Source organism: Gobio gobio, assembly GCF_949357685.1.
Source record: "Gobio gobio genome assembly, chromosome: 2".
NCBI classification, from domain to species: domain Eukaryota; kingdom Metazoa; phylum Chordata; class Actinopteri; order Cypriniformes; family Gobionidae; genus Gobio; species Gobio gobio.
This window is the reverse complement of record NC_137098.1, coordinates 72208453-72280541: the sequence shown is the minus strand read 5'-3', so window position 1 is coordinate 72280541 and position 72089 is coordinate 72208453. Positions and strand designations below refer to the sequence as shown.

General features: G+C 42.8%; 2 protein-coding genes across 2 annotated transcripts in view; one reads left to right on the top strand and one right to left on the bottom strand.

Moving 5' to 3' along the window:
- Positions 1-5839, bottom strand: part of LOC307141096 (uncharacterized protein) — an 8885-nt gene extending 3046 nt beyond the window's left edge. Inside the window, exons 1-3 of the mRNA XM_079841035.1 lie at positions 5637-5839; positions 3568-3640; positions 1-916 (exon numbers count right to left, since the gene is read on the bottom strand). The exon at positions 1-916 is cut by the window's left edge and continues 3046 nt beyond it. Of these exons, the coding sequence (XP_079697161.1) occupies positions 1-916; positions 3568-3626 (975 nt within the window). The 5' untranslated portion in view covers positions 3627-3640; positions 5637-5839. The remainder of the gene's footprint in view (positions 917-3567; positions 3641-5636) is intronic.
- Positions 5840-23278: 17439 nt separating this feature from the next.
- On the top strand, positions 23279-52076 carry LOC307141168 (uncharacterized protein). Its single transcript, XM_079841149.1, has 8 exons — positions 23279-23448; positions 24020-24058; positions 30524-30782; positions 44431-44576; positions 44751-45033; positions 45148-45287; positions 50747-51026; positions 51141-52076. The coding sequence occupies exons 1-8, from the start codon at positions 23412-23414 to the stop codon at positions 51298-51300; spliced, it is 1344 nt and encodes a 447-aa protein (XP_079697275.1). The 5' UTR covers positions 23279-23411; the 3' UTR covers positions 51301-52076.
- Positions 52077-72089: the final 20013 nt, after the last annotated feature.

Genomic DNA, 72089 nt, shown 5'->3' with positions numbered 1-72089 from the left:
CTTGTCTTTGTTCTGTCTGAGGGCTTCCTGAATCTGATTCAGTTCTTTTATTTTTAGTTCCTTCTCATTGATTCGGTCCATCAGATTAGAGACACAGGCCTCAAGTTGTCTTCGCTCATTCAGAACATCTAATGTCATCTGAACACTTTTTCTGTTCTTTTCTTTCAGGAGTGTCAAGATCTCATTCATGCTTTCCTCTCCCATTTCCCAGGCTGATCTGTAAACATCATCACACAGCTCATCTCTTTTCTCTTTCTGCTGGTTGTTGAATAAGAAGTGAACAGGTTCATTGTCTTCATCTCTTCTACAGGGGATTTCTGCTTTATTAATGGCATTGAGAGCATCTGTTGGAGGTCCTCCATCTGAATGTGTGAGTAGAAACACTATGTTGTTCTCTATATCTCTACCAAACAGAGATAGAACTGAGTGAAATATGTCAGAGAGATGATTCTGAGATGCCTTCATCACAAAACACACTGCATCAATATAATCAATCCCATCCTCATCTGAAAATAATCCGCTCAGATACTCAGAAATCTCTTCATTTTCTTCAGTGTTTGCGTGACCTAATGTATACTGTATGTCAATGATGGTAAGAGATGTTGGGTTTTCTTCAACAAACACCTCATAAACAGTGATCTCAGATGTTTCTTTAGCTTCTTCTGTGATTTGATAAAACTCTTGATCCTCAAACTTCACTCCCAGTAAGTGGTTGATCGTGGTGTTGATGATGGTGGTTTTCCCAGAGCCAGTTTCTCCCACCATCAGTATGACTTTGTTCTGCTTGTTTCTGTCTCTTCTTCCATATGTCCACCGTCTGACCTTTCTATTAGTTCCATCAATATATTTTCTCTCTGTGTTTAGTTGGTAAAGCACCGGAGGCCCTGGATTCATTAGTGTGGCATTATTAACTGATCTGCAAAAGACAAAATTGATTCAGCAGCAAAAAAATAATCTTTTGATCTAGACAATTCATAACAGAAACATAGAAGTTTATTAGGAAATAGAAACCAGTTGAAATTATTGAAATGTAAGTCAACACTCCAGGTTCCCTTTAAAAAGTGTTTAGTTTAGTTTAGTTTAGTTTAGTTTAGTTTAGTTTAGTTTTAATCAAATTTAAATGGTATAGTAGTCTATGATAAATAATATATATTTTTAAATATTTGGATGGAAATACAGGAAGAGAGCGATACAGCCTAATGTATTTATTTAATTTCAAAAGGCAATGATTTAATTAAATAACTGTGAGTGCTGTTGATGTGCTTTCTACAGACTTGTGATTTCTGAATAGTAAACAATCAATGCGCATTGTGCACTGTGCATTTATGCGAATAGATTGCTAATGATTTACTGTTGATGTTTACTTGTTTTAGAAGATTGTAAGAGTGCGTATTTTGGGTATGTTTACATGTCAACAATGTATATCAATTAACAAAACAGTCTAGACAAAAATGACTAAAAAAGCTGTATTATTCATGCCAGGCCAGCAGATGGGAATGCCACTTTGTAAAGAAACACTACACACCTTTAGACTGAACACGTAATATGCATGCGCATGACGTCAACGCTTTCACAAATTCACGTTTTGGTTGTTTACACAAAGTGTACTTTGAAACTTTTTTTATTTAATCATAAAATTCATAAAATCAATGGAAACCACAAAATATCAATACATATTGAATAATGTATTGAGTATTTTACACCTGCAGTTCTTCTGTTTTGCTGGTAAACAGCATTAAAGGGATAGTTCACGCAAAAATGAAAATTAGCCCATAATTTACTCACCCTCAAGTCATCCGAGGTGTATATGACATTCTTCTTTCAGACAAATAAAATCAGAGTTATATTACAAAAGTCCAGGCTAATCCAAGCATTAGAATTGGATTTATAGTTGCTCTGTTTTTGAAGTCCATAAAAAGTGCATCTGCCCATCAAATAACTCTGGGGTGTTAATAAAGGCCTTCTGAAGCAAATCGATGCGTTTGTGTATGAAAAGTATCCCTATTTAAAACTTTCTCAAGTAAACTTTTGGACGACTGCCTTCCCTGTTCAATTTATGGAAAAATTGTTGAAATTTCCCCTGCCGATGGAAAGACTAACACGACCAGGTCCGCTCGTCATGATGTCACGCACGCATCTTGAGTTTCACTTTCAACATTCAACACTTTTCCACGGAAGGCGGTGGGCCGAAAGTTTACTTGATAAAGTTTTATATATGAATATTTTTCTTACACAAACGCGTCGATTCACTTCAGAAGGCCTTTATTAACACCCCGGAGCCGTGTGGAGCAGTTATTTGACGGACAGATGCACTTTTTATGGACTTCAAAAACAGAGCAACTATGAATCCAATTCTAATGCTTGGATTAGCCTGGACTTTTGTAGTATAACTCCGATTTTATTCGTCTGAAAGAAGAATGTCATACACACCTAGGTTGACTTAAGGGTGAGTAAATTATGGGCTAATTTTCATTTTTGGGTGAACTATCCCTTAAAGACCTCATTAAATGTGCACCTGTTTAATTAAATAAACGATTCTGAGATGCACGATTTCTATTGAAACCCTATATTACATACATTTTCATAACATATGCAGCACAAATATCCTTGTTTCCCACTCTGTATTTCTCATTTAGATTTTGCAAAAAACATGGTGACCAAATCTTTAAATTCTAATATAATCAAAATATATTATATTATCTAATATAATATAAAAATATATTATGCTTATCCTGAAATATCAAAATTACTAATTTAAAATTGATCAAACTAGATCTTGACATTTCACAAAGCAAGCTCTCAACAATACTAGGGCTTGGTCAATGATTAATGGTGAAATTATGTCATCTCTGTTCGGGCTTTTAATAAGTGTCGGTGAAACATCGTGTTTTTTCACGGTTACCACTGCACAATGTCATTTACTTTCACGTAGTTACACTCTCAAAAAAATGGGGACCAAATTGTACCTTTCAAAGCTCCAGCCCTACTAAGCCACCACAGTATAAAACTCATGGCTCCCAGCATGCACTGCAGCATTAAGAATGTTTTTTTCTCCCTAGAATGTGTTTAACAATCAGAATTCAGAATATCTGATCTGTGGCAATAAAGTATTGTTGGTGAATATTATTTATTAACAGTTTGTCAGTGATGAGTTTAGTCAAACATTTTCTTCATGATCATTTTTGTTCATGGCTTCTTTTAATTTGAACAGATTGTGTTTTGTTAACACTGTAACAAAAACCACACACAAAAAGCCAAGAGTCAAACAGCCCAACTAAAGGAAACACTGAAAACATTTTCAATAAAACATCTCTGTTAATTCTCAATAAGAGCTTCTATAGATGTCTTTCAGGGTTGGAGCCAAACTCCGCAGGACCGAACTTGCCTACCCCTGCTCTAAGTAGAGGAACAAAAAGGTATAATTGTACCCTAAGGACCAATTGTGTACCTTTAAAAGGTACAGTTATAAGTTTTGTTCCCCAAGGAACAAAATTGTACCTCCACTGTACCTTTTTTTCTGAGATTGTATGCCTATCTCATAGATTACACATGCATTATGACACTAACCTGTGTAGATCTTCAATATGGTCATACTCCAAGATGCCTTTCACTCTCATATTAAACATTGTAGCAGATGTATCTGTAAGATATGATCAGATTTACATTAGCTTATTATAATGTTATTGCAGATCTAGTGTTAGTGATAAACCTCTAATCATTCATCCAGACATTTCTCAGGAGATTGTTGCGGTGTTACGTTTGTCAGTATCAGCTAAAGTGCACGGATAAAAATGAATGTAATGGAGTACATACCACAGAAAAAAACAATGTAATTTACATGAAAAAGTTAGTTCAGGCAAGAAATAAAAAAACAAAGTAAATTCTATTTTAGTACTCAATTCAAGCTTGTAGAAAGTAAAGCATAAATATCAACATTATAAAGTAAAACGAATCAACTTTTCTGATACTGGTGTGTCTGGCCTTGAATAATTAATAAGGTTGATTTTTTTTTTCTGTTTTCCAGCTGTATTTACACTGTTTCATCACTGCTTTTGTTGTTAGGTTCAGTAACTTGCCATTTTTAATTTTCTCCTCAAAATGATCCATCGAATCATTGTGTATTGAGATCTCTGTGTTCAGGTGCAGCGTTACTTCTATTATGTAGATATTGCTTCTATGTAGACCTTGCATCTTAGATGTTTCTAAATAAAACATACACTTTAATTCAGTGTTATATTATTTGAGTAAAAAGTATTGCAAAGGAAACTTCAACTAAGAAATTCCTCAACCTTTTACTGGCTAAGTTAAAATTACTTATTTTCTTTTTCTTAATTTTAGTTATTTTAGTTAAGTAGAGTTTACTTAATTCCATATGTGAAATTTACTTAAAATATAGTTTTTTTCAGTGTGAGCAAGTGAGATTTGAGCTCCGTAAGAATTCTAAAATGACATAACATTGTGACATTTCTTTGAATATGTAAAAATACAGTTGTAGTAAATGTTTCATTCTTTTGTATTTTTATTTTGTTGTTAAAATCAGACGAACCTGCACTAACAGGGGCAGAAAACATAAATAAACTAAAAAGACTACATCTATGACTGTAAGGTTTATTATTTATTGTTTTGAGAGCTACTGTCTCTGTGTTTTGTGCCTATGGATGTTGGGCTATAAATCTATAACACTGATAGTGGTTTATCCATTTTATAAGTCACTGTTCTGAAAATATCACATAAATCAAAACAATCATTAGATTAACCATGTGTATTGATGGGTTAGTGAATCTCTGGAGGATGTAGAAGTAGCCCAGACAGGGACATCTAGTGGTTGGTTAAATAGACACCAGCTATACTGGAAATACTGGAAGATATCAGAAGAAATATTCTGTTGCTGTAGCTATTCATAAACAAGACATATAAGCAACTTTAATTGGTTCAATGCAAAAATTATTTTCTTACTTAGTATTTTTGTTTTATTTCCAGTCCAAATATCTAAAAGTTCTTAAATCAAGATGCATTTACTAAAATAGAAAACATGCCATAAGATATGTCTTGTTTTCTGGGGAAATAAATCAAAATTAAGTGAGTTTTTGCTTAAAAAAAGCAAAATTATCTGCCAATCGGGTAAGAAAAATAATCTTGTCTTTGTTTGAATTTATTTCCCCAGGAAACAAGACATAATATCTTGTTATTTTACTCATCTAGTAAATGCATCTTGATTCATTTTTTATATTTGGACTGGAAACAAGACAAAAATACTGATTAAGAAAAGCATTTTTTGCACTGCATAAACACACATTGCCATGTATACTTGAAGGACTCTGACATTTCTAATACAAAATGATACAGCAAACCGTGTGTATTTTTATCTTTTTCCCCCTGTTAAAAAAAAAAAGAAATCTTACAAGACGACAAATTTACTTCAGAAGTAACACTGCGTAAGCTCTTAAGACTTTTTACAATAAAAAAGGATACAAACAAGTCTAAACACAACGTTGGTCTGATGTTAAATTATCGTGTTTTAAGGATTTTTGTATATATTTTAACTGGAAAACAATCTCATAACTCTCAAAAAAGTTTTATGAGCTCAATGAGGAAGTAGTTCCCATTTTTAAGTCCCTCCTTACTGACGTACTTACAGTTTTCTTGGAGACAGAACAATCTCCTCTCTGTTCATGATTTACCTCAGGATTATCTCTCCGTCTACGTCCTGCCAATAATGTAATTAATATGCTGGATATTTAACTTTGTTAAATACAGTATCAATTAGAGAAAATTAAACCACACAAGCAGAGAGTGACTCTCTGTCTGACTTTTCTCACACAATTTTAACTTCCTGTTTAACCAGTAGCACAGTGTTGTTGTTTTTACCAATGGAAAATTCACAGAATGGTCATTTGTATCTAGGCAGATGTAAAGTCTCAAGGTAATACAAGCCATTCCATTGGTTTGTCCATTGCCATTTTCTCCTTGAGTTTTATGTGAACAAAATGTTTGATGAACAACCTTTAAACTCAAGTTTTTTTTTTTTCAAATGGACCTTTAGATTAATTGCTGATTGTAAAATATGTTCTGATTAGAGCTTTCTTTAGTGCTAAATGAAATATATATTTTCATAGATTCTCTGTGTGTTTGTGGATTTTTATGTTATTTCCTGTCGTGTGTTTTGCTTTGTAGTTCTTCATGTTGATTTAGTTCTCCAGGTGTTTACCATTTAGCCCCTTGTTATCTTGTTTAGCTCGTTTGTCTGTGTATTGTGCTTGTGTTTCACTCGTGGTATGTCCGTCGATGTATGAATTTGCCTAGTTTCCTGGGGTTTTTATTAAACTTCCTAGCATTTAGATTTTCTCTCTTGCCTGCTCATTTTCACCAAGCATGATTTTTTTTATGTATTTCTTCCTCAAAATGATTTTCTGACTGAAACTTTAACTGAATTATTTCCAAAAATGACATTGAACCCAGCAAGGAAGTTGAACCCTGTCATTTCACCGTCTCGGTTGACTATAGACCTGATATAGTTTTCTAGCCAAAATAACCTTGAATTTTGTTACATGTCGTTTTTGCCAAAATACCTTGCGAGATGTATGATATTCCATCATGAAAACAAAGTCAACAATGATTACAAGGTGTTTAGTTTAATTTCTTTGACATGTTTATGTTCTAGTATTTTCTTGGGCTATGGTTAGATGTCTATAAAATTTTCGCTGACAGCCCAAACTTTGCCTTGTTTTAGCATAGACATGGGGGCTGTGTTTGGATGGCTATTAGTCATCAAAATAGCTTGCTGGGAAATTATTCTAGTAAAGATTGCACTTCCTTTTAGTTTGTCACACTAATAGTATCACTGCTTCAAAGCTAACTACACAGAAATCCTTCTGCTATACAGCAACATCACCAGTGTTAAATGAACACTCTCCAGAGCCCAACTAAAGTCAAGGGTCAAGAGCCCAACTAAAACACAGATCACCATAATGGCGACTCTTTCAGTGATTCTGCTTGTTAAAACAGGTGTTCATCACTAACGGGCAATCATCACTCAATTAATCACTTATCACATTAACTTTAACACTTTTAACACTCTTGGGGACTAATTTAACACTGGGGTTTTTGCTGTGTAGTCTCAGTAAGAACTGCAACACTATCAGAACTCATCAACACAGCATCAAATTTCATAGAAATTTCATTTTATAGAAAATTTAGATTTGAGTTAACATTAGTTACTGTTAATAAGGAAATATTAGAGGAAAAATATTCAGAAATGTAAGTAATTAAATAATCCATATGATTAAGGTCACTGTTGTTTGTATGGATTCTTGAAGTTACTGGCATGAAAGCACTCTGCACAGCAAAACCCCCAGTGTTAAATTAACATTACAGTAAAGCTGGGCATAGACTGTGCGATTTCAGCAAGGTTACCTACTCACACTGTACGAGTAGATCGCATGCGATGTAAAGCTAAATCTTGCGGTTTATGTGCTCACACTGTGCGGTCCGATCGTTGAGCGCGACTTGTCTTGTACGAGTGAAATATGCACGAAAAAAACTATAATAGAGAGATAGCCTATCAAATGCATCAGCTATCGATATCAAGAGCATTTAGCATTTACAATTTATATACAACCCCAAATCAGAAAAAGTTGGGACAGTATGGAAAACGCAAAAAAAAAAAAAGACTTGTATTTCATTGCAGACAATATGAACACAAAATATTTCATGTTTTGTCTGGTCAACTTCATGTCATTTGTAAATATGCATCCTTAGCCCTGCGCTGTGGCTTCTTCCCCCGGGGCGGAGGCCCCGATGCTTCAGCGGTCTGATTCTGAGGAATTAGACGTGCTCAGCATCGAGGCAGTCAAAGTCATAAGCACTCCTTATATATGCAATTAAAGTGAACACACGCGATCGGTGTGCATGAGATACTGGTTGGCTTAACGGCTTGAGCCACGTTGCTGAGGCAACGTGTGGGTTACGAGTCCGTATAGTACGATAAAACAGTATCGTCTGATGATGGCTGCATTTAAATCTGAGGATTTAAATGAAATATGAGCTGACTCTGAGGAGTTAGATATTCAGCCTGTCATTCAGACCATGTTTCACCGTATTGTTTGAAACTGTTTGGCTTTTTTCTCGAGGGATGAAAGCCAATTGTATTATGACGGCTTGAACCACGTTGCTGAGGCAACGCGGGGTTTAAGAGTCCATATAAATACAAATAAACAGTTCGTCTGATGATTACGGCCACATTTAATTCTGGGGAATTAAATAAAATATAGTCTGACTTTGAGGAGTTAGATATTCAGCCTATCATTCAGACTTTGTTTCACCTTATTGTGGCTGCATTTAATTCTGAGGAATTAAATTAAAATATTATCTGACTTTGAGGAGTTAGATATATTTTTATTCAGCCTGTCATTCAGATCAGTTGGCACGGGGTTGGTGATTATGATGGCATTTAATTCCGAGGAATTGAGTGTCGTGTTATCCGACTTTGATAAATTGGATACTTTAATTCTGTCACCCAAGCGTGTTTAACTTGTGAACTGGATATTCATCTAAGATGGAGCCCTCCTGAAGTGATGTCGTTCTCGCCGCCTTGTGGCCTGCGGGACACATCAGGTTTAGGCAAGGGCTAATCGCAGTGTCCGCCCTAGTGTTGCGGCCCTGTCGAGCTGCTCCCTTAGATGAGGCCCCTGCTGGCCAGCCCCCTAGAGCTCCCGGGTAGGAGCGACCGAGGTCGTTTTCCCCCAGGAGCTCTCGGGAAATCAGTGCTGTGTTCCCGCCATCAAAGACGCTTCGGGCCTCACTGATTTCCCGCGCACGCACGCCGCCGTCGTCGCCTCCAGTAGGACTTGCGACTGGGCAGCGAACGTGTGCGCCAACCGAAAAACGTTCTCGACTGCTCCCTGCCGGTTAGCAGCTTCAGGGGGTCGGGAATGAGTTTCGGTTGACACCCGAGGCCAGCCTCGAGAGGCTGGTTCCCTTAGTAGATTATCTCGGCGCATGGTCATGCCTTCCGAGTGTGTCTACGTGGGTCCTGCAGACTGTAGAGCTGGGTTACAGGCTTCAGTTCGGTTCTCCTCCCCCGAAGTTCAACGGGGTGGTCCGGACTGTGGTCGGCCCAGGGCAGGTTCGGGTTATGGAACAGGAAGTACAGCCCTGTTAGCCAAGGAGGCCATAGAACGGGTCCCTCTGGCAGACAGGAAGTCCGGATTCTACAGCCGGTACTTCATAGTTCCTAAGAGGGATGGCGAGTTGCGTCCAACTTTAGACCTGAGGTACTTGAATCGTTCTCTGAGGAGATTCAGATTCAAGATGCTTAGCAATTCCTCCATTGTGATTCAGATCCAGTCTGAGGACTGGTCTGTCACGATGGGTCTGAAGAGGACGCATACTTCCCTGTATCCATCCTTCTGTGTCACAGGAAGTTCCTGAGGTTCGCTTTTTGGGGGCAAAGCGTACCAATATCGGGTTCTTCCAGGCGGCCTAGCCCTTTGAGACTCTACACGCAGTAGCGTGTTGACGCCTTCTCAGAGAACTGTGTTCCTGGGAGTCGTATGGGATTCTCTACGTTGGGGGCACAATTGTCTCCCGCACGTATCAAGTCCATACGGGCGGTGGTCTCTAGAAGGAAGCTAGGCCACAGCATCACTGTGAAGCAGTTTAAAGACTTGCTCATTGCGGCTGTGTCCAACAGAATATCTCTTGGCCTGCTGCATGAGATCCTTACAGTGATGGCTGGGAATCAAGGGGTTTTCCTCGAGGGGAAAACCATTCTGTATGATCAGGGTAACGCGCAGATGCCTTCGTTCCCTAGTCATATGGAAGAACCTTGGTTTCTGTCCCAAGGGCCAGTGTTAGGAGCGTTCTGTTGCCGGGGTTCCGTTTCAACAGACGCCTCCCTCACTGGCTGGGACGTGGTCATGGCAGCCGCTTGCGAGAGGTCTGTGGGAGACCAGGCATTTCTCCTGGCACATCTACTGCCTGGAAATGCTGGCGGTCTACAAAGCTCTGAGGAGCTTTTTCCCGGACCTCCGCGGCCACCATGTCCTGATACGGAAGTAAACCAGGTGGCTTTCCTTAAGGGGAAATCCATTCTGTATGATCAGGGTAACGCGCAGTGGCCTTCGTTCCCTAGTCATATGGAAGTAGCCTTGGTTTCTGTCCCAGGGGCCAGTGTTGGGAGCGTCCTGTTGCCGGGAATCCGTTTCAACAGACGCCTCCCTCACTGGCTGGGACGTGGTCATGGCGGCCGCCTTGCGAGAGGTCTGTGGGAGACCCGGCATTTCTCCTGGCACATCTTTTGCCTGGAAATGCTGGCGGTCTACAAAGCTCTGAGGAGCTTTTTCCTGGACCTCCGCGGCCACCATGCCCTAATACGGAAGTAAACCAGATGGCTTTCCTTGAGGGGAAATCCATTCTGTATGATCAGGGTAACGCGCAGTGGCCTTCGTTCCCTAGTCATATGGAAGAAACCTTGGTTTCTGTCCCAGGTGCCAGTGTTGGGAGTGTCCTGTTGCCGGAAAATCCATTTCAACAGACGCCTCCCTCACTGGTTGGGGCACGGCATCAGGGGGGTTGAGGTCGCGCCCTCTATGCAGACTGGCGCATCACATCCTCCTGTGGTCCCAAGGGAAACTGTTGTCCATCAGGGCAATGTATGTCCCGGGGGTCCAAAATCAGCGAGCAGACATCCTGTCGAGGCAGGGGCTGAGGCCCGGGGAGTGGCGACTCCACCCTGAGGTGGTGGAGGCCATGTGCGAGAGGTTCGGCCCAGTGGAAGTGGATTTATTCGCGTCTCGAGGGACGACCCACTGTCCACTGTGGTTTTCTCTCACGCATCCAGCCCCACTGGGGCTGGATGCCCTGGTGCACACGTGGCCGAGGCTGCGTCTGTACGCCTTTCCCCCGATCGCTTTGCTCCCGGGAGTCCTGGAGCGGGTCCGTCGACAAGGCGCCAGCCTGCTTCTGGCAGCGCCACGTTGGCCGACTCGAGTTTGGTTCTCAGACATCATAGCTCTGCTAGCGGGTCAGCCGTGGGAGATTCCTCTGAGGAGGGATCTCCTGTCTCAAGCAGGGGGCACAATATTTCACCCCCGGCCAGAGATATGGAACCTTTGGGTCTGGCTCCTGAGGGGGCCAGATACCTAGAGGCTGGCCTGCCGGCAGATGTGGTTGAGACCTTGCTCAGTTCCAGGGCTCCGTCTACAAGGAGACTGTACAGCCTCAAGTGGAATGTATTTTCCACTTGGTGTAGAGAGTGTGAGGTGGACCCAGTTAACTGCCCAGTGGCTTCAGTGCTGGAGTTCCTCCAAGATCATTTCTCTGCAGGGCTTACCCCGTCCACACTCAAGGTGTACATGGCTGCCATTGGGGCTTTCCACACACCGTTGGGTGATGGGCCTTTGGGTAGGCACCAGTTGGTTGTACGGTTCCTCCGTGGGGCTCGGAGGATGAGGCCTGCGGCTCGTTCCAGAGTCCCAACCTGGGACCTGGCAGTGGTTCTCGAGGGATTGGCTGAGGCCCCCTTCGAGCCACTAGAGTCAGCAGACCCAAAGAGCTTGACCCTTAAGATGGCCTTTCTCTTAGCCATCACTTCTCTGAGGAGAGTGGGGGACATTCAGGCCTTGGCGCTTACGCCGACTTGCCTGGAGTTTGCCCCTGGCGAAGTGAAGGCCATCTTACACCCTAGGGCCGGTTATGTGCCCAAGGTGCCATCAAGCGTGGTCAGGCCTTTGGTTCTTCAGGCATTTCATCCTCCACCTCACGTGACGGCGGAAGAAGGGAGACTTCACCTGCTCTGCCGGTCAGAGCTCTTATAATGTATATTTAGTGAAGTCTGCACAGGAGATCTGTACAGCTGTCTATAGCTTGCACCTCCCTGCGACGCCTGGTGCTAGGGTGCTCCAGTCCTAGCTGTGCCCGGTCTCCGGCTTCACACTAGGACTGGAGCTATCTTCGGTGTGGCCTAGTGGGTACTCGTTCCCCAAATTCGTCGTTCCGATGCAGTGCGAGTTCCCTCGAAAGGGAACGGCTCGGGTTATGTATATAACCCTTGTTCCCTGAGAAAGGGAACGAGCACTGCATCCCGTCGCCACACCTCGGCACGCCTGGAGCGCATGCTTCATCGCGATAACTGCCATTACTATGCCCAGGCTCCCCTTATGTACCTTCCGGGTACGCCGTCATAGTTACGTCATGACGCAACACCAATCAGGATTGGCCTGATTTCCTTCATACTTCAGACGCGCTGTTGCTTAGGGAGTGTCCCCAAATTCGTTGTTCCGATGCAGTGCTCGTTCCCTTTCTCAGGGAACAAGGGTTATATACATAACCCGAGCCGTTATCTGGGCATGTTATCAAAGTCACGGCTGTGATCTTCATCACCATTCTGGCGTCATCACTACATCAGTATTCATCACAGTGATTTGTATATGGTTATGCATTCCGATGCCTATTGGGTGTAGTATTTAATCTTTCTTAATTTGGTCGCAAGCATGTCTGTATAGAGCAGACACATGCATCAGACGCGCACCTGCTTGTGCAACGTAATCGCTCGTTGTCGCTTGTGTCGTAACTATCCATAGTGTCTCGTAAATGATTCGCATGACACCGGTTCCCGTTAATGATAGCATTTTGTTTAGAAAAGCTGAAACAGAACAGATGGCACAGCATGTTAGCCTATGTCATTCTCCCACGAACGCAATGAAACCTCAAACAAGAGTTTTAAAGCAACATGCACCCAGTTAATCGGGGCTCCATGATTAACTGAAGTAAAGTAATCGCAAATTGGCGCAACGTTATGAGATCGCTTGAGGTGAATTGAATTAAATATGCTTAGAGTAGTTTTAAAGCACTGCACTGGCATCAGTGCATTTATTTTCTTTTGGGGGTTCTGTCAGCAGGTTTGACAGTTAGATGGTGTTCTATCAAGCTGTGAGCGGAAGTTACGCCAAGTGGTTTAGAATCCTTCTAACTTGAGATGGAAAGAAATGTGTTCTCCAACTCACCTGTGCATGGGACATTCTTTCAGATTGGTGTTGCTACGAACATAGCTCAACGTGTGGAGTTGGCATCCTCTACAAAGGTCTCCCATATCAAGAAGCATCTGAATGCAGGATTCCATGATGGTCAAGATGGTTTTCTTTAGCAATGCTCAAACCATCAGGCATGTTCAGTAAACTCTCCCATAATTCCAAAGGTAAATCTAAGATTACCTATGCGTCTTAACAAGCATCAGGTAAGTTCAAAGCTTTTAATTTAACTCCTAACACTTAAATCGTAAAGGTCACTCTTCCACTTGCACCGATATTCTGCTAGCAGCTGTGTTTTATCAGCCCCTTTTGGCTTCATGTGTCCAGGGAAATTCACTTTGGAAACTAATCAGTTGATCCTACTCTCTGTCTTTCATATTCTGATCTTCACTTCTCACTCAATTTCTTTACTCTTTTCTTTAAGCATTTTAGAATGATTCTATAGGTTCTGGTATCACATTAACAATTTCTAAGATGAAGAATAATTTTTCAAATACGCATCGCTATTTATATTACCTAACGGAGCACCCGTTTCCAAGGCTTGTTTCAGAACTCACTTAACCACTGTTATCAAAAGCTGCAGTCTATCCCCCTCTCTCTATACCGGCCATTCATTCAGAATCGGGGCAGCTACAACAGCTACTGAACAAGGACTCTCCACATCAGCGATTAAGATCATAGGCAGATGGTCTTACTCAGCTTTTGAATCATACATCAGACCCGATTCAAAAACCTTTCTCGAAGCTCAGCAAGCTCTTCAGTAACAATCAGGTAAATTTTATGCAATTACTGGTGGTGGTTTACTGGCGGTAATGGCCTTGCGTGACCTCGTCTCTCATAAAAATTTTTTGTAAAAATTGAGGCCGTCTATGTTGGCCTTACGCACCTATATCTGTTCGTTCTATCGAGGCCTGTCTATGTCTGGCCTAACGTGGCTATCTCTGTCGGCCTATCGAGGCCTGTCTACGTCCAGCCTACGTGGCTGTTTCTGTCGGTCTATCGAGGCCTGTCTATGTCTGGCCTAACGTGGCTATATCTGTCGGTCTATCGAGGCCTGTCTATGTCTGGCCTAACGTGGCTATCTCTGTTGGTCTATCGAGGCCTGTCTACGTCTGGCCTAACGTGGCTATATCTGTCGGCCTATCGAGGCCTGTCTATGTCTGGCCTAACATGGCTGTATCTGTCGGTCTATCGAGGCCTGTCTATGTCTGGCCTAAAGTGGCTATCTCTGTCGGTCTATCGAGGCCTGTCTACGTCCGGCCTACGTGGCTGTATCTGTCGGTCTATCAAGGCCTGTCTATGTCTGGCCTAACGTGGCTATATCTGTCAGTCTATAGAGGCCTGTCTATGTCTGGCCTAACGTGGCTATATCTGTTGGTCTATCGAGGCCTGTCTACATCTGGCTTAACGTGGCTATCTCTGTCGGTCTATCAAGGCCTGTGTATGTCTGGCCTAACGTGGCTATATCTGTCGGTCTATCGAGGCCTGTCTATGTCTGGCCTAACGTGGCTATATCTGTCGGTCTATCGAGGCCTGTCTACATCTGGCCTAACGTGGCTATCTCTGTCGGTCTATCAAGGCCTGTCTATGTCTGGCCTAACGTGGCTATATCTGTCGGTCTATCAAGGCCTGTCTATGTCTGGCCTAACGTGGCTGTATCTGTCGGTCTATCGAGGCCTGTCTACATCTGGCCTAACGTGGCTATCTCTGTCGGTCTATCGAGGCCTGTCTATGTCTGGCCTAACGTGGCTATATCTGTCGGTCTATCGAGGCCTGTCTACGTCTGGCCTAACGTGGCTATCTCTGTCGGTCTATCGAGGCCTGTCTACATCTGGCCTAACGTGGCTATCTCTGTCGGTCTATCGAGGCCTGTCTATGTCTGGCCTAACGTGGCTATATCTGTCGGTCTGTCGAGGCCTGTCTACGTCTGGCCTAACGTGGCTATCTCTGTCGGTCTATCAAGGCCTGTCTATGTCTGGCCTAACGTGGCTATATCTGTCGGTCTATCGAGGCCTGTCTATGTCTGGCCTAACGTGGCTATATCTGTCGGTCTATCGAGGCCTGTCTATGTCTGGCCTAACGTGGCTATATCTGTCGGTCTATCGAGGCCTGTCTACGTCCGGCCTACGTGGCTATATCTGTCGGTCTATCAAGGCCTGTCTATGTCTGGCCTAACGTGGCTATATCTGTCGGTCTATAGAGGCCTGTCTACATCTGGCCTAACGTGGCTATCTCTGTCGGTCTATCGAGGCCTGTCTATGTCTGGCCTAACGTGGCTATATCTGTCGGTCTATCGAGGCCTGTCTATGTCTGGCCTAACGTGGCTATATCTGTCGGTCTATAGAGGCCTGTCTACATCTGGCCTAACGTGGCTATATCTGTCGGTCTATCAAGGCCTGTCTATGTCTGGCCTAACGTGGCTATATCTGTCGGTCTATCGAGGCCTGTCTACGTCTGGCCTAACGTGGCTATCTCTGTCGGTCTATCAAGGCCTGTCTATGTCTGGCCTAACGTGGCTATATCTGTCGGTCTATCAAGGCCTGTCTATGTCTGGCCTAACGTGGCTATATCTGTCGGTCTATCGAGGCCTGTCTACATCTGGCCTAACGTGGCAATCTCTCTCGGTCTATCGAGGCCTGTCTATGTCTGGCCTAACGTGGCTATATCTGTCGGTCTATAGAGGCCTGTCTACATCTGGCCTAACGTGGCTATATCTGTCGGTCTATCAAGGCCTGTCTATGTCTGGCCTAACGTGGCTATATCTGTCGGTCTATCGAGGCCTGTCTACGTCTGGCCTAACGTGGCTATCTCTGTCGGTCTATCAAGGCCTGTCTATGTCTGGCCTAACGTGGCTATCTCTGTCGGTCTATCGAGGCCTGTCTATGTCTGGCCTAACGTGGCTATATCTGTCGGTCTATCGAGGCCTGTCTACATCTGGCCTAACGTGGCAATCTCTCTCGGTCTATCGAGGCCTGTCTATGTCTGGCCTAACGTGGCTATATCTGTCGGTCTATCGAGGCCTGTCTATGTCTAGCCTAACATGGCTATATCTGTCGGTCTATCAAGGCCTGTCTATGTCTGGCCTAACGTTGCTATATCTGTCGGTCTATCGAGGCCTGTCTATGTCTGGCCTAACGTGGCTATATCTGTCGGTCTATCGAGACCTGTCTAGATCTGGCCTAACGTGGCTATCTCTGTCGGTCTATCAAGGCCTGTCTATGTCTGGCCTAACGTGGCTATATCTGTCGGTCTATCGAGGCCTGTATATGTCTGGCCTAACGTGGCTATATCTGTCGGCCTATCGAGGCCTGTCTACGTCTGGCCTAACGTGGCTATCTCTGTCGGTCTATCAAGGCCTGTCTATGTCTGGCTTAACGTGGCTATATATGTCGGTCTATCGAGGCCTGTCTATGTCTGGCCTAACGTGGCTATATCTGTCGGTCTATCGAGGCCTGTCTACATCTGGCCTAACGTGGCTATCTCTGTCGGTCTATCAAGGCCTGTCTATGTCTGGCCTAACGTGGCTATATCTGTCGGTCTATCAAGGCCTGTCTATGTCTGGCCTAACGTGGCTATATCTGTCGGTCTATCGAGGCCTGTCTATGTCTGGCCTAACGTGGCTATATCTGTCGGTCTATCGAGGCCTGTCTACATCTGGCCTAACGTGGCTATCTCTCTGCTGTTCCGCTACCCTCGGATTACAAACGGGGCCTATGCCAAAACTTTATTATGTTTGCTGGGCTGTCAATAAATGCATGCTTCATACATAATTCTATCTCCTGAGTCTTTCTGGTAGAAATGGAAGCGTTAGCTTGAGTTCTGCCGGGAAGACTTAATTACTTTGTCACTTATTACCTTCATCTCTATCCAATCACGTCTTCATACTTTCCGTATAAAAGTCGTACTTACACGTTTGAGTTTGCAGATGCCGACGCGACAACAACGTCCACCCTCCCCACCACCACCAAGATGGTTCCGTCCATACCCTCAAATGGGGGTCGGCTGCGCACCTGCCTTCATCTTCAGGCAGGAATATGCTGATCCGCTACCCTCGGATTACAAACTATGGGCTGTCAATAAATGCTTGCTTAATACATTATTCTATCTCCTGAGTCTTTCTGGTAGAACTATAGTTCTTTTTGATAATCAACAGAAGTTTAGATGTTGTCAGGAGGCAGAGAAACAGGTAAGGTAGATGGTGATATTTATTAACAGAGACACGGACACAAGTAAACAAGGGAAGCAAGATGATGAGCACTTGGACTGAACAGTCACGTAGCTGGGTGAACACGATGAAGGGGATCCGGTGGAGGGAAACACAAGGAGACCAGGAACAGGAGGAAACCAGGAGTACTTGGCAGGCAGACGAATGACGATCATGGAATGTAGCAGGTACTGTGTGTGTGTGTGTTCTTAAAGTGTCACTAATGATGAGGTGCAGGTGATCTGATCTCAGGGGACTGTGAACGAGTGGGCAGAGCGTGGAGATCTGGTGACGATGCCAGTGTGTTGGTGGGTGTAGGCTGTGACTCTGTGACAGATGTTATATTGAAAATGTGAAAATTTATTGAAAGTATTTCCTATAGTTGGGCAGTTTGATTGTTTTTTTCATATCAGTTTGTGGTTTTTGTAACGGTGTCAACAAAAAACATTATTTGTTAATAAACACAAAAAACAGAGATGAAAAATTAACAAGTAGGAAATTTACTTTTGCTATGATTACAGCAGAACAACTCATGATGTCGTTGTGAGATAAACAGTTATGGAAATGCATAAATAGAAACTAAAGCTCCAAGTGACGAAGCCGTCAACCACAGCTGTCAATCAGGATGTAACCCCCCCGTTTTTATAGCATCAAATAACTAACTAAAACCAAACTTATTTTAAAGAACCACCACTTGAACTTACTTGATAAAAACCTAAAACCTAAAATGACAGAAACCATCTTTGGTTTCTATTTAGTAAACTAAATAGTCTTAACAGAAATGGAGAGACACGTCCCATATTGTTGGTAAAAGTTGTGTGTTCAATTAACTTTACTGCTAATTTGTGACACTTTGTATAAGTGTGTGACATGCCATCATGCTCAAAAAACATGAATAAAACTAGATCACCAGTACGTCACAACATCTCATTTATATAAAGTAATTTTCTTACCTTCTTTTCAAAGAAAAGGTGACAAGCATTATTTGCATATACTGTAGGCAAATGAGTTGTCTGCCTATTCAAATGATTCAATGTATTCCTACTGAAATGAAAACCAAGTCTATCGGGGGCAAAGAAGAAAAAAAGAACACTATAGTCAGACATTATTAGAAATAAATAATATTCTTGCCAGGTTAATGTAGGTGGATTTTGACACAATTATGTCTTACGTTCCCAAATTTCTCTCTGTGAGAACATTTACATTTACATTTACATTTAGTCATTTAGCAGACGCTTTTATCCAAAGCGACTTACAAATGGAGGCAATAGAAGCAGCTAGAGCAGTCGAAGGGCAACAATATCAGCAATATGCAAGTGCTGTAACAAGTCTCAGTTAGTCTAGCACAGAAATATAAATTTTTTTATTTATTTATTTTTTAAATAAATTAGACAGACAGACAATGAATAGAATGATAAGTGCTATTCTCGATCGGTCAGGTGTTGCTGGAAAAGATGTGTCTTTAGACGTTTTTTGAAAATGGCTTCTGACTCGGCCGCACGAATTGAGATAGGCAGGTCATTCCACCAGGTGGGAACGGTCCAGGAAAAGGTCCGTGACAGCGATTTCATGCCTCTCTGGTATGGCACCACAAGGCGTCGTTCACTGGCAGAACGCAAGTTCCTGGAGGGTGTGTAAGTCTGAACGAGCGAGTTTAGGTAAATTGGTGCAGAGCCAGTGGATGTTTTGAAGGCGAGCACCAGTGCCTTGAATTTAGACATTTAGAGAAGACATTTGCTTAGAAACCATGTTAAAAAAACATGAATTTAATCTACACGCAAATTTTCCAAAAATTTCTCATTGTGCCGGCGTCGCTACACACCAAACTCAAAGACGAACTTCCAAGGCAACTCGCCATGCATATTGTCGAAACGTGCTTCAAACATGCCAAGTGTCCATCTGATCAGCCTGTTGAGTTTGTTCTTTATCATATGTGAGTCTAATCCATTTTAAATAACAGATTTTCAAGCAGAAGCTGTTAAATGTCAAATTTACCAACATGAAACCTCATTTCAATATGCATGATGTAAGAAAAGCTTAAAGGGATAGTTCACCCAAAAATGAAAATTAGCAGATCATTTACTCACCCTCAAGTCATCCTAGGTGTATATGACATTCTTCTTTCAGACAAATAAAATCTGAGTTATATATTACAAAAGTCCAGGCTAATCCAAGCATTAGAATTGGATTCATAGTTGCTCTAAGTCCATAAAAAGTGCATCTGCCCATCAAAAAAAAAATATATATATATCCTTCTGAAGCAAATCGATGCGTTTGTGGAAGAAAACTATCCATATTTTAAAACTGTATAAAGTAAACTTTCGGCCGACTGCCTTCCCTGTTCAATTTATGGAAAAATTGTTGAAAGTTCCCCTGCCGATGGAAAGACTAACACGACCATGTCCGCTCGTCATGACGTCACGCACGCATCTTGAGTTTCACTTTCAACATTCAACACTTTTCCACGGAAGGCAGTCGATCGAAAGTTTACTTGATATAGTTTTAAATATGAATATTTTTCTTACACAAACGCATCGATTCGCTTCAGAAGGCCTTTATTAACAGAGCCACGTGGAGCATGTTATTTGACAGATTAACTTTTTATGGACTTCAAAAACAGAGCAACCATGAATCAAATTCTAATGCTTGGATAAGCCTGGACTTTTTGTAATATAACTCAGATTTTATTTGTCTGAAAGAAGAATGTCATATACACCTAGGATGACTTGAGGGTGAGTAAATTATGGGCTAATTTTCATTTTTGGGTGAACTATCCCTTTAAATAGAGTTACTTTGGCAATGGTCCATGTTGACCAAGTGTAATGAGTGTATGTTGTTACACTAGATCAGGGCCGGCCCTGACCAATTTGCTGCCCTAGGCAAGATTTTACTTGGTGCCCCTTAAAGGTTTAACACTACATGTTATCAGTCTAAGTTGTGGAAACACTGAGTACGGTTTTATTTTTGTAATGCATTGATGTTTTTTTTTATTTTTATTGTTGTTGTTTTATATGATGTCCAGTCCATTCTACCCTGTAATTATGTCCATGATATATATATATATATATATATTTGTTTTTAAAGGCTGATTATAGTTAAACTATACAAAAATAGCACCTATGCCACGTTACAGCCTAAACACAAATAGCAAGAGTAATTGCATCTATCATTCATGCACAAACTATTCATTGAGAACTAGCAAGTGTTTGTTTTCCAGCAGATGGCAGCAATCTAGAAATTTAGATATTTAATGTGAATTTTACATAAAATGATGCTATTTTAAATAACCTGTATATAGATATCATTACTAATTTCGGCAAATACATTTTAAAATTGCCATATGTCCCCTTGAAACTGCACAACTGTAGAGTAAAAACATTAGGCTATTAAAAAAGTAATATTACATGAGTTTAAATATTTAATGCAATTTGATAAACTGTTCATTCATTAGCCTACATCACTTTACCTGTCCAAATATCTAAATGAAGTGAGTTTGTGCTTAAAGGGTTAGTTCACCCAAAAATGAAAATTCTGTCATTAATTACTTACCCTCATGTCGTTGGACACCCGTAAGACCTCCGTTCATCTTCAGAACAGAAATGAAGATTTTTTAATTGAAATCTGATGGCTCTGAAAGGCCTCCATTGGCACAATGCACGGTACACTCTCAAGACCCTTAAAAGGTACTAAAGACGTCGTTACAAAGTCCATATCACTACAGTGGTTCTAAAATAACTTTATGGATTGGCGAGAATAGTTTTTGTGCACAAAAAAACCCTAAATAACGACTTATATAGTGATGACGATTTCAAAACACGGCATCATGAAGCTTCGAAGCGTTATGAATCAGTGAGTCGATTCTGCAGTTTGGATCGCCAAAGTCACGCGATTTCAGCAGTTTGACGGTTTGACACGCGATCCAAATCATGATTCGACTCACTGATTCATAAAGCTTCGAAGCCGTGATGATGCCGTGTTTTGAAATCGTCATGGGGGAAAGCTGATGCACCTGTGCGCGCGCTCTCTTTCGTTTACGAAGAGAGGCATGTTTTTACCAGCTCCTCGAAAAAGTGCTTGACTTGAGTTAAATCATTTTTGTTTAGGGATTCTTTTTGTAAAATGTGTTTGTTTGATATCTCTTCTCTAATTAGAGGTTGTTAATTTGAAGTGTGAACATTTCTAAGAGTACATTTAATCGATGTATGAAGTTTCGTAATGGCCGCTGTTGCACGTGCGATATGCTGATGCGGTTCGTTATAGGACTATGCATTCTTCATTAAAATGAAGTTGTGTATTGTATTTGTTTCTTTTAATGATCCATGTGATGTTTAAATGCATTTTCTTTTATATGGATTTACATTGAAACATTATGTGATGATTGACAGGCACAGCTAGACCAGAGATGATGATGGATTGTGTCTGATGGTGTCTGTTTTGTGTTGACACAGAAACCGTGAGTCCAAAGTGACTAATAGAAAGACCTTTTCGACTGCATCATCGTGTGGGCTCTTTTATTATTACCCATACAAATAAATAAAACCCAACGCAGAAGAAAACCCACTACACAAGCACATTAAGATGAATCCATAACATAAAAATAAAAGAAAACCACAGGAAATAAGAATAAGTAAACGTAATGTATAATGAAGTGGACAGAGCAGCACCCAAAACACATACACTGATCAGGCATAACATTGCTGACCCTTGTCCACCGCCGAAAGCACCAACAGTGGCACGTGAGCATCAGAACTGGACCACGGAGCAATGGAAGAAGGTGGCCTGGTCTGATGATCACGTGTTCTTTTACATCATGTGGATGGCCGGGTGCGTGTGCGTGGCTTACCTGGGGAACATATGGCACCAGGTGCATTATGGGAAGAAGGCGTGGCGGTGGAGGCAGTGATGCTTTGGGCAATGTTCTGCTGGGAAACCTTGGGTCCTCCATCCATGTGGATGTTACTTTGACACGTACCACCTACCTAAGCATTGTTGAGACCATGTACAGCCTTTCATGGAAACGGTATTCCCTGTTGGCTGTGGCTCTTTCAGCAGATAATGCGCCGCCACAAAGCACAAATGCTTCAGGAATGCTTTGAGGAGCACAACAACGAGTTTGAGGGTTTGACTTGACACACAAATTCCCAGATCTCAATCCAATCGAGCATCTGTGGGATGTGCTGAACAAACAAGTCCGATCCATGGAGGCCCCACCTCGCAACTTACAGGACTTAAAGGATCTGCTGCTAACATCTTGGTGCCAGCACACCTCCTGGGGTCTAGTGGAGTCCATGCCTCGATGGGTCAGGGCTGTTTTGGCAGAAAAAGGGGGACCAACACAATGTTAGTGGTCATATTGTTATGATCGTATGTTAATATGTACATTTAGAAACAGAGCCTCCCCTCATGACGGGTGATATACGGGGCCATGGATTAGAAATGCCTTGTTAAAAAGTATTTTAATATTGCATTGTCTGTGAAATGGGAAAGAAAAAACATTCTTAAAATGTGGCAGGTTCAACACTCAAGATGAAAAACAATATTCAGTGTGATAGATATAGCCTTAGAGAAGATGAACCACTTCTGTGATGCATTTTATTTAATCATTTTGGCGTTTGACAGCCTCAGTCTTCATTCAATTCAAAATATTCACCCCTGGTGTTTCACTGAAAGGACAGAATGACATGAGAGTGAGTAAATAATGACAGAATTAAAGTTAGCATGTTAAAATTTTAATAAAAAAAGCGAGTACACAGTCTCAGGACATCCAGTTTAGTGGATTTGTAGCTGAGTTACAGCTCATATTGGTCATATAATCATTGCTATTTATACCTGGTACTAGTAGTTGTCTCTTATGACAAGTCAATATGTAAATTTTAACCTGACTTGGTTTGAATAAAGGGGATTTGAAAGATGATTTATTTGAAAAATAATACCCTGTGTTTTTTGTGAAAAATATTCCAGTTCCAGTAAACGAGAAGAGAGAAATATGGAAATGGAGGAGAAAGAAGGGAATGGAGGAGGAGAAAGATGATCATGTGACATGACTGACTGAACTCACGCTGGTATGTAAAGCTGAACTTTTGCATCTTTCTATCATCTCTCTCTCTATCTCTCACTCTCTCAGAGAAACAACGTTCATTCAGTGCTCAAATAAAAGCAGAAAGAATCGAGAAGTGAACATGAGGGTTTTCTTCAGGAGTCTGTTGCTTTTACTGGGTAAGTGAAACATCTTTTCTAATATCTTGGGTGTTTCTGAAAGATGAGGCTGGAAACAGAATGTAGATCACTAACAGAAGAACAATAATATACAATACATCATTCTAGACAACATTGAATATTACCCAATTGACCTTTTTTTCTTAAGTGTAAATCTAAAAAAATACTAGGGCTGCCTCCTAATAGTCGAGTAGAAGAGGCTTGGTCTTTTTATTAGTCGCGGGGGAAAAACTCCACAGGAAGTGTAGAAATCACACAGGCTGTGATGGACAGATCATTAACGGCAGGAAATCCAAACATTTGCATATCATTCATCGACCTCAAATACGAACAACTACAAGTCAACTAGAAAAATGTTTAATTGAGGGCAGCCCTACAAAATACTATACTTTACTTATAGGGTGAAGGACAAAATATGAGATGGGATGAAAAATCATATGTCAATGCTTTTGGGTTCTCTTGCAAAAATGTTGGGATTTGTGGGTATTTTTAAAAGCTGCTTTGAAATAATCAGTATTGTATATTAAGTGCTAAATAAATAAAGGTTTCTCATTCTGTTTCTCATTTCAAGGGGTTTTCTCAGTTCAAATGAAAGCAGATGAAAAAGAAGGTGAGATTTCATGAATTAAACATTACATACATTATAACATATTTTGTAAGTTAGTTTGTGCCACTGTGTAACATTTTTAGGGCTTTACAATTTCAGTTTTTCAAATTTAAAATTTCAATTTCAAACTTAACGAACTTAAAAAGCCCATGCAAAGGAAATTTAAATACCAACGGATTTAAAGATTAAAATAACGTAAGTACAGAATAATTAAATCATTAGAAATGGCTCAAGATACATCTATACTGAACAAAGCAGCTGATTTTGAGACTTTTGAGAGGATTTCTTTTTTTTTTACAAAGCATTTATTTCTTGACAAAGATGTAATGTCTTTTCAGTTGATTTCATCTAAGGCTAAGGACTGAAAAACCTTCATGTAAAGACCTTAAAAGGGTGGTTGATTATGATTTTACTTGTTTAACTTTAGTGAGTGTGTAATTTTGCAGTTTGAGCATAATAGCACTTATCATTCTGTTCATTCTCTGTCTGTCTAATTTATATATATAAAAAAAGAAGTTCTGTCCTGTGTGTTCTGTGCTAGATTAACTGAGACTTGTTACAGCACTTGCATATTGTAGATATTGTTGCCCTTGGACTGCTCTAGCTGCTTCGATTGACCTCATTTGTAAGTCGCTTTGGATAAAAGCGTCTGCTAAATGACTAAATGTAAATGTAAATGTAAATGACATCTGCAATGTCACAACGCTCAAAGTTCAAGGTAAAGGGAGATATTATCGTTTAATGAAATCACTTTTTAAAGGGTTACTTCAGTGATTTAGCATTAAGCTTTGTATTTAAACTGTCATTTATGCAGTCGAAATGTGAAATTATTTTTGAATTTGGTGCCTTCTAGACTGAGAAAAGACAGAAAATGTATTTTTGTCTCATGTGGATAAAAGACAACAACTCCCAGAATGCACTTGCTTCGCTGCCCTACGAGGCCACTCCGTACACCGTCGCTTCGATCTTCACAGTAATACAATCATTTCGTTCAGTTAGAGAATAAACACTACAATTAAAAACTGAACGTGTCTTTTCAATAAAGTGTGAGTGAGCCGAACGAAAGTCACGGCACAGACTCAGCAGTGTCAGAATTTATTCCTCATGAAGAGCTGAGCAGAGCTGAGGTAACGTTAAGCGCCAGTCTGGCACGTTTTATGATCGTATATTGAAGCTAAACTATCACAGGAATTCATTGAAAAGTTGAAACACTCACTTTGCTCTGCATTGCTCCGTTATGAATGTCCGTGCGGCTGTCTGTGTCTTACATTCTGTGAGTGAGATCTCTCCCCTATGGGCGGGTTGATAACATGCGGAACAGCTCTATCTAGTGGCTGTAGTCTTTAGCCTCTGGCCAAAAACGGCAGCCCGCGAGCTCCTTTTAAACCTTTTAAAAGCAAGCTTGGACACGACTCGCAGCACACGCGTCCTCATTCCCCATACTCGCGCTCAAGCTTCTATTTTGCTTGCGCGAAAACGTTTTCTTTTTGTCAGTCGTGGGGCGGGACATTACTTATTTCATTGTAACCTGAAATGTCATTGGTCAATCCCGTTTTTCCGGAAGTCAGTTGTGAATGGACGCCTTTTGTAAAACATGCAAAAGACATGGCTTCATCGACGGACCAGATGCAAGAGAGTTAAACTTTATTTACTGACTGATTGCATTAGTAATATAATATGTCCTTAGCAGATACTATATTAACTTGATTTATTATTTTTATTGAGCTGTAGCTACTGGAGAAAATGAGAATACATATTGCTGTAGTTCACCGCTACATTAGCTACCACTATACTTCCACTAAATCTATGTTGTTTACCCAGCTACAATTATATCACTGTGAAAAGTGTCCATTAAATAGTTGTAACTATGATTCTAAATTCAAAATTGCTTCATGTGGCTTTGGATGAAAGATAAATCACTTGTTCATATCAGTAAGCAAGAGTTGTTGTGTAAGCTTTTTGTTATCATTCTTTGTCAGTTTTGAGTGGTTAATATATTTTCCATTAAATAAAGTATAAAATGGTTTCAGCACGTTACCCCATTGAAAGGTTCCAGTTACAGTACAAAGCATGAATGATCATACCCCCTTTTTTATTAATAATAAGAAAAATTATTTAAAAAAAAATAAGAATCATATTTACAGCTATTTAATAACTTTCCACATTTCTGAAGTTCTCAGAAACTAGTAAATAACGGACCCCAGTGCAGCCACAAATATCATAACTATCTATAATTGGTCTGTAATTAAGACATATATTCAACAAATGTATTACAATCAGAAAGACACTATAGTTTCAGCCTTATGGCTACTCAAAGGCCGTGGAAACATGGCCAGTGGGTTTCGTTACGCACGTCAATTCATTAATTTGTGAATTTAATTAAAATCAAAAAGTGAATTTCGTGATTTCGATCGGTTTCATCAACTAATTGCCTGTTTATTTATTAAATAAGAAGCAAACCAGGCCGGGAATGAATTGACGTGCGTAACGAACCCACTGGCCATGTTTCTGCGGCCTTTGAGTAGCCATAAGGCTGAAACTATAGGCTAGCGTCTTTCTGATTTTAATACATTTGTTTAAAAGGAGCTTGCGGGCTGCCGTTTCCTCGCGTGTAGATCTGTTATTCTCTCGCAGGAGTGATTTACTGCGCGAGCAAGCATCAGTTGTGCGCTCGATGATTAATGGCATTATAATGGCATCATATTTAACACCGTGAAGCTGCTTTGAAACAATCTGGGTCTGCCCCCTCCATGGGCAGCGCTTGCAGGTTCACCACCTGGTCTTTGAACGGAGTGGTGGGAACCTTGGGCACATATCCAGGCCGGGGTCTCAGGATCACGTGAGAGTTAGCCGGCCCGAATTCCAGGCACGCTTCGTCAACCGAAAATGCCTGCAGGTCCCCGACCCTCTTGACAGAGGCCAATGCAGTCAGGATCGCTGTCTTCATTGACAAATATTTATGATCCACTGACTGCAAAGGCTCAAGGGGAGGCCTCTGCAGAGCATCTAAGACTACTGAGAGGTCCCAAGAGGGTACGAGAGTAGAGCAAGGAGGATTCAGTCTCCTCGCCCCCCTCAGGAACCTGATGATTGTAGGCCACGCGGTCTCATATGAAGCAATCCGAGCTGCGTTACCGTGGCTGCAGATGCCATATTCCCCAGGAGCCTCTGAAATAACTTCAGTGGGACTGCACTCTTGCTCTCGAACTAACGAAGGCAAGTCAGCAATGACTGCACGCGCTTGCTGGTAAGCAGCACGCACATGGCGACGAGTCGGAAACCATACTGAGAAAGAGATCCTCTGCACGGGGCAGAGTGGCTCTTCTCCCAGTTGACCCGAAGGCCCAGACGGGCTAAGTGCCGGAGCACTTGGACTCTGTGTTCGCACACCTGCTCTCGAGAGTAACCCAATATGAGCCAGTCATCGAGGTAGTTCAGGTTGCGAACCCCGTGCTGCCTGAGTGGCGCAAGGGCTGCCTCGATAGAATACATGGAGTCACGAGGGGACAGAGCTGGCCCGAAAGGGAGGACCGCGTACTGAATGTCCGCCCCTTGAAGCAACCCGTAGGAACGGTCCGCGTCGAGGAAGGAGACATGGAAGTAAGCGTCCTTCAGGTCGATCGCTGCAACCAATCTACCGGACGAACGCATCCGAGGAGGCGTTCGCTACCAACATCCTGAACGGAAGCCTGTGAAAGGATCGGTTCAGGACGGGCAGGTCCAGGATTGGCCGTAACCCACCGGTTTCCTAGGGAACAATGAAGTAAGGGCTGAGGAAGCCGGACTTCATTTCGGCTGGGGGGACAGGCTCGACTGCACCCTTCGCCAGTAGGGTGGCAACCTCCGCACGCATGACTGGGGCCTTTTATTGGGCCCCACCCTGGAGCGCGGACTCCCCGGAAGCGGGGAGGAGCCTGTGCGAACTGAATCGCGTAGCCGAGCCTGATGGTCTTCGTGACCCAGCGGACAGTCCCTGAAGCTGAAGCCAGACTCCCAGGAACTGACCAGCGAGGTCACTCGAACCACAGACGTACCCCGAATGGGGCAGCGAGGCAGCGTGACTGGCCAGGACGTGGGAGGTGTAGCGTCCTGGTGTGGGGGCACAGTCTGCAGCTGCGTCCTGACAGAGGAGACCAGGGAAGGACGCACGTTCCACTGGGGTCTGCTCTGAGAGGAGACTGGCGACAGAGAGGGACGAGAGCGGCGCGGCCCGGGGGGCGGCACACACTGCCATCACTGGTCTCTGGGACCTCAGAAATGGGGGCGTCATCCTGCAACCACCTCCACGGCACGGCCCAGGTGAAGGCTGCTGCTGGGGCCGGGCGGGAGGAGGGAGGGCGCTCTCGGCGGCGAGCAGACTGAGGCGACTGAGCCGGCGGCTGGGTGTAGCAGCTGGCCGCCGGGGCAGTACATGTTACAGCCTCAATCTGCTCTTGGGCGGCTGAGAACCGTTGGGCGCAGTTCTCAGCCGCGCCGCCGAAGAGGCCAGCCTGGGATATGGCCGAGTTGAGGAGGCAGGCTCACTCAACCTTCACCACATCACCAGGTAGGGCCAGGTGTTTCTCCCGGACCACAGCTGTGGACATCGCCTGACCGAGGAAGCGTGTGGCCACCTTCACCGCCCGGAGGGCAGGATCAGTGGCGGCACACAGCTCATTGAAGAGCCCTGGGTCGGCTCCACCCTTGTGCAAGTGCAAAGGGGCGGCAGCCTGCCCCGTAGCTCTGCCGGACTACGCCACCGAAGTAGACGAGCCCACAGGCTTTGGTGCTTAGGATAGCCACGCCACGTCAAAGCCCTCCGTGGACACCGTAGTGCGCAACAGAGAGTTCAACAGTGGGGGGGACCCCAGTGTACCCTTAGGCCGCGGCCCCATCAAGGGCGGAGGAGGCCACCAAACGGTCGCGGGAAGTACAGGGACTTCCGGGACCGCGTGATCTCCTCATGCACCTCGGGAGCGAAAGGCATTGGGGGCGGGGCCCAACAGCTGTCAGGTGCCGCCCCCAAAAACCAATCGCGCAACCACGAGCACTAGCGACAGGGTGGAGTTCCACACAAGCGTGAGGCTCGTAGCTGCCCGAGATAACATGGCTGTCAACTCTAGGTCGGATCAGGCAGAGCTGGCACACCCGAAGGCGGAGCACAACCTAATCGTCATCCCCAAAGGACTCCAGCCCACCTTGGGATGCGGCGATCGACCTCACAGTGCTATCTGGAGTGTGAACGAAACGAACGAGGCATCAGAGACGGGCCGCTGCTTCAGTTCAGCACTAGCGGGAAGCGACGTGCGAGAGGGACCCGGCACCGCCCTCAGGTCACCCTGGCCACCAGCCAAAGTACCACCTATCTCGGAGACGGTAGATTGGGGTGTGGCAGAGGGGACTCTCTCTCCTCACGGAGATCACTGAGTCTCGACCGCGACATCGCGATGGTCACGTTCCCGCAGTGGGAACATGACACATCCACAAACACTGCCCGAACGTGCTGAAGCCCAAACACGTCGAGCAGTGAATGTGCCCATAGACAGCAACGGAAATCGATCGCACCCGGAAGTGCGCGGGCGAGCCGTCTTGAAAAAGACGTGCCACGCGCAAGCTCTTTTTGTGAGAGGAAAGCTCTGCAGAGTGCCGAAGCACCCAGGGAAACACACACACAGCTGTTGCAGATCACTGCACAGATCAGCAGGCAGGCAATGTGAGATCGCTGGAATGCGCCGTCACACCAACACCCTGGAGAACCGCTCGTCTCGAAGACTGAAGAGAGGACTTCAGAATTCAGGCTTAAGGGAGTGAAGAGATGCTCTTGGCTCCGATGCAGAAACATAATGCAATATTGCCCATGTACTTCCTTACATACCCACACGGTGGGGCAGAGTTACGTATGCAAATTCCGCATGCCCATGGCATTGGCACTGCCATTGGGCATTTTCTAAGATCTCGAAGATGATTGGCTTCTAGGCGAACCCCCATTCGTTAGTCACTAACGTTACGTCGTAGCGACTGAACGAAAGGGAACTGCTTGTTTTTGTTCACCCTCAAAAAAGTGACAATTTTAACATGCTATGAAACATTATCTGTGGGGTATTTTGAGCTGAAACTTCACATACACGCTCACATCAGAGACTTATTTTACATCTTGTAAAAAGGGGCATTCTATGACTGCTTTAATTGATCCGATTGAAAGGGGTGGTTTATTTATTTTCTAATCCGATTGAGAACCGAAACTGGAAAGCACTGCGCAAATGCAAGGACGTAGAAATGGTGTAATGACGCATGACACACGGAACGAGTTGCAGTTGTTGTAAATAAAATGTCATAAATGATTTACTCTAAAATTCTTCTTCCACTCATAGTCTGTGAAGTGGAGCAGAACTACATCCCATCAGTCCTCACGTCATACTCTCATCTACAGTTTTATTTGTATAGCACTTTTCACAATACACACTGTTTTTTCCCATGAACATATTCCAGTGAACAGAGCAGGATGGGGCTCACCCAGCCAGTCAGCGGTATTAGCAAACGAGTATCCCCATCATGCTCTGGATAGGAATCCCTACAGCATTACGCATACACCGTTAGAAAGCAATCCGTGGTGGAAGCTGGATCTGCTGAAGGTGTACACCGTGAACAGAGTGGTCATCACTAACAGAGCAGACTGCTGCGGCGAGAGGATAAACGGGGCAGAGATTCGGGTCGGAAACGTTTCTTCAGATGTTGTCAGTAACCCCATGTGAGTCTTTCTGATATATTCTTATTTACAGACATTCTGTCCAGTTGGCTGGTAACTTTTATTTACCTCCACTGTTCACTGATGATAACTCTGACCGGTTATGCAGAACATCCTGTTGATATGAATCAGAAACTTCAGCAAACTGTTTAAAAAAAATCTCTGCTGCTCACCAAGGCTGCCTTTATTTAATCAAAAATACAGTAAAAACAGTAATATTGTGAAATATCTTTACAATTTCAAATAACTGTTTTCAGTGTGTTAAGAAGAGTTAGGAATGACTCTGTTAGCTGGTAATATGTTGCATTCACTACAGGATGTCAGTCACGACTCGGGAAGACATAATCAGGTTTTTATAGATTTACTTGAATGATTAAGATACAGAATCAGCAACCAGCACGGTATGGCATACAGTCCTTTTCTTTGGTTCCAATCTACACAATATGCATTAGGTACGGGTGTGGTTCTACAATAAACAGAAAGGAGGAATAAATTACTAACTGCAATATTATCACAAATATTACAGCATTATGCTCACACGCTAGGATAATAGAACAATATTAAAATAATATTATGGTAATGTATATTAGAAATAGAACAACAATTCTCTTTATAAATGTGATGGGATGGTAAGGCGGATGGAAACTAATAACCAAAATGAACAAAGAAGTTCACTTTAAAGGGTAACTAAACCCCTGCTCAGAGCTTAAAGGTGAACTATGTAGGATTTTTGCAGTAAAATATCCAGAAACCACTAGGCCAGTGTTATATATTTTGTTCAGTTGAGTACTTAGAATATCCCAAATGTTTCCAACTATTTGTAAATCGTGAGAAATTGCTATTTTGACCAAGGAACTGGGACGTGTGAGCTATGCGTTTGAGGGAGTCGCCTGTCGATTGCGTCATATCTGCGTCACCCTCGGTTTCCGGTTTTATTCAGTGAAACACTTTACTCTCACTGCAGTGTGAACAAGTGTCATAGCAGCTGCCGAGCGAACGTCATAACTTCCTTTTCAACACACTCAGATATATCTAATACGATAAACAGAGTTGCGTTACCTCATATACTCATGACTGGAAAAGAGGAAGTGGCGCCGGCAACCGTGTCATAATAAAAGTCTATGCCATAATAACAGTCCCGCTCTTCAAGCACTCCTGCGGCCTTGCTCAGCTCCACAACACTCGGCCCTGCTCTGCTTCAGACTACAGTAATGTTAATAATCGCATCCATGAACATGATTTCTGCCCGAGTCCTATCCTGACTCTTTTCCACCGGCTGTGAGGTGAAGACCACATGTCCCAAGATTCAGCGCTCAAACGTGCCGTCATCAAACTACACCTTTGTTTTGAACAGGCGACCTCTAGTGGACGGAAAAGTTACATAGTGTAGCTTTCCCTGCAAACAAGCCTGCACTGGCCCTTTACGGGCCCACTTAGGGCTAGCCTAAGGGCCCCGAGCAGGCTGCCAGTGCAGGGCCCCAGAGAATTTGCTCATTGGCAAAACGTTGGCCCCTTAGTGCTGGCCCTGCACGGGCAGCCCTCACTTAGCCCCCAGGAGGCCCTCACTAGACCCGCACAGGGCCCACACTATTAATCTACAACAATAAATCTGTTTCACTATATATACTTTTATTCTATACATCTGAAATGGATGCATTCACCACATTACTAATGTCTGTATTGTCAAAAATGTACAGTAGTCAAAGGGATTTCAAATTAATGAATTTATTATATGCAAAATAGAAAAAAAAATCAGTTCATGTTAATACAGCAAATTTAACATTCTGAAAGGGACAAAGTTATCTATACATAAAAATAATACAAATAAACAACAACAACAACAACAGTTTTGGTGTGCTAAAGCAGGGCTTTACAAACTTGTAGATCCCCCAGACCCCCAAAAATGAACATCGTCGTGTGAGGGAACCCCATTATCTTTCTTTCATTACTTTCTAGTTAATTACTATAATACTGTATATTTAACATTACTTACTTACAATAAGTTACTTTATTATATAGTGGCATGAAAAAGTATGTGAACCGCTTGCAGAATCTGTGAAAATGGGAATAATTTTAACTAAATAAGAGGGATCATACAAAATGCATGTTATTTTTTATTTAGTACTGTCCTGAATAAGATATTTTACATAAAAAATGTTTACATGTAGTCCACAAGACAAAAAAGCTTAATTTATTAAAATAACCCTGATAAAAAAGTTTATGAGCCATTGATTCTCAATGCTGTGTGTTGTTCCCTGATGATCCACAGCTGTTTTTTGTTTTGTGATGGTTGTTCATGAGTCTCTTGTTTGTCTTGAGCAGTTAAACTGCCCAATGTTCTTCAGAAAAATCCTCCAGGTCCTGCATATTCACCCCCCGGCTCTTAATGCATCGTGCTTCCTTCTGGAGCTTCAGTGAATGTTTCAACCTTTTATAATAGTTTTGTTTGAGTCCCTCTATCGTCCTCAGTGTGAAAAGATGGATCTTAAAATAATACAGTCCCTTCTGGAGAGGGTTCAAATATACAAAAGATGTTGGAAAACAGAAGAATGTGCAGGACCTGGAGGATTTTTCTGAAGAACATTGGGCAGTTTAACTGCTCAGGACAAACAAGAGACTCGTGAACAACCATCACACACACACACACACAGCCGTGGATCATCCAGGGAACGACACACACACGCACACACACACACAGCCGTGGATCATCCAGGGAACGACACACAGCCGTGGATCATCCAGGGAACGACACACACACACACACGCACACACACACACACACACACACACACACACACACACACACACACACACACAGCCGTGGATCATCCAGGGAACGACACACACACGCACACACACACACAGCCGTGGATCATCCAGGGAACGACACACAGCCGTGGATCATCCAGGGAACGACACACACACACGCACACACACACACACACACACACACACAGCCGTGGATCATCCAGGGAACGACACACACACTGAGAATCAATGCTTCAGAAACTTTTTATCAGGGTTATTTTAATAAATTCAGCTATTTTTTTGTCTTGTGGACTATATGTAAACATTTAAGTAAAATATCTTATTCAGGACAGTACTAAATAAAAAATAACATGCATTTTGTATGATCCCTCTTATTTAGTTAAAATGATTCCCATTTTCACAGATTCTGCAAGCGGTTCACATACTTTTTCATGCCACTGTATATCTTTTCTACTCACTATAAGAATATACTGTTAATTGCATCTTTTTGTATATTTAAGTCCAATTTTTATTAATTTATATTAATCGTTAATTTAATAGACTAAAAAGTAATAATTTATTTGTATCTAATTTATTTTACTTTTTTACATTGTATTATGTTAATTTAACATTTGATCACTTATTTATTTATCTAATTTATTTATGTACGTAATTTAATATATATGGTTTTTCCTCTAAACTTTCGGAGGTTTATTTAAGCAAATGTACTTATTTATTCATTTTTTTATTATTCACAGATTTACTTTTAGGCTTTTCCACATATATTTTAATCTAATTTATTTATTCATTTAAGTCCAATTTTTATTAATTATATTAATCGTTAATTTAATACAATAATACAAATAATTTATTTTTACTTTTTTCATTTTATTATGTTAATTTAACATTTGATCAATTATTTATTTATCTTATTTATTTAATATACATGTTTTTTCTCTAAACTTTCACAGGTTTATTTAAGCAAATGTATTTATTTATTTATTAATTAATTTTATTATTATTATTATTAATATATTCACAGATTTACTTTAGGCTTTTTCACATATATTTTAATCTCAATTATTTATTTATTTACAATAATTTATTTATTTTAATCATATTTATGTAGATGTAGATTTTTTTAATGTTTTTTTTCTAGACTTTTCCACAGACCCTCTGTCACGCAGTGCTGTAACCCTATGCTAAAGTATTCATTGGCAAAGCTCACTCTTCCCCCGGGGTCTCTCGGCTCGTCAGCAGACGGTGCTACGCTCCTTTCCTCCACCCGCTCTGTCTCTTGAATTCTGCAGCCACACCTTTATCTTACTCTCAACTTCAGAATCAGGAGGACTTTGCTGAAAGGAGCATTTTCTTACAGCCTCTGAAAAGCAAATAGGCCTATATGAAACAACACTGTGTGTTAAGTAATTTATATATGCCATTTCTAATACCGCATGCTGGCTTACCTGTTGCAACCCTCCTTAGCCTCAAGTTCTGAAAAGGTCTCTTCTGGTTTGAGCCATTCCAGTTCAATTGAGTGGCTAAAGAATGGCCGATCAATGTAACGTTACCAAGTATTCTTCTAGTTGCAACTTGGACATTACATCCACCAATGGTACCTAGATAGGCAGTCTAACAGGAAGGGAAATATACAAAAATTAAAAAGTGATTTGCATTTAGGGAAAAAAATTGGTTTAGGACAAAAACATTTTTTTAAAGCCCCTGTACAGTAACGTCACGTGCAGCATTATTAGGCACGTCAATTTTCTGATCATATTTTTTTTCCAGGCATATTTACCAATTCCAAACCACATTGATCTTAATAACTACTATTATTAATTTAGAATTTATTCATTTATAAGTGATATATTTTAGGGCTTAGTTACCCTTAGCACATGAAAATAATGAACATTTGTGAATTGCAGTGTCCCGGAGTGTTAACGTTACTCTTCCGCCAGAACTAAACTGATACGTTACTATATTTCTTCAAAAGCGGATCGTGGAGATATTTTAATAGTCCACAAAAAAAAACGGGATATCCCACACATTCGTATACATTTCTCGCAGTCTTTCTCCTCTGCACTTGCAGGGCGCTTGCTACGAGCACAGCCGTTAGCTTTATAACAAACTTTTTTTGTCAGACTTTAGCAGTTTACTGTGGCAACCCGACGTATTACATACAGAACAGGGGAAACCGGGTGAAAAGGACTAACCAATATATATTTATCTGAGCTAAGTATAGTTTAAGCTAAGTTAGCAACGTAATACGTCACTCCGTTGTCGCTCGACAACAACATAGACATGGATTAACAGAAAAATAACTGAAATACAATCCCATCAAAACACACACTATGGAAAATATTTACTGTTAAATGCCAAAGATAATACAACCTACAATTAAAACTCACCTCAGAGTCAGGAGAAATCCAGTCAGATGAAGGAAGATCCGATTCCGACCGTTGGCGGCAAGTGACTCAAGTGCGCAGTGATATATGGTGTTCTTCAGCAAAAAAATAGTTCCAAGCAAAGTGACGCAGAGCTCTGTACACTTTACATTTTGAGCTCCACAAAATAAACTAAAAGCTTATGATTTTATTCATGATATGCAATATTCAAAATTAACTAGGTTGGGAATAAAAAATAAAAAAAAAGAGCCAGCCAGATTTTTAATTTTGGACCCTATTACAAACATCATATCCAGTAAAAATAATAGGCTTTTTAAAGTAAGATTTGTTCATGAGTTTTTAAGGGATCATTAGACACAATGCAAATAATATATATATATTTTTTTTCTTTTATTCCTTCTGTGCAGATATAAGGTACGTCTTTTCACATTAAAATCTTTGTTTTTTTTGTTTTTTACGAAGTGGGCAGCCTACACAAAACCTGCATGGGACCAAAGGTACAAAAGTTGTTCTGGGCCCGAACGGGCTGGCCCACACTGGCCCACCATGGGCTTAATGTGGGCAGTCTGCTAGAGTGGGCTGCTCACAGATAGCCCACGGTGGGCCCAAAGCTGTGGGCCTCGCCTGGGCAAGCCCACACTGGGCCATTTTAGGTTTGGTGTGGGCTGGCCCTAGCCCACTGTGCCCGCAAAAAGCCAGCGTAGGCCCCACAGGGGCATGTTTGCAGGGTTAACTCCCCCCACTGGCAATTTTTAAAAAATGCTGGAAAAGTGGGCAGAGCCCAGCGGAGACAGAGGGGATGAACCGAGGGCGGAGCTGAGCGGAGGGCGTGCACCTGAGACCCGCAGTGACGGATTGATTGATAGCTGTCTGACTCGCGAGTCGCAAAGATGGAGAATGACTGGAGTGACGCCAGCTTTGCAACAGAGCGGTCATTCTCCTACCTTCACCTGAAGTGGAGGAGGGTGAATTGTCTGTAGACACAGACCCATATACATATAGAATATACACCAGCACGTTACGGTATTGATGTCCGTTACTGCGGCAACCACTTGCGTGTCAGGGTTTGAAAGTGCGTCTCGTATATGAAACTTATCTGCACACATGACGGGCGGTAATAATATCGCAAGAAAAGCCTGACGTGTACTGACAACTGCATTATTTAACCGCATTTTCTTTATTACAATGTTAAAGCAAGTGTCAAGTCAGTTTCATTCATAATGTTTCTACTTCATGTAATATGACAGTTCATACTGGAGTGAAGCCGTTCTCATCGTGTGATTGGGGGAAACATTTCTGAGGGCGTGGTGAGCTCGTGTCAGGGGCGCGGATAGTGAGCCGTTGGAAGGACCATCCTGCGTCACGATGTACCACAACGTCCAATAGGAAAATTTAACTGCAGTAGCCACCGTTCAACCTTAAGAGGGCAGCACTTTGGCGGTTTTACACCATATTTTATAGAATTAAAACACTCTATACTCAAATGTCAAAACATTTACTCGAATCAATGAACAGCATTAATAAAGCCCCAGTATTACAGATCATTAACTAAAAAAAGTTGGTTTAGGGTTTATTTACCCTTTAAGCAAAATCTCAAATAAACTCTTAAGGTAGCCAACTACGCCACCTCGGGACTTTCACCCAAGGATATATAAACACTTACAGGTTCGTTCTACCCAGAGAGGACTGAGACAGTTCTGTCAATTAAAACCAATTTTTATTTCATGTTCATGTATATATATATATATATATATATATATATATAGAAGGTATTGTAAATCAACAAGGGAAAAAATAAAATTAAATAAATATCAAAACTGCATTGGAAACCCGGATTGCCAAGGACACTGACAGAAAAAAAATCCTGACAGAGTAAGAGAGAAAATCCACCCAATGAGCAATCACTGCAACCACACTAGTGCTCCACACCAAAAGACATTGTAAAACTCACACTCAAGCGTGTTTAACACTCCACAAAAAAGATGGGTGGGCAAAGTACCCTCTTTACCGGCGTCCTCGGGAAGACCCAAAGTTATAAATCCCAATTAGAAAAAAAAACTATTATAAAAGATACCTGGGGCAGTTGCCATATATAACCGCTGGTAGAGGTTTATACAATTGTTCACCAGTAAATATCTGGGCTCAAATTTATCAAGAAAATTAAAATGATACATATGAAAAGAAAACCCAGATCCACAAACAATTCCCCACACGGGACAAGAATACCAAAAAAACAAAAACAAAAAATAAACAAAACAAATTTACAATGAAGGCAAAACAGCAGCGTAGTCCAGGTCTGTGTATCCCTCCGATTAAGAACTGGAAACAAGTCGTTCGGCAAGTCCAGGGCCTGAAATTAACTTTTTTCACCACCAGCCACAGTGACTTTTTACCAGCCACTTTTTTTTCCCTTTTTCTCGACATTAACCCTCTCGAGTCGGCAATCACGCCGGCTTTTTTTCTTATCAGTGCCAAAGAGACTCAAATAACTGTCGTTTTTTTATCATACAGGCAAGTGTTATACATCATTATAATCTGTTAAGTTTATTTTTTTTAGTACAGTCACAATAAAAACAAATTGTTGTGCTTTTTGCAAAATAAAGAAATCAAACATGAAGCGCGATCTGCAGCCTCTCTGTCAAAGACGTTCATTCAGATAGTCTTCAGAAAATGACCTCTAGCTTAGTGAATTCTTGTCTTACAAACATGAGACATGTGTCTGAAGAAACGCTGAAATGTCAGGTTTTAAACACTGTAAACCCAATCAAGAACAAATATTCTGTGTTTATGTAATCTGTTTGAAAGCAGAGTGTTGTTAGTCGTTCCTGAGCGGCTCATTATAGTTAATGCGACCACGCCCACTAAGCACGCGCTCTATAGAGTGCTGAAGTAATGACGTCACTTTGTAGGTCAACCCGGAAGTTAGCGGCGCATGGGTTCCCTCGATCAAAAAGCCATTCATTTTCCCCATAGACTTTTGGAAAATCGCAACAAATAAGATCTGTGTTCAACAAAGAGTAATGACCCTTACACGTTTTGTCTACCAAGATAATCTTTACAAGTTAATCCAAAATGTATACATTTTGAAGCCCAAATAAAGCCGTCAGATATAAAATGCTAACGGTAGGCTATAAACGGACTACAGCACACCATGGTCGCGGATCAACGTCATCATCAAGCTTCCTCAAACTTTATTTAAAAGCACGCTCGCTCATTATGATCTGCGCTGTGTATGAACACTTATCCACTTTTTCATGAGAAATATTGCCCATTCGTTTTTTCCAAAAATGTTAGAAACTAATTTTGTTTATGCGTGCCTCTCTGAGATTTATCTTTTGTTAATGTTTTTTCAGACAATATGATTATCACTGTGATAACATTAAATGACATGAAACACAACCCAGTCTCTTTTTGTTAAATGCAAGTTTAAGTATGATCAATAATACAAAACGTATAATAAGCTACACATGAAATAAAGCAAACAATTCAGTCAAACATTCAAAGTCAGTGCTAGTTGGCTAACTTACAACGGTAACGTACAGTTATAGCCTAAAAATAAACAAGTAATGAAACTTATCTTTGCACTCAGCCTAAACGATTTGCCAGGGAACAAATTATAGATCCATACGAGCAAATATGGGCCGTTAAATCTCCACAAGACTAATTATAGCTGGAGACGCCACAGAGTGTCACACATTAACAGTAGATTTTAACACAAAAAGACGTGTAAACACAGCCCATGTCAGCCATTTCTCAACGAGACAAACATGTGAAGAGAGTAAACTCCAAATGTTCAAGCATCCAACTTTGCGCGAATAGCGCGATTTATTCACGCCACATAAGTTCTTCATTCTTAGGCTGAAACGCGGGCTAGTGAGAGATTGCCTGTTTGTCACGATGACGTCTAAAGTCCCCGCCAAAGGATGTAGTCCCTTTTAGCAACTTGTTAGCAACCATCGTTTTTAAGACACAATAAAGTCTTAAAAAATCACAAGCAGGTTATAACTAGTGTGTTTTATGTCATAGATTAAAACGTGAAAATATATAGAGGCTTTGTTAACCACAGACCTTATTTCAGGCGATTTAGCAAAAACCCATTCAAAAAACCCATAGACTTTAGGGCGAGGGAACCCATAGGGCTAAAATGCTAACTCACTTCCGCGTTTTGGCCTACAAAGTGACGTCATTACTTCGGCACTCTATTGAGATTCAAATACTGCCCACACACACACCAGCTCAAACAAACACATCGTGCAACGAGGGCGCACTGAAGCTTTCTTTGTTTAAATTAGCTCAAAATGACTGTCAGATGTAAGTAATTACCTAGACAAACTATACATCATTTAAAAGATATAAGATTCAAGCTTCCATTTTTGACCTCTGTTTTATTCTCAAAGACATATAGTGATCGTAATTTGTTAATATGTGTCAGTTATGAATATGAAAACCGTCGGTACCTTCTAAAGATAGTAATATGAGCGTCAGCTGCTCTCATTCATAAAAAACTCTTCATACTTCATACTGGCAGTCGGAGGGCGCTCCGGGCACATGTAGATATCTTCTTCATGCGTGCTATATATGGACTACATGTACACAGAGCGCCCTCCGGCTGCCAGTATGAAGTATGAAGTATGAAGAGTTTTTTATGAATGAGAGCAGCTGACGCTCCTATTACTATCTTTAGAAGGTACCAACGGTTTTCATATTCATTGATCGCTCTAACAATGTTAGACTAACATGCAAATAGACAAGTTTGAAGATAATAAACACACAATCGCGACAATATATGGCTTATTTGTGTTATTTATACCATGTTGGGTGTTTTCATAATAGATTTTATTTATAATGCAATGCTACTCGAGCATTATAATTATGCAGAATATTGTGAAATATATTTTCTGTCTGATTTTTTGATCCAAAGCCAAAAGTAAAGTAAGTTTGGAGTAAAAACATGGTTTTAATCTCATTAGCTAATTGTTGTGTTTTAATAAATTGGTGTAATAAATCGTAAATTATAGTTTAATAAAGCATAAATTGTTGTGGCAGAGAATAAAGATTGCTTTAATTCTGTAAATCTGGTCTACCTTTATGAAGCAACTCTGCACTGTTCCCCTTGGGGACAATAAAGTTAACTAACTAACTAACTAACTAAGCAAAAACTCACTTCATTTTGATTTTCCGCCCAGAAATTTGTACTTATCTAGTAAATTAATCTTGATTCAAGAATTTTAAATATTTGGACTGGAAACAAGAAAAAATACCAAATAAGAAGAGCATTTTTGTGGTGTAGTCAAATCTTCTGATCATTTTAAATATAATAGGCCTTTGTTGATTACATTCCAAATATAATAAACTACAAAAAATATGTATTTCCTTTGTCCTGTTGCTCTCTGTCACAGACTTACCTGAATCTCATTCATTATGCAGCTCATTAATGCGAGTCCTCATCATTATTCATTAGCTATCACGCCTCCTCGCATATTGGCTTTGAGAAGAGAAACTGTCTTACAAATTTTAAATCAGTGTATTGTTTTATGTGAATGAGTAGGCTCAATGATTCTCACATCAGTTTAAAGAAAAAACTCTATGGAAATACAAGATGGAGTCAAAAGTCTTGTGGACACATATCTATTGTGTGTTTTGAGGCCTTAGTTTTAAAACATTTTTTTTTTTTTTTTTCAAAATCCGTGCATAAATATTTTTCTCTCAAAAATACAAGCATGTACATACATGTTGCTCACATATTATGGTAGCCCAGTTTGTGCTGAATTCAGTGTAATTACACTTTTGCCATTAATTTGTTTATAAGCAACTGAAAAAAAACACAAATGTCAGAGCATGTCAACTTCTTAAGGGCCCCAAAAGAGCTCAGACTCCAGAGGGTTAAGCCTGTTCACGTGCTTGTCCAGATTTGTGTGTGTGTGTGTCTGTGTGTTGTAAATTTAACTTATTCTGAAGAAATAATTCTCAACAGTGTTCAATCAGCTTTGACGTATTTAAATCTGCATATCTTTGATATTGTTACTAAGGGCATTATTAAATATAGGCTATGCTTCAGCTTTCAGTTTATATTCTTAAATTTGATCTACAAATTAAATTAGAATAATAAGACACTGTATGGCTGTTACCAATCAAATTAAATAATTTACACTGAAAAATTACAACTGCATTACAAAATGTTATGAGATTGTTTTAAATATTTTTGAATATACAAATAAGAAAAGTTGGAAAGAATGTTTAAACATGAAAGTAAACCACCAGTAGGTGGCGGCAGGTGACCGTTTTAATGAGTGAGTCATTGAGTCGATTCGTTCAAACGGCTGATTCATTCAAGAATAGGCTCGTTTGAGATGCGCCTCGCCTGAAATTCAGCTGAGACTAGGCGGCTGCATTCAGGGGAGGAGTGAAAAAAGTTCAGGCATGACGGACAGTTTTTTCTTCTCGTAGTGGATCAGACTCCTGCGAGATCAAAGGCAGATATCGCGGGATCCACACTCGTGCGCTTTGTTGCTGATAAACTGTATGTTATTTAAGTTCTGTTACTTTTATATGAAAATAAATATGATGAACAAGACACCCAAAGTTTTTGTTGCTTATTTTTATCATTCATTGTTACTTTAATTACATGTTTAATGTTTTATAAATATGACAAAAATCACAAGCCACAGAGAGAGATCGCACAGTCAGAGAGTTTGGGAATATTCACACATAATTTATATACACATAAAAACATGATATTATAGTTTTAAAATCAAACATTTTAAATGAGAACCATATATCACGGTTGTTTAAACCAAAAAGCATTAAACTGTGTCGTCAGCAAGTCGTTTCCCATCATGCTTTTGATCAGAGCAGTCGGTGGAGAGCAGCTGCGCTCGTCTGCAGAATCCGACACGTCCGCCTTGCCATCGCGAGAGATTTTTGACACACGTCAGCATGACATCAGAGTAAGTCGGACGTAACTCGGACACTTTTCTAACCGGCATGCATCTCACGGTGATCACCGGTGATCAGTTCTGCGCAGATTTTGCTCATCTCAAACGAGCCTATTGAGAAGAATGAGGCAGTCGTTTATGAATAGGTCTTTGAATCTTTGATACAAACGATTCATTCAAAGCGCTGAATCAATCATTCAGTAACATTGATTTCTCCTCGAGAGGCTGTGCGAGTGTCAACAGCGCAACATTGTTACCGTCAGTTTATTATACATTAGGCTATATATTATTATCCACTATTGATCGCCATTTACGCTAAATTAATGCAGAATCTGTATGGTTTTCTCACGTTATGGTTTCACACTCGGCTGGAGTTATTACTTTAAAGAATAGATTTATTGGAGTTGTTTTACATACACAATATGATCCTGCAGGACATTTTATTTGCCAAGTAATTAAATATGTAGATAATATATTAATCTTGGGGAATTTATATGGATATAATCACAATCAGGATAAAAATAATCTTAGTATGATATATTTATTGTTTGGCTAAATAAATATCAGAATATTCAGATTCCAATATTATGAATGCATGAATGAACTTTATTTTTAATGGATATCCAGCTCACATGGGTAAGACTTTGCGCGTTTGTTCCTTCATTTCTGATCACGGATTCGTTTGTAAACAAGAGACTGGATTTGCTGAAAGGATGAGATTACATGAATGAATGAAACCACACACTTGTGTGAGTAAAACGTGTTTTATATGTGATATTATTCCATTGTTACAGATCGTTTGATAAAGATCAATCGATTGTGTTCGTGTCTAACTTAACATACCTTAGCACGCGGTCAAAGGCTGGAGAATCCTTTATTTGTGGTAAACCAGGGCAGAAAATGAATTACTTATTCATTATGATGTTTTTTTTACGTAAAAACCATGCAAACATCATAAGTTGACCTCAGACAACAGTATAACATTTTTAAAAAAGCCAGTTCATGACACCTTTAAAGCCAGTGCGATTAAAGGTATGTTTATTATGAATAGAGAATTAGTTATAACGCAATTAGCAGATGATTCCACCCTTTTTTTGCACTTATTTTATTTATTTTTTATTTTAATGGCCAAAATTCATATCCATAAATGTACATTTTCTGGTATTTTTTTTTTATAGCACTTCAAAATGAAGTGAAATATAATGTTGAATCTATATTAACCTCGAAGAAACAAAAAGCTATTAGAATTTTGCAAGCATGTACACTTTTTAATGTATTCCTATAATTTTGTTTATATCCCCCCCTTGCATTTCAAATTTCTGTATTGTTATTTTAACTGTTTGGATTGTGTTTCTCTGTTCAATAAATAAAATTAAAAATGTGCACGTTTCAATTGCATTTGCAGCCTAGCTGCAAACACATTTTTTTTCTTCAAAATATCATATTGTACATACATTGGGGAAATATCAAACCATAAAATATACAGTTTATTAAATAAATTTAGAGAGAAAAAAATACAAGTCATAATGAGCAAAAGCAACTCACACTATTGTCTCTCTCCAGATGTGCTGTAATTCCTAGTATTCCAGCAGGAGCTTCCTACAGCTACTCGTGTAATAGGATGGAGGGACGATATGTATCTGTGGTTATTCCTGGAAATGATAAGATTCTGACTCTCGCTGAGGTGGAAGTCTATGTGGTTTATCCAGGTAATTCATAACCTGGACTTTTTGAAGCCATTCTGATTGCATTCAAGTGGTGTTAATATAGTTATAGAGTGTAGTTCTAGTCTTAAACCAGACAGATCTGATAGAAGTGAATTGCTAAAATAAAGAAACCGCTTATAAAATAAAAAGATATATCTTGAGACTGTCATTTTACAGATAATTTGGCAGCAGGAGGAATCGTCACACAATCATCAACCTATGGCAGCTGGATCGCTGAACGGGCCATTGATTTCAATCCAGGTTTTTTCCCACAACCATCGTTAGCGTGCTCATCAACCACTATTCAGACTAACCCATGGTGGAGGCTGGATCTGGGTCTTATTTACAGAGTTAGTAAAGTGATCGTCACTAACAGACGAGACTGCTGTCCGGAACGAATAAAGGGAGCAGAGATTCACATTGGAAACTCTTTGGATAACAATGGCAACAACAATCTCGTGTGAGACCCTCTTTCAGTGGCTTAATATCCATAGAAATAACTGATTCCTCAAGGCTGAAAACACAAGTGCAGAAAGAATAAAGTCTAAATGAAGTTTTCTCTGTCTCTCTGTAGATGTGCTGTGATTTCTAGTATTCCAGCTGGTGGTTCGTCCACCTACGCCTGTAACGGTATGGAGGGTCGATATGTGAACCTGATCATTCCTGGAGATTCGAGGATTCTCACTCTGTGTGAGGTGGAGGTCTATGCAGAAGGTCTGATCAAACATACTATGTTGAAATATGTCCATTTATTATTGATTTCTTTACTGATTATACTACTCTCAGCAGTCAATAAAACAAATGTGTGGCCGACACCATGTTCCCATTCAGTCAGTCACGTTCGAAGTTATGTCGGACTGACGTCATGGGGTCTCGCCTGGGAGACCCAATCAGATGCTGAAGTAAACAAAACAATCTTACTCGTGCTGACTGACACATCTGAAGCGTGCGCACAAAGATGCCTCTTAGACAGTGGGCGATCCCAATATACACAGAATTACAGTATTTCAAAATATCTGTCTTGGCGAGTATTCACGCACACATTATCTGTTATGTCTTAAGTGAACGTTTGGTTATCTGTCGGGGAAAAGCATCTGATGTGTAACATTATATTAGACCTGTGCGGTACAGTAGGTCTTAATATCACTCACACCCTGATGAAGGCTTGACGCCGTAACGCGTAGGTGTATTTGTCACAAGTTTTTTAAATGAATATTGACATGATATATTAAAGGCTTTTAAAATTATTTCTACATTACCTGAGTGCCCTGGAGATTCTTCTATTATTTGAATATACATAGGTTGTCTGTTTCATTAATGCTAATCAAACAATTGTACTTGCCACTCCTCCCACTCTCACACCACACACACAGAGACAGAATGAGCCAGCAAATTCATGAACCGTGACAGTACTATCATGGGGAAAAAAGTTTAATATATATTGTTCCTATAGACGATTGGTTTTGACTTGGGTGAGACATATTAGGTGTTATTACCAGGGATTTTAAAGGGGTGGTCAAACACAATTTCACTTTTCTAACGTTAGCTAGTGTGTAATGTTGCTGTTTGAGCATAAACAACATCTGTAAAGTTACAACGTTTAAAGCAAAGGGAGATATTTGCTTTTAAAGAAATCAATTTCTAAGGACTACAGCAAACGGCCGGTAGGGACTACAGACATTCCTCCAGGGTTGCTGACATCACCAGCCCCAATATTTACATAAACCCCTCCTCCGAGAATATTAAATAAGGGGGGAAGAGGCCATTTTGTATTGCTGTGGGGAAGCGTTGTTGTGGTATAGTTAGTAGGCTGGAGTGTTGTTGCCGCAATGCCGACGAAACGCTGTTATTTTCATCCGGATTGCAGGTCCACTTTGTTCAGCCTTCCAAGGGACGGGGGATGCGTTGCAGTGTGTTTGCGAGACAAACACTGCCAGTGTGAATGCACAACGGGCGTAGGGATGGGCGATATGGACTTAAAAATGTATCCCGATATTTTCTAGTATTTATTGCGATAACGATATCAATGACGATAAATGTAGTATCATTCCCCATGTTTTTGGATACAAGTGAGAGCTGCATGCAGACTCAGAAAAACAAATGATCTTACTTAAAACGTACCTGTCATCAAATAGGCTCCTATAATACATAATATATATACATTTATTTTTTTTATGTAAAATTCCACACCAGCCTTTTCAGAAATGGAAAAGTTGCAGATATAATTGTCTTCTGTAAAAGTGCAGGTAATGTTTAAATAGTGCAACTGTGCTGAAAAACATCACACAATACAAACAATAATAATTCAAATCAATGACAAGTTTTAAATGTAAACCGATTCTGTATTCATACACTCATGGTGCAAACAGTAGTAAAAATAGCAGAAACAGCAAAAGTAATTATCCCAACCATGTCTTCAGATTACAAAAAAGTTACAAATAAGGATTTAATGATAGAACTTCAGTCATTTGAGTTGATAAAATAATACCACGAATTCTTCAACTAATAAAAATAAACTGCACTAAGGATTAATGAGCTTCTGGGTTCATGAAAATTAATCACGTTGTCAGCGCTCATTCGAACTGATTTGCTGAAATCAAAACAGGCACAGCCTATGAGATTCCCGTTTGGTTTGTGCATTCGTCTCTTCCTGTTCACGAAAGGCTGAATAATTCCAAATAAACACCTTTATTTTACAGGAAAATACAACAAAGGATATTGTTTACATGTAGCACGTCAATTCTGTGTTGTGTAAGACTCTCTCGCTCTCTCTTTGAGTGTGTGTGTAACACTGAGCGCTCTCAGTCGCGCGCCTCACACTAGTGTTTAATGTGCGTCAAATACACTGCGCGCATTCATTGAGATGAACTGAAATAGTGTGCTTTACCGATCGATTGAGACGGAGCGAATCTCTTAAGCGCTCAGTCCAAGTGCTCAGCGAGTGAAAATACATCTGTATGTACAGGTTCAGATTGCCCTCAGGTAGCCCCTCGTTTAGCTATGAACTCTTCCGCAGCTCTGCACGTGAGATGCGGATTCAGTGCCGCCGCTCCCATCACGCGCTCCGCGTAGGGCACCAAGTGCTGCGGGGAGCACCACAAGAAAAGTTAATATATACTAAGTGACGAACGCAGCCACCACGGCCATCATAAATTAATAACGCTTAGGGCATCAACACGGCCAGCGACGGCACTGTGCGGATGGGTCGCGCCATCAACTAGGCTTTATCGTTATTATCGCGGGAAGACAAATTCTTATCGTGGGGAGAATTTTTACCGGTATATCGCAAACGATAAGATATCGCCCATCCCTAAACGGGCGCACGCGGCTCCTCCTGCACATTTCATGGAGGAAAGCTTCCACAATCTTCGCGAGTTCAATGCAGGATTCACACAACGGCTTGGATTTAAAAGATGGATTTAAAAACAGTAGCTGTTTACGGGCCACAACCTGTAATTGTGATTTATTTTTCGTCTATGTGTTTTCCTGTAATAGTTCGTATTGTTAATTGTACGTTGTAGCAAGGAAGTAAACAAAAGACAACGCTGTTTGGCTCTGCAAACCAGTTTGTTAAATGCTCATTCATACTTAACGTTATCTGACAAACACCTAACGTTACAAACTTTTTTAAAATCTCAACAGCGAACTTGGAATTAGTGTAAATTATTCTTTGATTAGAGCTTTTATGTATTGTTTATCTACGGGCATGCTAAACATGGTTCTGTGTTTGATTTGGCTACTATAGTAAAGCCAATGTTTACTGTTTGTTTTGGGTTAATAGTTCTTGCGACAGATATTTTGCTATAATCGTTCTAAAAATGCTGTACTAAAAATACAAAAGTAACGGTGCCATTCAGTAGCGATCACTATAGATCCGCAGTCTTTACTCTTGAGGACTGAACATGTTGAACAGGTTCTGCTCGATCATCTTCACTAAAATGTTCTGGATCTGATTCGGGCTCAAATTTGTATGGTTTTATTGACGCCATTGTTTCTAATACTGACCAAAGCACAGTCTACCGGTAAAGGTAAGGGGCGAGACGTTTCCGACAAACGTGCACTAGGCGGTTAGCGAATCATAACACACTGGGCCAGCTAACCAATCTGAGCCCATTGCGTATTTTTTGAGGGACCGGCTTCATAGTGTCACATATTAGTCTGTTCTGTTTTGGTTGTGTTTTTGATTCTGTCACATGTTTCTTTGTTCTCTTTCCCGCCATTTCTATGTTTACCTGATTACCCTCATTAGTTCATTCATCCCAGCTGTGTCTTGTTCATTATCTCGTTTCTGTTCTCTATTTAAGTTCCTCCCTGTTCATTTACTCCTTGTCTGGTCACCGTTATGCTTAGTACCTGTATTATCCATTATGTTAAGTTGTGTGTTTTGCCTGCCTTAGTTTAATGTGAATTAAAATATGTCTGAATCTGCATCTCCTGTGTCCTCTGCCTGTTCCTGGTACACCAACCCGTAACAGATGACCAGACTTCAAAACGTTACTGCAGCAGTGCAGATGCTCTGTTTAGAGCAAGGGACTCTTCCCCTCAAGGCTCACACCCGTGAGTTCATCAACCTGGCGTTCCTCACCAACTTTCCAGAACATTCGCTGTGCAACTTTTACGTAGCCAGCTTGAGTGAGGAGACTAGGGCATGCCTGCCCAGTGTGAGACCTCGAGGGGATTTTGCAGAGTTTGTTGCGTGGGTACTGGTGAGCTGTGCTTCCCCTTACGCCATCAGCCTCGCCAAGGACAAGCTCACTACTTCCACTGCAACTCCAGCAACACCAGAGCCAGAGGAGGACTGGCTAATAGACTTCCGGGCCGAAGCTGCACCCGTCTCCAGTCCATGTTTCCACGAACCCTATCCTAGTCTCCTGGACTCCTCCCCTAGTCTCCTAGACTCCACTCCAAGTCGCCTGGATTCCACTCCAGACTCTCCTGTACCCGCTCAGTGTCTCCTGGACTCTGCTCCAGCTCTCCTGGACTCTGCTCCAGCTCTCATGGACTTCCTGGACTACTCTCCAGCCCTCTTGGACTTCCTGGACTCCTCTCCAGCCCTCTTGGACTTCCTGGACTCCTCTCCAGCCCTCTTGGACTTCCTGGACTCCTCTCCAGCCCTCTTGGACTTCCTGGACTCCGCTCCAGCCCTCTTGGACTTCCTGGACTCCGCTCCCAGCCCTCCTGGACTCCGCTCCAGCCCTCCTGGACTTCCTGGACACTGCTCCAGCTCTCCTGAACTCTGCTCCAGCCCTCCTGGACCTGGACTCCGCTCCAGCCCTCCTGGACTTCCTGGACTCCGCTCCAGCCCTCCTGGACTCCGCTCCAGCCTTCCACGAGCCCACTCCACTCTTCCACGAGCCCGCTCCAGCCCACGAGGCGGTTCAATTCCGCGTGCCCTCCACTCCACCCCTGAAGCTCCCCAAAAAATTTCTTTTTTTAACCTGTCATGTCCCGACCCGCCATGGCCGCCGAGGCTCCCGATCCGCCATGGCCGCCTGATCCACCCTGGAGACTTCAGATACTCCTGCCATAGGACTCCAGGGTGCCCGTCCCCCCTCCCCCTCCTCTATTTAAGTTCCTCCCTGTTCATTCACTCCTTGTCTGGTCACTGTTATGCCGTTATTTTTAGTACCTGTATTATCCATTATGTTAAGTTGTGTGTTTTGCCTGCCTTAGTTTAATGTGAATTAAAATATGTCTGAATCTGCATCTCCTGTGTCCTCTGCCTGTTCCTGGTACACCAACCTGTAACACATAGAACCCGGAAACCATCAGACAGTTTTTACAAGGAGGGACAGAGCAGTGTAGAATAAAGGTAAAATATATGAAAAATAGTGCAACTTTTTTAAAAACAAAGCATGAACACATTACAGTGCACCCCACAAACACAATCAAGCCTTCGAAATATTGTTTTACCACCCCTTTAAGGTATGGTTGCTGGTGATTATGTTTTGGAACCTTCAGAAAACTTTAACTCTATTTCTCTCAAAATTGAATTTGCTGACTCTATTGACTTCAAACTGGTGTAGCTCATGAATTTTTTGTCTGATTCCAACAAATCATACATCATTTTGCAGGCTCTTCAATAGATAATAACTAATTATTGAACATTTGCTCATTGCGACTTATTATGCCAGCCCGGGTCACAAATATATCTTGATACTGTCATTTTAAAGGTAATTTGGCTGCAGGAGGAATTGTCACACAGTCATCAACCCATGACAGCTGGATCGCTGAACAAGCCATTGATTTCAATCCAGGTTTCACACAACCATCGTTAGCGTGCTCGTCAACTAATATTCAGACTAACCCATGGTGGAGGCTGGATCTGCGTGATACTTACAGAGTTAGTAAAGTGGTCGTCACTAACAGACTAGACTGCTGTCCGGAACAAATTAACGGAGCAGAGATTCACATCGGAAACTCTTTGGATAACAATGGCAACAACAATCCCAAGTGAGACCCTCTTTCAGTGGCTTAATATCCATAGACATCCCTGATTCCTCAAGGCTGAAAACACAAGTGCAGAAAGAATAAAGTCTAAATGAAGTTTTCTCTGTCTCTCTGTAGATGTGCTGTTATTTCTAGTATTCCAGCTGGTGGTTCGTCCACCTACGCCTGTAACGGTATGGAGGGTCGATATGTGAACCTGATCATTCCTGGAGATTCAAGGATTCTCACTCTGTGTGAGGTGGAGGTCTATGCAGAAGGGCTGATCCAAATATGTTAAAATATATGTCCATTTATTATTGATTTCTTTATTGATTATACATGCTCTCAGCAGTCAATAAAACATACATGTAGTCGTCACTAAACCATGTTTTCCTCACTGCAAGTGAACCTGTATTTAATGGTGTCTGGGTCATATTTTGTTTTACTTTGTGTAGTTTTCTTGATGATTTTTGAGGATCTGTCCAAGTTGCATCTGTTTAATCTTAAGTGACAGGTGAATTTTAACCAGAATACTGTAGATATTATAGACACACTGCCTTTGATGCCAAAAACTAAATATGCAATCAAATATTTTTTAATCCTAAAAATGCATGATTATTTTATTATTTGCCATTATCTTTATTTTCCCCTGCTGTCTGTGACCCATCAGAACCACTGATCTAAAGATAGAGCAGGGGTGTTTCCAACCCTGGTCATGGAGAGCTACCACCCTGCAGATTTTAGCAGTAACCTGAATCAAAAACACCTGATCATGGTGTTCAGGGCGCAAGATAATTACAGATAGGTGTGTTAGAGCAGGGTTGAAACTGAAATCTGCAGGACGGTAGCCCTCCAGGAGCAGGGTTGGACACCCCTACAATAGAGAGTAACATCATGTGTGTGTCTTCCAGGTCGTTGTTTAAAGCAAACTTTTGTGAAGCTCAAACTGAAGTCCAGCTTGAGTCTTTTGATGATGTTTTAATGTGTACCTAAAGGGGTATTATCCAGAAAAATTTGATGTATTCATAAAATTAAACTGTCCCAAAGAAATCTAATAAATGTCTTCATCAATTTATATTATCCCTATCATATCCTGTTTCTTTGTGGGGTTTTTATCTATTCAAATGACCCTTCACAGACCAGAGCAGGTGAAACAACATATAATCACATATTCATGAAGTGCAATACAAATTCATAATACACAGATTCCACCAGTACAATAAATCCAAACATATCAAAAAAGCACACAAAATATACAAGTCATTTACAAAAACCAATAGTTCAATTCTTATAGCTTGTATCACCAAACACATAAACAAATTAAATACAATTAGCACAAAGTAACGGTCAATTGTCAGTCTCGTTTAAATCAGGTTGGGTGCACATTTTCTCTTCAAACACGGCTTCAGAGGGAGATTCAAACATCCCATACACGGCTTCAGCTGGAGATTCAAACATTCCATATACGGCTTCAGCGGGAGATTCAAACATTCCATACACGGCTTCAGCTGGAGATTCAAACATTCCATACACGGCTTCAGCGGGAGATTCAAACATTCCATACACGGCTTCAGCTGGAGATTCAAACATTCCATACACGGCTTCAGCTGGAGATTCAAACATTCCATACACGGCTTCAGTGGGAGATTCAAACATTCCATACACGGCTACAGCAGGAGCTTCAAACATTCCATTCACAGCTTCAGCGAGAGATTCAAACATTCCATACATGGCTTCAGCGGGAGATTCAAACATTCCATACACGGCTTCAGCTAGAGATTCAAACATTCCATACACGGCTTCAGCGGGAGATTCAAACATTCCATACACAGCTTCAGCAGGAGCTTCAAACATTCCATTCACAGCTTCAGCGAGAGATTCAAACATTCCATACATGGCTTCAGCGGGAGATTCAAACATTCCATACACGGCTTCAGCTAGAGATTCAAACATTCCATACACGGCTTCAGCGGGAGATTCAAACATTCCATACACAGCTTCAGCGGGAGATTCAAACATTCCATACACGGCTTCAGCGGGAGATTCAAACATTCCATTCACAGCTTCAGCGAGAGATTCAAACATTCCATACATGGCTTCAGCGGGAGATTCAAACATTCCATACACGGCTTCAGAGGGAGATTCAAACATTCCATTCACAGCTTCAGCGAGAGATTCAAACATTCCATACATGGCTTCAGCGGGAGATTCAAACATTCCATACACGGCTTCAGCGGGAGATTCAAACATTCCATTCACAGCTTCAGCTAGAGATTCAAACATTCCATACACAGCTTCAGCGGGAGATTCAAGCATTCCATACTCTGCTTCAGCGGGAGATTCAAGCATTCCATACTCAGCTTCAGCGGGAGATTCAAACATTCCATACACAGCTTCAGCGGGAGATTCAAGCATTCCATACTCAGCTTCAGCGGGAGATTCAAACATTCCATACACAGCTTCAGCGAGAGATTCAAACATTCCATACATGGCTTCAGCGGGAGATTCAAACATTCCATACACGGCTTCAGCTAGAGATTCAAACATTCCATACACGGCTTCAGCGGGAGATTCAAACATTCCATACACGGCTTCAGCTAGAGATTCAAACATTCCATACTCAGCTTCAGCGGGAGATTCAAACATTCCATACACAGCTTCAGCGGGAGATTCAAGCATTCCATACTCGGCTTCAGCGGGAGATTCAAGCATTCCATACACAGCTTCAGCGGGAGATTCAAACATTCCATACACGGCTTCAGCTGGAGTTTCAAACATTCCATACACGGCTTCAGCGGGAGATTCAAACATTCCATACACGGCTTCAGCGGGAGTTTCAAACATTCCATACACGGCTTCAGCGGGAGTTTCAAACATTCCATACACGGCTTCAGCTGGAGATTCAAAAATTCCACACACGGCTTCAGCTGGAGATTCAAACATTCCATACACGGCTTCAGCGGGAGATTCAAAGATTATTCAAAAATAATAAAACATCTGTTTAGTTTAATCTGTTTAAAATAAACGTACCTAATACAACGTCCCTAAAGCACATAAACAAACTAAGTGTGCACAATGTATATCACGTGACAGAACTTACTTGACCACTCAACCCTTTTTGAGTGTTTGAGAGCATTAGTTTGGGCTGGATAGAGGACTATCCAGCCCAAACTAATGCACTCAAACACTCAATAATAAAGGAATAGGATGGCAAGGTAGTTTGGTTTCAAATGATCATAACACACTAACCACTGCATGAAAAGTGGAATTTTCGTCAGTATGTGACACTGTAGATTGCCGTGAAACTTCAGGTTTACGACTGTGCACGGCAATTTGCAGGCAACACCGAAAACTGCCGTAAATTGTCGTAAATTGACGTGGGCCTTGCTTGGCAGTTGTCCCCCCATGACCCCCCCTCCCCTTAATTCTAGGGGAGGCTTTATCATGTAAATGAAGATGCTGTGAGCTACACAAATGCAAATCAGAGTAGCAGCAGGGGGAGTTTTATCTAGGTTCTGAATTAAAACAAGTTTAAAGTTTAAGTTAAAATGTTAACTTAAATTTAAGTTAAATGTACTCGTTTTAGTTCACATTACTAAATTTTTAGGGCAACCAGTTTGCTCCAATTTTTTAAGTAGATTCAACTTGTCCGGGCTCACAGTGTAGATTAATTACTCTATATGTCATTAGCAATAACCAATGTTATGTAAAAAAAATAATATAATACAGGACAGCAGTGAAGACAGCAAGACAATGAACCAAAGCACACAAATAAATCAAGTAAAGCATACAGTTTACATACCAAAATAAATTTTTCCACCCTGCACTGTGAATGATTTTTTAAATGGCTATTAATCATAAATGTGAAAAGTACAAGTTTGTGTGTTTATAGTTAAGTCAGATTGTGTTTTTCTGTAATTGTCATTTAAATTGAGCTCACACCACATTTTATGAATTATCAATGCAGATTTTCAAGAGGTGGTTTCCTGGACAGGGTTAAAATTATGCCAAGAATAGGCCTTAATCTAGTTAATCGTGAGTTAAAAAATTGTTGCCTGGAACAAAGATTAAGCACAGATTACTAACACCTGGACTATGAGTCCTGAACTAAAATAAACTGGATTCATTTACAGTTTTATCTAATTGCTTACACACAATTTCTGAAAATATGGCTCCATTTCTTGTAACTCTACACACAAAACACACAAAACATCAGACATCTCTTGCAAAAGCAACACTTTGTGCAAAACTATTTTAACTCTTCCAAAAATGTTGTTTTTGCATATAATGTTGTTTTTGCTGCTATGAAACAATATATTTTGTTGTATGCATATTATTTCTTTCTCAAACCTTAGTTTTGATTTCTAAGTGATCAATTTATGTATAAGTGTTTTCACACATGATCATTGGCTGTATGGGTCCTCAGTAAATTAATGTGGCATTTAAATGGCAAAAGTCATTCTTGTCTCTATAACTTATGGCTTCCTAAAGACACGTTTATGGGTAAATAAAATATTAATAATATAAATAAAATTAATATCAAAACATATTTTATATAATGAAGTCATTTTATTATAGCACTCATCAGATGTTCCTGGAAACAAAACAGAGACAGAACAGTACAAACAAACTATACAACAAACTAAACACCAAATTACAAAAACATTATTATGTGAAAGTGAATAAAGTTGTGTGTGTGTGTGTTTTCAGTTATAAATATGTGCTGTGTAAATTAGCCTATATATACTTTTAGAAATTATATATAGCCTAACTTTAAAAAACAAACAATAACCCATATAGATAAATTATAATAATTGTATAATATTAAGCATTTACTTAATATACATTGCAACATTAGGCTACTTTACTCTAGCACAGTAGTCAGTTAAGCAATTAATTAATATCTTATATTAATATACATAGCCTAGGCTACATCTAAAGGTAAGTCTGCTTTAAAAAAAAAAAATTACACTTCGACATGTACAGAATGTGCGCGTTAAGAAACACGTTCAAATGTGTCTTCTTAACATGTTAAAACTGTGCGTCGACTGTGTGTGTATGCCTGTTACACGACCAGAATGTGCGTGTCTACACATACAAAAGAAACACGTAAAAAATTGCTGCGTTGTGTTATTCGGTGTACAATCTATCTAGATCCCACACACCTTCTACCTATTTTTAGTTTACAACCTCAGGCTAGGTAAAGCAGGTCAAATCCTCAACTAGATCATAAATATAAGTTTATACTCACACTCTAGGAGAACAGACCCCCTCCGTGTCTGGTTCAGATCAACTCGTTTAGAAAGCAGAGACGTGGCAAACGGTTTCTTTTATAAATCAATTATAAGTAGATTTATTTTTCTTTTAACAAAAAGTTTTACATACAATCAAATAAAAGTTTACAAAAAGAAAAAGTCTTAAGTAACAAAAGCGGCAGTTCATAAGATTCACCAGCAGATGTCAGGCTCGGATCATCAAGCAATGGAGAAGCAGCATGTCGCCTCAGCTTCTGAATTCCATACAGAGACCAATACCTTATATATCATTTCATTATCACACCTCTTCATTACATATTCAATTACATAGGCATAGGTTATCCAATCCAAGATTTTGGACCACTGTCAACTCCCTAAATTCCTTCAACATTTTAGTATATAATGCCCTATATTTTCTCCTCCTTCTTTTTCTTCTTGCTTGGATCCTTGACCTCCTTCTTCGTCTCGTCTGCAAGACATCAGCTCGAGGTAAAACTTGCTTCGTTCAATACTTCTCTTCATGCATGCATGCTAATACAAAGAACATTTCATATGTTTGTCTTTTACATGAATAAATGATTTTTCGTACATATGACTCAGTGTCTTTCTTCATCTTCTTAATAAAGCAGATTGCCTAAAACATGTCTCAGCGTGGGTTAGGGTTAGGGTTAGGGTTAGGGTTAAAACATTTTTACAAAGTATTTGTCTCTGTGTCTTTACTATAAAACCAAATAAAACACTTTTACAAAAGTCTTTGCTTCCGTGTCATTACTATAAAACCAAATAAAACATTTCTACAAAACCATGTGTCTGTATTCTTGCTATGAACCAAAGTAAAACATTTTTACAATATCATGTTGTCATGTTTTTCCATGCTTACAAAGTCATCTATGAAAGTTGTATAAGAAAAACCTCCTTTAGGTTTTTCGGCCTTATAAACAGCTTATACATAAAAGTTGTAAAAATAAAAACTTCTTATAAAAGTTTCTCGGCCATATAAACAACTCTTCACTTCACTTTGCTATTTCTATTCTTCTTGTGACTCTTATAAAGTCAAACATAAAGGTTCTCTATAAAACCTCCACTATATTTTTCTATGAGACTCTTATAAAGTCTATCATAAAGGTTCCCTATAAAACCTCCACTATATCTTTCTTTTTCTATATATTTCTTTCATCATAAAACCATGCATAACATATTGTGTGGTTAACATAGGCCTCTCTACATTTGGCATCATCCTTGGTTACACATTGGGAGTAAGACCTCCTTACATCAGGCCTTATTCCTGTATATATATTGGGAATAAAATAATTAATTTCATCATTATTCTAACAGTTGACGCGGAAAACAGGGCGTGTTGAAACGGTCTTAAGTCACGCGTTTCGTATAAAGAGATTTGGCCCCGGGCGCGTTCCATATTAGAGCCCTAGTCCAATGACGTGCGAGGTCGAGGTCATGGCCATGACGCGTAGAAGACGAGATTTAAGCTTTTTTGTTTTTTTACATTTCCTATGTTTTTTGCTGCTTTCCTTTTTCGCGATCAACAATGACAGGACACCGTCTTCAACTCAATCTCTGCATGGACGCGACAAACTTTTTGGACTCATTTTCAGGAGGCTGTCTTCGTCTTCACAACTCTGAGGCAAACTGCAGGCGCTATGAACCACAGCATGGGTAATGTAACGTTACGATTTAAAGCTACACTATGTAACTTTTCCGTCCACTAGAGGTCGCCTGTTCAAAACAAAGGCGTAGTTTGATGACGCCACGTTTGAGCGCAGAATCTCGAGACATGTGGTTTTCACCTCACAGCCGGTGGGAAACAGTCAGGATAGGACTCGGGCAGAAATCATGTTCATGGATGCGATTATTAACATTACTGTAGTGAAGCAGAGCAGGACCGAGTGTTGTGGAGCTGAGCAAGGCCGCAGGAGCGATTGAAGAGCGGGACTGTTATTATGGCATAGTCGCTGGCGGGACTTTTATTATGACACGGTTGCCGGCGGCACTTCCTCTTCTCCAGTGCTGAGTGTGAGATAACGCAGCTCTGTTTATCGTATTAGATATATCTGAGTGTGTTGAAAAGGAAGTTATGACGTTCGCTCGGCGGCTGCTATGACACTTTTTCACACTGCAGTGAGAGTAAAGTGTTTCACTGAATAAAACCGGAGACCGAGGGTGACGCAGATATGACGCAATCGACAGGCGACTCCCTCATACGCATAGCTCACACGTCCCGGCTCCTTGGTTAAAATAGCAATTTTCTCACGATTTACAAATAGTTGGAAACATTTGGGATATTCTAAGTACTCAACTGAACAAAATATATAACACTGGCCTAGTGGTTTCTGGATGTTTTACTGCAAAAATCCTACATAGTTCACCTTTAAATAATATGCTTTTATTCAGCTGTATAAGGAAATGGATGCGTTAATAGATCCGAGCTTAAAACTGCACATTTTGTTTCCACAGACTATCCTCGCCTCATAACGAAACCGTGAGCTCTTATCTGCTTGGAGCGATTTCCGCGAGTCCAGATTTAACTGCTGATCAAGACGACATTGTGTGTAACTTAAGTATAACTTCTGTTTTTCTCATTCCTTGTTTAATTTTACCGTGACTGTTTTTATTAATACCAGTCTCATGTAATTGTTTTCCAGCTGCCTGTAAGACGTATTATGAATCGACACGCCGGAGCTTCAGATACAAACAACCTGAACTTACATCGCAGGCGGAAACTGCGAAGTTTAGCTCAGAGTCGATCAAGAAGAAAAAGGGTAAGATTTATTATATTAGATCCGTTTTTTGTCAATGTGAGTATTTTTCAGGTTGCTTATTGTCTTTATGGATTGTATTACAGTTGCTGGAAGTGAGAGTGTGCTGGATGAGGTGGACGTTTGGAAGTCCGCGACCATTGAACTCATGTCTGACGAGGAAGACGGCTTTGTTGACAGGGTGTCTGGATGGATTGTGCGGCCACCGCCCTCTCGCAGCCTGGAGCTCGCCGAACTTTACATTACATTATGAGACATTACTGCTGCACTGTACATAGTTGTGTGTTTAACAATAAAGCTCTTTCTTTGAGTAAACCGCTGTGTTTTATAAATTAAGCCCTTTCTTTGAATGAACAGCTGTATGCTTATAAATGAAGCCCCTTGTTTGAATAAACGGCACGGTCCGTATACTTTTCCCATATATTCCTTGATGGTATGAATACTTCATAGCACAATAACATTAATATAAAACAAATTATTACAACATAAATTATATATTTATTATTATTATTGGGGTTTACATTTATAATGAGCCAGGGGGACCAATAATGATTGGTTTGCAGTGATCTGCCAACCAATCACGAGGGATTTTTCTTTTTTAAATGTAGTGGCTTCAGCCAATAGTGAGTGAGTAAATTCAAGTCTGGCCGTTGACTCTCTGGTTTCGCTGCTATTCATATGCAAATTAGAGGCGTCGCACCTCTGCGGGCTCTCTCAGCGGGGGGGCTCTCCACCTACGTCATGGTTCGTTTACGACAATTTGTGGCACAGACAAACGCGACGTTCGCTGGATCTAAATTGTCGAAAACTGCCGAAGATTAGGGAGATTTCCGGGAGTATACAGGCGTTTACGGGGTCGAAAATCCCACTTTTCATGCAGTGAACAGAGCTGGGCCCATATTAGAAAGGAGTTTAAGTTAAAACTCTGAGTATATGTTAACCCTGAAATGAGGGAAACTCTGCGTTTTCCGATTCATAATGAGAGGTATGTCAAACTCGAGAAAGCAGGGTAAGTCAAGCTCATTTCTGAAAGAGAGGTAACTTATACTGTGAACCTAACCTGGTCAGGAGCTGGTTTTCTTTGGTAAACCCAGAGTTTCTTTCAGTCTCCTCCCCCTTTTAACCCCTAGAGGACTGTAGTGTTTTGGGGCCCTTGAGTTGTTTTGAAATGGCCTGACATTTGTGCTTATGTAAGCTACTTATAGCATATTGACCAACATGTACTTTTGCTGCATTCAGCACACACTCTACTACAATAATATGTGAGCAAAGTGGATGTACATGTTTGCATTTTTTAAGAAAATAATGATTATGTGTTGTTTCTAAGTAAAAAAAAGAAAAAAAGAATGTCACCGCAATAAGGCCATAAAACACATACTGATTAGTTGTTCTCAAGACTTTTGAGTTATCAATCTTGAGGGTTAGTATTTTTACTACAGAATGGTATAATAATCATTTTGACAACTCATTCACGAACGTTTCGGTTACTAACGTAACCTCGGTTCCCTTTCGTTCAGTCACTACGACGTAACGTTAGTGACTAACGAATGGGGGTTTCGCTTAGAAGCCTATCATCTTCGAGCTTAGATAAAACGGCCAATGGCGTGCCAATGCCATGGGGCATGCGGAATTTGCATACGTAACTCCGCCTCACCGCGTGAGTATATAAGGAAGTACGTGGCAATATCGCATTATGTTTCTGCTTTCGGAGCCAAGAGAACCTACCTCTTCACTCCTACAGCCTTCTGAGACTCTGTCAGCTTCTTCGAGATGAGCAGCTTTCCAGTCGGTGTTGGTGTAACGGCGCGTTCCAGTGATCGCATACTTCCTGCCTGCTGATCTGCGCAGTGGTCCGTTTGACAGCTGGTGTGTGTTTCCCTGGGCGCTTCGGCATCGACTGCGAGGCTTTCCTCTCACAAAAAGAGCTTGCGCGTGGCACGTTTTTTTCAAGACGGCTTGCCCGTGCACTTCCGGGTGCGATCGATTTCCGCTGCTGTCTATGGACGCATTCACTGCTCAGCGTGTTTGGGCTTCAGCACGTTCGGGCAGTGTTTGCGGATGTGTCACGTTTCCATTGCGGGAACGTGACCATCGCGATGTCGCGGTCGAGACTCAATGATCTCCGTGAGGAGAGAGAGTCCCCTCTGCCACACCCCAATCTACCGTCCACGAGTGAGATTACTTTGGTACTTTGGTACTTTGGCTGGTGGCCAGGGTGACCTGAGGGCGGTGCTGTGGTATTAAGAACCCCGACGTTCATTCCTCGGGCCACGCCCCCCTCTTACACATCGCTTCCCGCGAGTGTTGGACTGAATCAACGGCCCGTCTCTGACGCCCCGTTCGTTCAGTTCACGCTCCGGATAGCAGTGAGATGTCGATCGCCGCATCCCAAGGTGGGCTGGAGTCCTTTGGGGATGAAGATTAGGTTGTGCTCCGCCTCCGGGTGTGTCAGCACTGCCTGATCCGACCTAAAGTTGACAGCCATGTTATCTCGGGCAGCCGCGAGTCCCGCGCTGGTGTGGAACTCCGCCCAGTCGTGGGTGCTCGTGGTTGCGCGATTGGTTTTTGGGGGCGGCACCCGACAGCTGTTGGGCCCCGCCCCCAATGCCTTTCGCTCCCGGGGTGCATGAGGAGATTACGCGGTCCCGGAAGTCCCCGTGCGTCTTCCCTGGTCTCCTCTGTCAGGATGCAGCCATTAACCGTGCCCCGACCCCGGGACGCCCAACAGCCTCCCCTGTCCGGGCCGGTAACGCTGGCTCGCTGCCCCACCCTGGGTACGTCTGCCGTCCGTATGAACCCGTTGGTGCAGTCTCTGGAAGCATGGCTTCAGCTTCCGGGGCTGTCCCGCTGGGTCGCGCGGACCGTCAGGCGCGGCTACGCGATTCAGTTCGCGCAGGCTCCTCCCCGCTACAGGGGAGTCCGCTATACCGTGACCGGGGCCCATGCCCCCGTCATGCGTGCGGAGATTGCCACCCTGCTGGCGAAGGGTGCGATCGAGCCTGTCCCTCCAGCCGAAATGAAGTCGGGGTTCTACAGCCCCTACTTCATTGTACCCAAGAAAACCGGTGGGTTAAGGCCAATCCTGGACCTTCGCATCTTGAACCGATCCCTTCACCGGCTTCCGTTCAAGATGTTGACTGCGAAACGCCTTTTCAAATGCGTTCGTCCTCACGATTGGTTTGCAGCGATCGACCTGAAGGACGCCTACTTTCATGTCTCCATCCTTCCTCGACACAGACCGTTCCTACGGTTTGCTTTCGAGGGGCGGGCATATCAGTACGCGGTCCTCCCATTCGGGCTATCTCTGTCCCCTCGCGTCTTTACGAAGATTGCCGAGGCAGCCCTTGCGCCCCTTCGGCAGCACGGGGTTCGCATCCTGAACTATCTCGACGACTGGCTCATACTGGGCCACTCTCGGGAGCAGGTTTGCGGAAACAGAGATCGGGTGCTCCAACACCTAGCCCGTCTGGGCCTTCGGGTCAACTGGGAGAAGAGCAAACTCTGCCTCGCGCAGAGGATCTCTTTTCTCGGTATGGACATCGACTCGGTCGCCATGTGCGCGCAGCTTTCGAGCGAGCGAGCGCAGTCTCTGCTGACTTGCCTCCGTCAAATCGAGAGCAAGAGTGCGGTTCCACTGAAACTGTTTCAGAGGCTCCTGGGGCATATGGCATCTGCAGCCGCGGTAACGCCGCTCGGATTGCTTCATATGAGACCACTTCTGCACTGGCTTCGCGATCGAGTCCCGAGATGGGCATGGCAGTCTGGCACGCTCCGGGTTCAAGTGACCCGGCCCTGCCTACAGACGCTCACCCCGTGGTCAAACCTCAGCTTTCTACGGGCAGGTGTTCCCTTAGAACGAGTTTCCAGGCATGTTGTCGTATCGACGGATGCCTCTACCACGGGTTGGGGTGCCATGTGCAATGGACAAGCAGCCGCGGGCTCCTGGACAGGACCCCAGCGCCTACTGCATGTCAATTGCCTCGAGTTGCTAGCAGTACGGTTCGCCCTGCACCGCTTCCGAGCGTTGCTGAAGGGTCAACACGTGCTTGTCCGGACAGACAACACGGCCGTAGTAGCGTACATCAACCACCAGGGCGGTCTACGCTCCCGCCGTATGTCTCAACTCGCCCGCCATCACGTCCTATGGAGTCAGAAGCGCCTGAGGTCCCTTCATGCTGTCCAAATTCCGGGAGTCCTGAACCACGCAGCCGACGAGCTCTCGCGGTTTCAGCCTCTCCCGGGAGAATGGAGACTCCATCCCCAGACGGTCCAGCTGATTTGGGAACAGTTCGGCGACGCACAGGTAGATCTGTTTGCCTCCCACGACTCTTCCCACTGCAGCCTGTTTTATTCCCTGACCGAGGGCACGCTCGACTCGGATGCACTGGCGCACAGCTGGCCGCGGGGCCTACGCAAATATGCGTTCCCCCCAGTGAGCCTACTCGCACAACTCCTGTGCAAGATCAGGGAGGACAAGGAGCAGGTCCTTTTGGTCGCCCCGTACTGGCACGGCCGGACCTGGTGCCCCTCCCTGGCCTATTCCTCTGAGTCCGGACCTCCTTACTCAGAGACGGGGCACCCTATGGCACCCGCGTCCCGACCTCTGGAACCTCCACGTGTGGCTCCTAGACGGGACGCGGCAGGTTTGAGTGGCCTGCCACCTACGGTGGTCGCCACCATCACTTCCGCTAGGGCAGAGTCCACTCGGCATGCCTATGCGTTGAAGTGGAACCTCTTCGTCACCTGGTGCTCTTCCCGCCAAGAAGACCCCTGGAAATGCCCGTTCGGGTCCGTGCTTGAGTTTCTCCAAGAGGGGCTGGAGCGAAGGCTGTCTCCCTCCACCCTCAAAGTTTATGTGGCCGCTATATCTGCCCACCACGATCTCTTGGAGAACAAAAGGTAAGTCAGCACGACCTGATCATCAGGTTCCTGAGGGGAGCGAGGAGACTGAATCCTCCTCGCTCTCCTCTCGTACCCTCTTGGGACCTCTCAGTAGTTCTAAGTGCTCTGCAGAGGCCTCCCTTTGAGCCTTTGCGGTCGGTTGATATTAAGTCCCTGTCGATGAAGACGGCTCTGCTGACCGCATTGGCCTTTCTTAAGAGGGTTGGGGACCTGCAGGCTTTTTTGGTTGACGAAGCGTGCCTGGAATTCGGGCCGGCTAACTCTCACGTGATCCTGAGACCCCGGCCTGGAAATGTGCCCAAGGTTCCTACCACTCCCTTCAGAGATCAGGTAGTGAACCTGCAAGCGCTGCCTTTGGAGGAGGCAGACCCAGCCTTGGCATTGCTCTTTCCAGTACGCACCCTCCGCGCCTACGTAGACATGACGCAGTGTTTCAGGACCTCAGACCAGCTCTTTGTCTGTTATGGTGGCGAGCGGAAGGGAAGTGCTCTCTCAAAGCAAAGGTTGTCCCACTGGATAGTGGACACCGTTGTTTTGGCTTACCAGCAGCAAGGTCGACCATGTCCCCTTGGTGTGAGGGCACACTCCACTCGGAGTGTGGCCTCCTCTTGGGCTCTAGCGCATGGCGCCTCGCAGACATCTGCAGAGCTGCAGGCTGGGCGACACCCAACACATTCGCCAGATTCTACTATCTCCGAGTGGAGCCAGTGTCTGACTATGTACTCGCCCCCCGCTTGCTCACCACTCCACTCCACGGACTGGATACGTGCGATATTTCCTCAGGTGAGCTCCCCGAGAGCCCTGAGCTCCTCCAGCACTGCTTACGCCGATACCTGTGTGTCTGCCCTCTAGCGAGCCCAGACCCTCGTCTCTGGCCAGGTGCCCCGTGTGCATGGTTCCCCTCTGGCGACCCCCACACGAGTATTTCACCGTAAGTCTCCGCAGTGAGCGGGTTTCTTCCCTTGGCGTGTCCCCCGCCAACCCTAGGGTTAAAAATCCCCCTTCGGCTGGTACCCTAGAGATCTCCATATGCAGCCCCTAGCCGGGTCATATGTGTCTCTTAAGTCCTCCCCACGGGTAGGCATCCTTGGCATTCCCTCACGGGGATATGCTTCCCAGTGTACCTTGGTAATCCTGTGATAAGTGGGAGGTCTTCGTCCATACTAGTCTTACGACAGGGTACTCACACTTACGCAGGGCACTGGAAGACAGCTGAGTGGCGGGACTATATTGGGACCCCCATTCGTTAGTCACTAACGTTACGTCGTAGTGACTGAACGAAAGGGAACGTCTCGGTTACGGATGTAACCCTCGTTCCCTGAGGAGGGAACGGAGACGTAACGTCCCGTTGCCACATCAGCTGTGCTACCTGGAACGCAGGAGTTCAGTCTTGGCTCCTCAAGCAGGTATCATAATGCGATATTGCCACGTACTTCCTTATATACTCACGCGGTGAGGCGGTGTTACGTATGTTAATTCCGTATTCCGTTTTCTCTAAGCTCGAAGATGATAGGCTTCTAAGCGAAACTCCCATTCGTTAGTCACTAACGTTACGTCTCCGTTCCCTCCTCAGGGAGCGAGGGTTACATCCGTAACCGAGACGTTCCCTAAGATGAGGGAACGAGTATTGCGTTTTGCTAAAACGCTATGGGGGAATTCCTTTCCTCGAGATATTGAAGCAATTTTTTATCCAAAAATACCTTTTATACGCAGTGCAGCTGCACAACTCTCAGCAGGAAGCAGCTGCGTGCTGATTGGCTGTGCCGCTGCAACTGCAGCAACCTATAGCGAGACCGTGGGGCGGGACAGACCAATCAGGTCCTACCAAATTCCCGCCACAAGGGGCAACAGAATTTGTATAGCCAAGGGTATATAAGACCCACTCTCGCAAGGTTAGTCAGGTTAATCGACTGAAGCGACTCCTGAGCAAGTGAGCAAGCACGGCAAGCAAAACGCAATACTCGTTCCCTCATCTTAGGGAACCGAGGTTACGTTAGTAACCGAAACGTTCCCTTACAAGAGTACTCTCGTATTGCCTTTTGCTAAAACGCTATGGGGGACCAATGCAAAACGCTGTGCTTGCTTAACGGCTCTAAAGCCGACGACACCAAACCCAGGCCAACCTAAGTGGGCCCGTAATATGATATCAATAATTCAGAATGCACACGATATCCGTGCAATAATAAGTATAGACCAGACATAGTCGGGTCAGGAATAATGAGTGGCCAGATAATTCGAGCCTTATAAGGAATATGCTTATGACTTATACAATATTCAACCCGGGCCGGACTTATCGAGCCTTAAGGGGTTAAATCTGTTTACACAGCAAGAAGCCCAGCTTGTAAAGCCGGAACATCTAAATTATAGAATCTGATAAAAGTGGACGGGGAGGCCCAGCCTGCCGCCGCACAGATATCATTCAGAGAAATGCCAGTAGACCAAGCCCACGAAGAGGCCATGCCTCTGGTAGAATGGGCTCTAATGCCTAAGGGGCAGCTGAAATCTTTAGACTCATAAGCCAGTGAAATAGCATCCACTATCCACCGTGACAAGGTCTGCTTTGTAACCGCACACCCTCGGGTGCGGCCGCCAAAGCATACAAAGAGCTGTTCAGTTTGCCTGTAAGCAGCGGAACGCTGACAGGAGTGACAGGAGCTTTAAGCATTTCACTGAATGCAGAGGCTCAAATGCAGAGCTCTTCATGGCATCCAGGACCGTGGACAGGTCCCATATAGGGACTGAAGGGGGGCAAGGTGGGTGAAGCCTTCTAGCCCCTTTAAGGAAACGAACAATGAGATCGTTCTTTCCTAGTGACAGTCCATTCACTTGAATGTGATACGCTGCTATAGCAGCCACATAAACTTTGAGCGTGGAGGGGGAGCGACCCGCGTCCAGAAGCTCTTGTAAAAATGTAAGCACCTCTGACACTGCACAATCATGTAGGGTCAGACTTCGCGCTTTACACCAGTCTGAAAAGACTGACCATTTGCCTGAATAGAACCGCCTAGTCGTGGGGGCTCTAGCTTCAGTAATAGTATTCAATACGCTTTCAGAAAGGTTCTCATGTACCCGTTGATGGGCCAAACATGAAGCGCCCATAGATCGGGACGGGGATGCCAGATCTGCCGTTCCGCCTGCATGAGGAGGTCTCTCCTCATCGGGATCGGCCACGGAGCTGTATCTGACATCTGACTCAGCAGTGAGAACCAAGGTTGATTTCTCCAAAGCGGGGCTATTAAAAGCACAGCGCATTTGCTCTCCCTGATCCTCTCTATGACCTGAGGTAACATTGAGAATGGGGGAAAAGCATAAAGAGGAAGGTTGGGCCATTCGTGGGCCAACGCATCTTCGTGCTTGGAGAAATATATTCGGCATTGAGCATTGTCTTGTTAGGCGAAAAGATCCACTTTTGCCTTTCCAAACTTGCCCCAAATTGTCTGAATTATATTTGGGTGAAGAGGCCACTCTGCAGGGGACACTTTGCCCCTGGACAGCATGTCCGGACCCAAATTCAGAATGCCTGGCACGTGAGTCGCTCTCAGCGAGCTCAGATTGTGCTCTGCCCATATTAGGGCTTCTTCCGCCATTGAGTGCAGATCGATAGATCTCAGACCGCCTTGGCGATTTATATAGGCTACCACCGACCTGCTGTCCGTTCAGGACATGGTGGTGTTTTATGTACGGAAGGAAAGCTCTTAGCGATATCGTGACCGCTTTCATCTCTAGACAGTTTAAATGAAGGCTCTTCTCCGAGTCTGACCAGAGACCTGAGATCGGCCTGCCCTCGTGAAGGGCTCCCCAACCTAGGTTGGATGCATCTGTCGAGATAACTTTCCACTTCGTAACAGTGCCCAAACTCACGCCCGTCTTGTACCAGACGGGATTTTTCCAAGGAACCAGAGCTAACACACAGCTGTGGTCTACCTTGATTTGTAATCGGCCCGAAAGCCATGCGTGAGCTGGAACATGGCGATTCAGCCAGTGCTGTAGGGGGCGCATGTGCAACAGACCCAGTCTGAGAACTGCCGCCGCCGAGGCCATGAGACCCAACATCCTCTGAAAGTGTTTGAGAGGAATGTGAGCACCGGACCTGAGGGAAACCGCTCGGTTCCGAACAGAGAGCGCGCGCTGTGATGTCAGCCGCGCGCTCATCTGCAGTGAGTCCAATACCGTTCCCAGAAATGAAACTTTCTGTGTGGGAGACAATAAACTCTTTGCCACGTTGATTCTGAGTCCCAAGCATTGTAAATAGTTGAGAAGCCAAGATCTGTGGTTTAATAACTGTATCTCTGACTGAGCTATTATGAGCCAGTCATCGAGATAGTTGAGAATGCTCATTCCCCGAAGCCTCAGCGGGGTTAGCGCCGCTTCCATGCACTTTGTAAACGTGCGGGGAGCTAGAGATAGACCAAAAGGTAGCACCTTGTATTTGTATACTTTCCCCTCGAAGGCGAATCTCAAGAATGGCCTGTGATGGGGGGCTATTTGTATGTGGAAATAGGCATCCTCTAGATCCACAGTGAAAAACCAATCTCCCGGGCGAATGTGCGCGAGGATTTGTTTCATTCTCAACATTCTGAACGGGCGCTTCATAAGGGCTTTGTTCAGATGTCTGAGATCTAGGATGGGTCTGAGACCACCGTCCTTTTTTGGTACAAGGAAGTAACGGCTGTAAAAGCCCGACTCGCTCTGTGAGGGGTGTACGGCTTCTACCGCTCCCTTTATTAACAGTTTTGATATCTCGGTTCAAAGCACGTGACTTTTGTCGCTTCTCACCGTTGTCTCTTCCACGGCGCGAAAGCGCGGTGGTCTGCGAGCAAACTGTAGCGAGTAACCTCGTTCTATTATGTTCAACACCCATTTCGAAATGCCGGGAATGGCCCGCCAGGCCTCGGCCTTCGAAGCCAGGGGCTGAATTAATCTGTGGGGCGAGTCGCTGAGTAACAGGGACTCGGTGACCTGATAACTTTGCGCTAAGTTGGCGCTTATGAGGGAAATGTTTCCCACCGCCTGAGTGCAGGGGGCCGGGGGACATAGAATATTGGTGCTTGTGTACAGGCGAGCGCGTTTGAGTGCGGGCTCGTTGACTGTGAGAATAATGTTTCCAGCCACCTGAGTGCAGGGGGCTGGGGAACATGGGGGAGTGCTTGAGTGTAGGGGTACATGCTTTAATGCTGGCACACTGCCTACAGAGAAAAAGCTCTTTTTGTGACTCATATGGGTCGCCGTGAAAACGGCGTTTGTGTACAGGCGAGCGCGCTTGCTTGCAGGCTCGTTGGCTGTGAATGTGGTGTTCCCAGCCGCCTTGAAGGGAGCTGGGGAACGTTTTAGAAGAGAGCGAGGCGGTGCACCGGCCGAAGCGGGCACTATCCGCCTTCTCTTCATACCTCTGGCTAGGACAGCTTCGGAGGCTCAGGAAAGCGGTCTTGTCCGCGTCCTTCATCTCAGTTAAGTTAAGCCACAAATGCCGCTCCAACACCATCAGGCTGGCCATACATCTGCCGATCGCCTGAGCGTTGGCCTTGGTGGCGCGCAGGGCCAAGTCAGTGGCGCCGCGCAGATCCTTCAGAGCCTCGTTGTCAGGAACAGACTAATCCAGGGAACGGAGGAGTTTGGCCTGGAAGACTTGAAGCACCGCCATGGAGTGTAGCGCTGACGCCGCCTGGCCGGCGGAGGCGAATGCCCGACCGGCGAGGCTGGACGTAGTGCGGCAGGCCTTGGAAGGGTGCACAGCCTTTGACTGCCATTCTCTGGCGGAGGGCGGGCAAAGGTGTGCAGCGACGGCTTCCTCGAGGGGAGGAAGGGCTTGGTATCCTTTTTTCTGAGCGCCATCGACTACCGAGAGCGCTGGAGAAAAGGAGGATTTGGCGCGAGAACAAAATGGCGCCTTCCACGATTTTGTTAGCTCCTCGTGGACTTCTGGGAAGAAGGGAGCGGTTGACGGCGGTTCTCGAAAAACCACTCATCCAGTCGGCTTCTCGTGGGCTCCTCGGGCTGAGACCAGTCAATGCCGAGGTCGTCCACGGCCTTGGTGAGCAAACGCATAAGCTCAGCGTCGACTGAGGTTATAACGCCGCTAGCCGTCCGCGTCGAAGTGGCGTGCTCCGAGGCGGCATCCGACCACCCGCTTCCGGATGCAGCAAGGGAAAGGCTGTCATCCTCTTCCTCCTCTGGTCGCGACGTCTTTTCTTCCGTGGCTCGAGAGGCTGGGAGCAAGGGACGGGATCCGAGTCAAAGCTGGCGAGCCGAGCCCGAAGGGTCTGCAGCGTCAGCTCGTCGCACTCCGGGCAGCCGCCCTGGTTGAGTGCAGCCTGCGTGTGGTCTCGTCCGAGACATGACACGCAGAATGTGCCGATCCTCGTCCGCGATAAAACCTCTGCACGAGGCGCAGGAACGAGACATTTAAAACAACGTCTCGGCTCTTTTTGGATGTGTAAACACAGTAAGGTATTGAAAAGGATATAATGCCGGATGGCGCAACTGGAAGGCAGGCTGAAGGCGGAGAATCCGACGTCCTCAGGCTGCGTGTTCCGCTGGGTGCGTGTCGACGGCGGGCTTCGATCCAGAGCTCAACGATTGCAAGTCGCTGAAGAAGAATTAATCTGACTAACCTTGCGAGAGTGGGTCTTATATACCCTTGGCTATGCAAATTCTGTTGCCCCTTGTGGCGGAAATTTGGAAGGAACTGATTGGTCTGTCCCGCCCCACAGTCTCGCTATAGGTTGCTGCAGTTGCAGCGGCACAGCCAATCAGCACGCAGCTGCTTCCTGCTGAGAGTTGTGCAGCTGCACTGCGTATAAAAGGTATTTTTGGATAAAAATTTGCTTCAATATCTCGAGGAAAGGAATTCCCCCATAGCGTTTTAGCAAAACGCAATACGAGAGTACTCTCGTAAGGGAACAACAATTTAATTATTTATTATTTAAGCCTGCTGTATGCATGGTGGTGTTCATGACCATGCATATTTATGTGATTCACACCAGGGGAGACAAAAGACAATTCACCAATGGCTAATGGCCCATAAATAGGTGGAATACTGTGAGTATTATTTTTTATATATATTTTTGGAAAGAAATCTCTTCATCTCATCAAGCCTGCATGTATTTGAGCAAAAATAAAGAAAACAAAAACAGAAAAAAAAGAATTGTGAAATATTATTAAGTTTAAAATAATGGTTTTCTATTGTAATATAATTTAAAATATATTTTTCCTGTGATCAAAGCTGAATTTTCATCATTACTGCAGTGTCCCATGATCCTTCAGAAATCATTCTAATATGCTGATTTATTGTTGGAAACAGTTGTGCTGCTTAATATTTTTTTATAACTTGTGATACATTTTTCAGGATTCATTGATAAATAAAAAGTTAAAAAGAACAGCATTTATTCAAAATAGAAATCTTTCCTAACAATATGTCTTTACTATCACTTTTTGAAAAATCAATTTCACACGTCCTTGCTGAATAAAAGTATTTATTTATTTTAAAAAAAGAAAGAAAAACATACTGACCCCAACTTGTTTGATTTTTTTATTTTAATTAAAATGTAAAATTATTCATCAATGAATCCTGAAAAAAGTATCACAGGTTATAAAACATTATTTATTTATTACTTTTTTTTTTTTTTTTTTTTTACTGTAGGCTAAAATATATTTGCACTAAATCCCATCATCTAAGCAGATATTCGCAAACAAGCTACATTTGTCACAGAGTCACAACAATTACAGATTATTCCATCTTCATCAGATCAGCACGTACCAACCTACCTACCTACCAGGAATCCATCTTCTGTCATTCGTACGTTTACACTTGAGCATATATAGGACTACACAAATTTTTGTAAGCGACATCGTGAACATCATTCCCGCAAACTGTCAAAAGCTAGTCAAACTAGGCAAAATATAGTCTGAAAATTCATAGATTATCAGAAAAAAAAGGATTATATAACACTAAACAACTTACTCCAAACTTATATCCTCGGCAAGATCAATTCGCTCTTCAAAATCCAACCTTTCGTCATCTGAGTTGCAATCTTCCTCTGAGGAAACGGGGAATTCTTCTTCGCTGTCCAGAATCATCTGAAGGGCCTCTTTACTGGAGTAGCGTGCCATCCTCAAAACGCAATGAACGTTCAGTGAATCTGATGTAGAAACTTCAT

Coding starts and splice junctions, on each gene's coding strand:
- LOC307141168 (XM_079841149.1), top strand. CDS start 23,412: ATGAGGGTTTTCTTCAGGAGTCTGTTGCTTTTACTGG. Junction 24,059..30,523: donor GAAAGCAGATGAAAAAGAAG/GTGAGATTTCAT, acceptor AACATATTCCAG/TGAACAGAGCAGGATGGGGC. Junction 44,577..44,750: donor AGTCTATGTGGTTTATCCAG/GTAATTCATAAC, acceptor GTCATTTTACAG/ATAATTTGGCAGCAGGAGGA.